General features: G+C 45.4%; 1 protein-coding gene across 1 annotated transcript; it reads right to left on the reverse strand.

Annotated features, from left to right (window-relative positions):
* Nucleotides 1-24,321: 24,321 nt before the first annotated feature.
* Nucleotides 24,322-54,105, reverse strand: LOC128105889 (uncharacterized). The gene is made up of 3 exons (XM_052731200.1): nucleotides 54,012-54,105; nucleotides 24,946-25,135; nucleotides 24,322-24,838 (listed from the first exon to the last, which is right to left on the reverse strand). The coding sequence occupies exons 1-3, from the start codon at nucleotides 54,103-54,105 to the stop codon at nucleotides 24,322-24,324; spliced, it is 801 nt and encodes a 266-aa protein (XP_052587160.1).
* Between the last annotated feature and the right edge of the window lie 17,984 nt (nucleotides 54,106-72,089).

Here is a 72,089-nt window from a genome sequence, read left to right on the forward strand (position 1 = left end):
AAGAGTGACTGGCTAATGAGAACTTAGTGATTGTGGGGAGTTGCAATGTTATAGATCCAGAGACAAATTATTTTGGACATTCTTTTGTCTCCTTTTTGCTCACATCTAGTTCTGACTTCACATCTCTTTGACTATCAGTTAAAATATGTGAAATGTATTAACTCAGCAGACTATTAGTTTCTATGAACCCAAAACCCAAGGGTATTTTCAGATAGTCTACAAAACCTACACTAGGAGCTTCCCTTATTTGTTGTAACCTGATGTTCCCATCAGTGAAGGTGGTAGATACATTGACTTATCTTTTTTTTTTTTGAAATCAGGGTGTCATTTATCCCATGGACTAAAACCTACTATTGTTGTGGAATATTAGTTGAAGATGTGTTACATTTGTTTAAAGATGCAAAGATGTGTTGCATTGTTTTATGTTGAATTTGTTTAACTCTATGAAGCTGTGTTACTTTGCCTGTCTAAAACATGATATTGGTGCAATATAGAGCTGGACAGCCATTAGCTAGGCAGGAGAAAGGATAGGAAGGGCTGGCAGGCAGAGAGAATAAATAGGAGGAGAAATCTGGGAAGAGAAGAGGGAGGAGCAAGAAAAGGAAAAGGGGAGAGTACTCCAGGGGCCAGCCACCCAGCTACACAGCCACCCAGCCACCCAGCCACCCAGCCACCCAGTCACCCAGCTACACAACAAGTCATGGAGTAAGAAGTAAAGAAAGGAATAGAGAATAGAGAAAGATAAAAGTCCAGAGGCAAAAGGTAGATGGGATAATTTAAGTTAAGAAAAGTTGGCTAGAAACAAGCCAAGCCAAGACAGACATTCATAAGTAAGAATAAGACTCTGTGTGTTTATTTGGGAGATCCATGGTGGACTCCCAAAGAGCTAAGAGAAAAAAACCCAACAACGTACTATATAGCTATTAATGACCTCAAAGTTTGGATTCTTCTGCCTCTACCTCTGAGTACTTGGATTGTGATAGGCACTCCCATATCTGATTGATGTGGTACAGGGGATCAAGCTCAGGGCTTTGCGCAAGCTAAGCAAGATCTCTTCCACCTTAGCTGTAGCTCCAGCTCCTATGATGGCTTCTTTTGCTTTTGTGATTATGAAAGGCTCATGTAGAGCAGGGTGATGACTCAATGTGCAATAGAACCTGCTGTGCAAACCTAAGGACCGGAGTTCAGATCCTGAAAACCCATGTCAACAGCTGGGTAAGGTCACATGTGCCTGAAACTCCAGATGGATGGGACAGGCTGGCCACCAGCCTAGCTTCAGGTTAAGCAGTAAAGGTGTACAGTAATTGAGCAGGACTTCCAGTGTCCTCCCCAGCTCTTACGGTGCAAACACAGCATAGCACACAATGCGTGCATGCATTTGAGATGAGTGTTGTGACTTGCATAGACAAGGGCAAACCAATGAACTTTGTGCCTGGTTTACCAGTCTTCAAAATGAGCAATAATTAATTCACCATCTAAGGTTGTTGAGGATAAAATGAATGAAGAAAAAAACTGTTGGGAACAGGGCCTGGCACATGACTAGCCTATAAAAGTGCCTGCCATTATTCCTACAAAATATTAGCCTTGTACCAGCTATTGGAATAAACTGTGTCTTTAAAAATATTGTTCTGAAAAGTTGATGGACCTTTGATCACGCATGGCTGAGAGGATGAAAGGAAACAGCAAATTCAGAGGTGACGCTGACCTGGTTCTCCTCATGTTCCTCAGGAAGCAGAGTTCCAGGAAAACCCACAGGAAGGGGAAACTCGATCTCATTGTAGAATGAAGCTGGTTTTCAAGCATGAGAAGGGGTGGATATGAAGGTATTCACCCCCTTCTGGGACAGAACTTAACACAGATGAGGGGTGCAGGAGTCAGTCCCCAACATACTCATTAGCAATTATTATTTGGTTTACTTTAGAAAGTGGGGCCAGTGCAAAAGCACGTTGGGGAATTCTATGTAAAGCCCAGTGTAATGCATGGAAAAAACATGGCATTGACAGGGGTAGGAAGGAAAGCCAAGGAGATGGCTTCATCAGTGAAGTATGCAAGCAGGAGGACCAGAGTTCAATCTCCAACCAAAGTCAAAGTCAGGTAGGGTGATGTGGGCCTGGGGGAGTGCACAGGGGCATTCTTGGGGCCTGGCTTAACTGGCAAGTTTACAGGTTCAATGAAAAAACTGTCTCAAAAAGCAAATATGGATGGCATATATGCAGAAACACATGAACATATGCACACATAGGCACACATGCATACTTGCACATACATAGGTAATTAGTGTTTCTTATTTTGTTTTAAACTTTTCACAGAATTTAGAGCAAATGCAAGATGAGCTAAGCTTGTAATAAAATGATGATGAAAAGCTACTTTGCGTACTAGAGAGATATTAAGAGCACTGGCTGCTCTTCCATAGGACCCAGGTTCGATTCCAGCACTCACATGACAGCCCACAACCATCTATAACTCCAGTTCCAGGAGATCTGGACACCCTCTTCTAGCGTCTATGTGCACTACATGCACATGGTGCACAGACATACAAGCAGACTAAAATGCATTCACATAAAATAAAGTAAATAAACCTTTTTGTAAGAAGCTACTTTGCTAAACTTCTGCAAATTGACACATGCGGAGATCTGTAGACATTGAATTAAGTCTTCCTGGCCAGATGCCCCAGGGGCACATCTCTTAATTTGAGTCCCCATGGTCCCTGGGTATCCCAGAAGGTTGGTATGAAGGGCAATATGATGAAGAATGGGAGCGAACGCTTTTCAAATGCAAAAAGCATAGTAATGAAAAGGTTCTGTAAACACACATTCATAAAGCGGGGGTTGGGAGAAGTGGGATGAGGGGAAAGGAAGAGGAAGAAAGGGGAGTAAGAGCAAAGGAAGGCACTAATCCACCAGGTATTTCCCCCGGGGGACAAAGAGAAGGCACTTTGGGAGGAAAAAGCCACGATAAATAGGCATCATGGAAGGAAAGAGAATAAAGTGCCGATCTGGGAGGTTAAGAGAATTTAGAGCTCTGCTTAGGAAGTGTTGGCCCTGCAAGAGCATTACTGTGCTGACTGAGAAAGAAGCTCAAGAAAACAACAGAATTCACTGCCTCCGAGTATTACTGGAGATTTTAGGGTAAAAGCTACACTTGGCTACCGATCCACAATTAAAGAGACATGACAGTAAAAAGCAGAGAAAAGAATTTATTCAGTGTGGGCAAATACAGAGATCCAGTGACTTCAAAATCTCTCTTAAGGGTCCTGAAAGACAGATATGGGTCTAAACAGAAGGCGAGAGGTATTTACAGGTAAGAAGTCCTGGTCAAAGTGTGATCTTGTCTTCACAGTAGTCAGAACTATATGGATCTCATCCTAGAAGGCAAGCTTCTTCTCTGGCTGGAAACTTTTCCTCCAGAATTTCCTTTCCTGTAGCATAGTGATTCCTAGGGAAATTTTAATTTTTTAGGGTCCATTGTTTCAATAGTCTCATAGTCAAAGGGAGGGGCACAAGTGTTTGTTTAAAATAATCTCAGGGCAACAAGATGACTGGGTGGGTAAAAGTGCTTGCTGAAGTTCAGTCCCTAGAACCCACGTAGTGGAAGTAGGGAACTGAGTTCTGCAAGTTGCACATGCATGAGTATACATGCACACACACACACACACACACACACACACACACACACAAGTAAATACAAAGAAAAATCATTTCCTATTGAAAAGGGTAGATGCATAAATAGTATGCAATTAAAGGAGACAGTGTTTGCCTTTAGGGTCTGTGGTAGTTTGCATGAGCATGCCCTCCATAGGCTCAGGTGTTTAGACACTTGTCCTCCAGTTTGGGAAGGTTTAGGAGGCATGGCCTTGCTGGAGGAAGTGTGGAACTAGGGCTGGGCTTCCATAGTTTAGACTCTCGACATTTCTATTTGCGTCCTGCTTCCTGCTGTGGGTCAAGATGTGAGCTCTCAGCTGCCTGCAGCCGCCATGCCGTCACTCTGCCCCCTGGACTCTAACCCTCTGGAACCGCAAATCCAAGCAAATCCTTATATAAATCGCCTTGGTCGTGTTGTGTTTTATCACCGCGACAGAAAAGTGAGAAAAACATGCTTCTTCTGACAAATCAGGTTTTTCCTTAGTGAACAACAGCAGCAGCAGCAACAACAACAACACAATTCTCTAACTGCAGACTGAAGTGAAATACATTAACAACAGCAACAACACAATTCTCTAACTGCAGACTGAAGTGAAATACATTAACAACAACAACAACAACACAATTCTCTAACTGCAGACTGAAGTGAAATACATTAACAACAACAACAACAACAACAAAAACAACAACACAATTCTCTAACTGCAGACTGAAGTGAAATACATTAACAACAACAACAACAAGGCCGGAAAATCCAAGGCCAAGGTGACATCAAGTAGAGCATCAGGAAACTTCCTGAAGTTTTTTTGGGCTTAAATGGGACATTAATGTAGATGTAACTGTCTTTTTAAATAAGAAACACAAAGCCAATTGCAGAGTTAAAAAGCCCAAGAGGTCAGAGCAATAGCTAAGAGCTAAAAACCTTACCCTTCACTGCCGCTGCTGTCCTCCTCAGCCAGAGAACTACTTCCTGTGTGTTTGTCCTTTTTATTGACTTTCTATTCTGCCTTCTCATTGGTTGTAAACCCAACCACATGACCTCCTCATCACTGCCCATCTATACAGACCTCCAGGTCTTCTATGGTTGGTATTGAGATTAAAGGCATGTGTCTCCATGCTGGCTGTGTCCTTGAACACACAGAGATCCGCCTAGCTCTGCCTGTCATGTGATCAGGATTAAGGGCGTGTGCTACCACTGCCAGACTTCTGCTATGACTTGCTATTAACCCCCAGGCAACTTTATTTATTAACATATGAATAAAATCACATTGCAGTACAAATAAAATATCACCATACATTTAACCAAATTACATCATTTGTAGAAAAATGGATGGAACTAGAGAACATCATGGTAAACAAAATAAGCTAGGCCTAGAAAGACAAATGTCAAATATTTTCTCTTATATTTAGAATCTATTAAAGCATAGTGTAAACAAAAGTTCCTGGAAAGAGTCTGTGTCTCCAGAGATTGACAGAACGACTGGAATTTCACTCCTGGGGAGAGACTGGAATTTTGTAGGTCCAGAGGTTAATTACTTTATCCTGGGCTAGTTTTAGCCTTCTTGAATAATACCTTACCCAACTTTGTAACTAACACCTCGTGATAACAAATGAAAACCTCTTAGAAGTTATTAACTTAGCAGAACACTAGCTTCCACCAATTCAAGAGCTAAGAGTGTCATCAGATAACATTTTAGGCCTATACAACAGCTTCCCTATCTCAGTGTATCTGCTTCTCTGGTATAACCACCACAGTATTTTAAAGTTGTCTTGATTTGTGGCTTTCTTTGTTTTGTAAAACTATTTTTAAAAAAAAAACATAAAACTGCTTCCACGTTGGAACATGGAATTTGGGGTGACCTAAATCTGTGTTCCTGGGCCATGGTCACTCAAAATAGCTCCAGAATGAACTATCTCCTGTTCCCTTTAGGGTGAGAGCTGTGGTTTCTACATTGACAACAGTTAGACATGAACACAGAAAGAGGATTATTTGAGAGAGGGGGGCAACAAGAGTGGCAAAGGAGATGGAGGGGTGCACGTGATCCAACCACAGTGCACACATATGAAAATTCTATAATGAAACCCATGTGTCTTAGTTTGAGAGTCTATTGCTGTGAAATAAACATGACCACAGCAACTCTTACAAAGAAAATGTCTAAGTGGGGTGGCAGCTTACAGTTTCAGAGGTTCAGTCCATTAACATCATGATGGAGGGCATGGCAGCATGCAGGCAGACATGCTGCTGGAGCTGAGAGTCCTACATCTCGCAGGCAGCAGGAAGTCGACTGACTGTCACACTGGGTGGTATCCTGAGGATAGGAAGCCTCAAAGCCCACCCCCACAGTGACATACTTCCTCCAACAAGGCCACACCCACTCTAATAAAGCCACACCTCCTAATAGTGCTACTTCCTCCAACGGCCAGTTTTTTTTCAAACCACCACACTATGATTTTGTACAGATAAAATACAGCAAAGATAAAGTCCCTGAGTGAGGACCAGATGCAATGAAGGACCAGGAGCCACCTAACCTTGCTGTGTAGCGTCACCAGCACTGTCCTGCTTCCTCCTCAGTACCTAGAAATAGATGACAAGGGTCACTTCTGGGCTCATGGGTCCAGGTGGAAGGTCAGAGATTGTGGAAATGTCTGACCCTGAATTTAGGGCCTCTCTCAGCCCCCTAGAAACCCACCACTCACTATTTGATTACTCGAATCACACGTTTCCATCGATGGCTTTGTGCTTGGGGTGGGGAGTTAGCTCTGTGGTCATCTGATTGCCCTCACCTTAAGGAAATAGAGATCCAAGAAACACTGCGGGTAGTGTGTGCGCGTCACATCACCTGTGTGCTGTCCACTTCAGGAGACTGGCTCTGGGAGCACTTGGATAGCTCCTTTCACTAGACGCCAGCTTCCACCCCGCACCTAGGCTTCCTTCAGCTTCCTCTGCTTGCTGCCTATCCATAGAATGAGAACATGAAACGAGTTAGTTAACACATGCAAAGCACTTGGAATTGTTACTAGCACACCTAAGCACTCAAAGTTGGGACTATTGTTGGGGTTCTTATGGTTATAATCAACGCATTTATCTCCTGGAATTGCCATAACACGGCATCACAAACAAGTGACATAAAGCAGAAGAAATTTGTTGTCTTGGAGTTGTGGAGAGCAGAGATTTGAAATCAAGGTGCTAGCAGGACCATGCTCTCGTGGAGCTTGGTTGCTTCTGGAAGCCCTGGTGCCTATGATTTGTGCACAATGCCAGTGTCTTTCCCTCTTCCCTATATCCATGCCTCTTCTGTTTATAATAACACAGTCACAATGGATTGAGAATCTACTCAGTCCCTGTATAACCATATTTAAACTAATTACAATGATTCACTCCAAATAAAGTTACATTCACAGGTACCCAGGCTAGGACTTCAATATACCATTTGGGGAGGATATAGATCAATCCACAGCAATCATTATAATTGTCAGGTTTTATTTTACTTTATTTTAAAATATGTTATTTTTATGTGTATGTCTATGGGTTTGTGCAGATACCCACAGAGGCCAGAAGAGGGCATTGGATCCCTCAGAGCAGAAGTTTTAGGCAACTGTGAGCCACCCACCTGGGTGCTGGAACCAGATGCTAGCCCTTTGCAAGAGCAGCAAGCACCCTTAACTACTGAGCCATCTCAGCCTCAAATCAGCATACTTTAGAATAGATATTAAATGCTGGGTAAAGGTGTCACTTCCTTCTTGTCCTGGACAGAGCATCAGAACTGGTCTGTATTCATCTCTGTCAGAGGTTAATTTGGATGCCAGGCTTGCAGAAACTTCAGAGCCGCCAGAGTGAAAGATGGAGAAACGATTTAATTTGTGAAGAAATTGCAAAATCAACACATGAATGCTGCTCTCTTGTTTTCATTTCAGAAGCTGTAAGAGAAAGTCAGGGCCCATCAGTAGGATGATTTGACTGTGCCCATTTATTTCTGACATAGCCATTTCTGAATATTCTGTTTGTACATCTAGTCCTTCAGAACATTCTTAAGGGTAAGGTGTCAAAACTTCAATAGAATCAGGACTGTTACAGTTCCATGCCATTAGCCTACAGCCAAGACTCCCTAGGACAATTTGTTCTCATAGTATATTCAGAAGAGGCTAGGATGAGAAAAATGCACACACATGTATCTAAGGCTACAAATGTAACACATATGTGTATAAATGTACACATTTATACAAAGGATGGGTCCTTATCAGGACTCCTGAGCTGACGTCTCATTTGCCATTGGTAATATAAATATAGGTATACAAAAGATGCTTGTTCAAGAAAAATGAGGCCCTGACTTTCTTTTACACTTCCTTATGAAAACAAAAGACTGGCATTCATGTATTGATTTACAATTTCTTCACAAATTAAATAGAAAATTTGATTAGAAACCACTGCATTTCATTGTGTTTAAAGTTCTTACTAATTGACTCCAAAAACAAGTCATTTTTCTGCCTGTTGTCCTTGTTGTAACTATCCTAAAATCACAAAGCTCTCTATGGCAACTAGCAATCTCGTTACATCACCACCATTGATGACTGATAGAGGTTTTTTCCTTTCAAGCCTGTGAGGTTTGGGCTGTTCATTTTCCTGTGAGTCATCTTGAGCACGAGGAAGCTGCCAGCATCTCAAATAACAGTGATTTTCTCTGCTGTTATTCAGCCTCCTCCCCTTGGAGGGCAGATTCTAAGTCTGATCTAATTGAGTTAATGTAATAAGTGCACTTTCCATGTGAGCAATCCCCCTGGCGCCTTGCTGCTTTCTTTCTGAACAGGAACCACAGGTTATGAAATCTATAAATAACAAAGCAAAATTTCTTACGCATCTGCAGGAGGAAAAACACTTTGTTATATCTCATTTTATATTCAAACTGCCTTTTTAGTGAAGGAAAAATATTTGTTTTTAATTGTTTCTTTTTTAAGGTTCATTTTTATTTGTGTGTGTGTTTATGGGTGTCCTTGGAGACCAGAGAAGGTGTTGGAGTCCCTGAAGCTGAAATCATAGGTGGCTGTGAGCCACCTAATGTGGGTCCTGGGAACTGAACTCAGGTCCTCTGGAAAAGCAGCACACAGGCTTAACCACTGAGCTCTCTCCAACCCCTATTTTTGAAATTAACAACAACAACAACAACAACAATAACACGTATTATTAGTGTAAGGGGGTGGAGTGAGCAGGCTGTGGAGAGCCATAGCACACATGTGGAGGTCAGAGGACGAGGGATCATCCATGGTCTGGACGCCAACTCGGGTCACCTAGCTTTCAAAGTAAATGCTTCTTACCAGCTGAGCCATCTCCTGGGCCCTATTTTTTAAAATTATTAAATAGTGTATTTTTCTCATACTGTGTTGAGATTAAAAATAAGACAAGTGAACTAACACATTTAAAAAAAAAAGAAGTCCCAAACAGATAATAAAAGCTGGTTCTGAGTGTCATCCAAATTAGGGGAGATTATGCAGGAGTTCCATCAAAGCATTTCACACTGAGCTTGTTTTCTTTCCTTCTGATGTTGATGATTTAACCCTTCCTGGTCTTTCTCCTTAAACTGAACTAGCAACAGTGACTGGCAGGATGATTCTGTTCTCCCTTAGTCTCCTAAAAAACGTTTCCAGGCATTCTGGCCCCCTGTTCAGCCTTGTGCTTGTGGTGAGAGGGTGGCCTGGCCCCCCTGTTCAGGAGTCTAGGGGAGTCAGGCATTCTGATCCCACCTGTTGTACTTACAAGCTCCCCATAGTTGACACCCAGCTTTCCCTATGCCACACATTACTCTGCCACGACCCTGATTTCCCAGGTGCCTGAAGTTCCTGTCCATCCCAGACTCTCTCTAGATGACAAGTCCCAAATATGTTGTTCCTATCCTTACCTCTTAACTCTTTCAGTAAGTCCCTAACACCCAGCCAGCCAACTTTGGTCCCATGAAACTGAATCTGAAGGGGCTATTTTAGTCAGACTTGGCTTTATCTAATTACCCAAGAAGGATTTCTAAGAAAGTCAAGGGTGACAACCTATGGTCTCTGTTTAGTTCCTTCACATAATTTATAACAAACCTTTTCTGTGGGCATAATAAGTCTTTTTTTCCTTTTTATAAAAATTGAAATTAGATTTTTTATTGCTGCCTGGGGGACCAGCCTCCAGCAGCACAGGGCTCAAAGGGAATCCAGAGTCGGAGCTTACTAGACTTTTCTATCTGAGCGGTTTAGGGAAAAAGGCACTCACACACTCCCTTGATGGTTTCCTTCAGACCTTTTCTTTATTCTTCTTTTGCATTCCTTATTCTTTATTTTCATGGTGATTTCCTTCTCTCATTCCTGATATTCCCCTTTTAACTCATTTTAACTCTCTCATTCTTGAAGTTTTCCTTCTAGCCCATTTTAACTCTGTGTCTGTTCTTTCCCTGACAGCTTATATACCCCAGCAAAATCTTTCAGGCAATATAAAAATTACAGTGTAGTTTCATTCTATTTTTCAAGTGAATGATTACAATGAATACAAGACAAACAGTAAAACACAGCATGTTTTCCACATCCCTTACATGATTAAACATTCTATGTATTGCAGGTGAAAAATAAATTATCCCAAGAACCCACCTATATTCATACCCTAGCAACTTGTTATAGATTAACCATGTGGGCAAGCAAGGTATTCTTCTCAGTCAGATCTTTTACTGGCAGGCTGCATTTTGCAGTTACATAGAAAGGGCCAATTGCTTTATTACTTATCTTGAAAGGTAATCCTAAAGGAATCATAAACCTAAACTTTCATATATGAAAAAGAATCAATAAGCTCTACTTTAAATCTTTAGGGTACATACTCACTCATCAATAGTTTTCTTTATATCAGGAGACTGAGGACAGAAATGGTATGAGGAATTAATCATCACCTTTGGTCATCAACCAATTCTAGCAAGAAAAGCACATCAGCTAATTATTATTCCACTGCTTTGTTCTTGTTCTTTGTTCTTTGTTTTTTTCAAAGCTTTCTTTCAGCTGTGATGCACTCCACAACCTGTGAACACATCTCCCTTAATGTTGGGACTCAATTGTTTTTTCTTAACCATTAACCTAAGCCACAGTCTACACAGGTCCTCAATAGAAACTCACGTGTTGTAGCACTGTGACACTTCCTTTTTTTATTTTTAATAATCAAAACTCTATTTAAACTAACATTATTATTATCATTTAGACAGTACAGCTTAGGAAGACATCATCTTCATAATAATCCACAGGTAAAAATGTTCAATAAGATGGGGTGTTTCCATGAGATAAACACACTACACTGAAGGCAGTGGGGATTCCCCCACACCCACTCACACCGTGCCAGATACCAGAGGAAGATGGCAGCAGCAAACATGTGAAGGCACAGCAGAAGCAAAAGACTTCCAGGGTCTGTGGTCTCGGGGCCTTGCCTGTCCGAGATTGACCCATCTGAGAGTTTCCTCCTGGGGGGGCTGACACCTGAACTTCAATTGCCACCAGCTGCTCCTCTGACACAGCCACTGCAGTTTTTTTTTTTTTTTTTTTTTGTCATACACTATATTCTGATCATGGTTCCCCTCCCTCATTTCCTCCCAGATCCTCCCTACCTCCCCATCCCACCCATCCAACTCCAAGCCTTCTTTCTTTCTCTCTCCTTAGAAAACAGGCATATCGGATTGCAAAAACCAGTGGAGATGGAAGACACCAAGGAAACAATTCCTTCCAGACACAACAGGAATGAACAGGTCCAAGCAAAATCAGGCCCAGTACTAAAAGGAGGAAGTGAACATGATCTCCCATCCCCACTGAAGAGGCTGTCTCCAATTGACAACTGAAAAATTAGTCTCTCCAGCAGAGTCTCACTGGGTATAAAAGCCTCAAGGGCAGGCCCTTACGCAGCAGTCAACAGTCAATTCAAAACAAATTCAATAGTATTTGGGGAGGTATTTTTTATCCCATAAATCTTTGTTTGTTTTTTTGTTTTTGTTTTCTGTTTTTGTTTTTGATACAGGATTTCTCTGCATAGCTCTGGCTGTCCTGGAACTCACTATGTAGACCAGGCTGACCTCAAACTCACAGAGATCCACCTGCCTCTGCCTCCTGAGCACTGGGATTAAAGGAATGCACCACCATGCTTGGTTTATCTCATACATCTTTATGTAGGCTTTTTTTTTTAACATTACCGGTCTTTTGTTTATATATTATGGTTTCTGATTTTGTGTTTTTATGGGTTTTCTGTTTGAGCATGTATCTCTGCATGTTTATGTGCTTCTCCTGCCCCTTTTCCCTTTTTTCTTTTCCCATTCTCCCCCCCCCCTCTCCTCTCTCTCTCTCTCTCTCTCTCTCTCTCTCTCTCTCTCTCTCTCTCTTTTTAACACTGCTCAGGGACCCAGAAGTAGATAGGCTATGGACCTAGGGGAAAATCCAGTTCTATTCTTCTGTTAAAGAACTGTGGTAACGCAATAACCCCTAAGGACATTCTGCTGCACCCATAGATCAGTGTCTTACTCCACCACCATCAGAGAAGCTCCTCCTACAGTTGATGGGAACAAATAGAGACTCACAACTGCACAATATACAGTGTGAGAGACCTTGGAACACGAAATGGAATGTCTCCATCAAACCTTTCCCCCCAGGGCTCAGGGAACTTTTCGGAAGAGGAGGCAGAATGATTATAAGGACATGACAATGTTGGAGAGTAGCTGTCTCCAAGTTGAACCTGGGTTGTATGTTTTGCTCTCTACACTTACTTCTCCCCAGCTGTGTTGTCAACAGAAAGAGGAGTAGATCATGACGGCACAAACCAGGAGTGGGGCTATGTGCCTGTGATCTCAGTGCTTGGGGGTGAAGGTGAAGGTGAGTTGCTGCACAGTGGATTCAAGGCCAGCCTAGGCTACGTGAGACCCTATTTCAACCATTCCTCCCCTAAAAAATAAATACATAAAAAACCTGAGTCAAATTGTTGGCCACTGAATGACTCTCAGGCATTGCTAGGGACAAATGTCTATACTAATACACCTTCAATGTGGCCTTTCCCTTTATTCAACTAAAACTTCTAGAGAGAGCCAAGCACACTCAGGGGCAGCCTGGCCACTGTGTTTATGACACAAGCTGGCACACCCCAGAGTTCTACCCACCATTCTTGCAAACCAGGCCCCACGACCTTAGTTAGTTAGTCGTGCTGCCATCTTTCCTTCTTGAACTATGACCTTAAACTGAGCTTTCCTCAAGGTGACTTCTAAGCAGTGTGAGCTGCCCTGACACGCTTTCCCACATGAGTAGGTGCAGGCTCTGCAAACAAAAGCTCCACGCGTCCTGGAGGAGCATCCTGTGAGGAGCGTCCTGGAGGAGCGTCCTGTGAGGAGCGTCCTGTGAGGAGTGTCCTGGAGAAGTGTCCTGGAGGAGTGTCCTGGAGGAGCGTCCTGTGAGGAGCGTCCTGGAGGAGTGTCCTGGAGGAGCGTCCTGTGAGGAGCGTCCTGGAGGAGTGTCCTGGAGGAGCGTCCTGTGAGGAGCTTCCTGGAGGAGTATCCTGGAGGAGCGTCCTGTGAGGAGCGTCCTGTGAGGAGCATCCTGTGAGGAGAGTCCTGTGAGGAGCGTCCTGTGAGGAGCGTCCTGTGAGGAGCGTCCTGGAGGAGCGTCCTGGAGGAGCGTCCTGGAGGAGCGTCCTGTGAGGAGCGTCCTGGAGGAGCGTCCTGTGAGGAGCGTCCTGGAGGAGCGTCCTGTGAGGAGCATCCTGGAGGAGCGTCCTGTGAGGAGCGTCCTGTGAGGAGCGTCCTGGAGGAGCGTCCTGGAGGAGCGTCCTGTGAGGAGCGTCCTGTGAGGAGTGTCCTGGAGGAGCGTCCTGTGAGGAGCGTCCTGTGAGGAGCATCCTGGAGGAGCGTCCTGGAGGAGCGTCCTGTGAGGAGTGTCCTGGAGGAGTGTCCTGGAGGAGTGTCCTGTGAGGAGCGTCCTGGAGGAGCGTCCTGTGAGGAGCGTCCTGGAGGAGTGTCCTGTGAGGAGCGTCCTGGAGGAGCGTCCTGGAGGAGCGTCCTGGAGAAGTGTCCTGGAGGAGCGTCCTGGAGGAGCGTCCTGTGAGGAGCGTCCTGGAGGAGCGTCCTGGAGAAGTGTCCTGGAGGAGCGTCCTGGAGGAGCGTCCTGTGAGGAGCATCCTGTGAGGAGCGTCCTGTGAGGAGCGTCCTGTGAGGAGCGTCCTGTGAGGAGCGTCCTGGAGGAGCGTCCTGGAGGAGCATCCTGTGAGGAGCGTCCTGGAGGAGTGTCCTGGAGGAGCGTCCTGGAGGAGCGTCCTGTGAGGAGCGTCCTGGAGGAGTGTCCTGGAGGAGCGTCCTGGAGGAGCGTCCTGGAGGAACGTCCTGTGAGGAGTGTCCTGTGAGGAGTGTCCTGTGAGGAGCATCCTGTGAGGAGTGTCCTGTGAGGAGCGTCCTGTGAGGAGCGTCCTGGAGGAGCGTCCTGGAGGAGCGTCCTGGAGGAGCGTCCTGGAGGAGCGTCCTGTGAGGAGCATCCTGGAGGAGCATCCTGTGAGGAGCGTCCTGTGAGGAGAGTCCTGTGAGGAGCGTCCTGTGAGGAGCGTCCTGTGAGGAGCGTCCTGGAGGAGCGTCCTGTGAGGAGCGTCCTGGAGGAGCATCCTGTGAGGAGTGTCCTGGAGGAGCGTCCTGGAGGAGCACCCTGGAGGAGCGTCCTGTGAGGAGCGTCCTGGAGGAGCGTCCTGTGAGGAGCGTCCTGTGAGGAGCGTCCTGGAGGAGCGTCCTGGAGGAGCGTCCTGGAGGAGTGTCCTGGAGGAGCGTCCTGTGAGGAGCGTCCTGGAGGAGTGTCCTGGAGGAGCGTCCTGGAGGAGAGTCCTGGAGGAGCGTCCTGTGAGGAGCGTCCTGTGAGGAGCGTCCTGTGAGGAGCGTCCTGGAGGAGCGTCCTGGAGGAGCGTCCTGTGAGGAGCGTCCTGGAGGAGTGTCCTGGAGGAGCGTCCTGTGAGGAGCGTCCTGGAGGAGCGTCCTGTGAGGAGCATCCTGGAGGAGCGTCCTGTGAGGAGCGTCCTGTGAGGAGCGTCCTGGAGGAGCGTCCTGGAGGAGCGTCCTGTGAGGAGCGTCCTGGAGGAGTGTCCTGGAGGAGCGTCCTGTGAGGAGCGTCCTGTGAGGAGCGTCCTGGAGGAGCGTACTGTGAGGAGCGTCCTGGAGGAGCATCCTGTGAAGAGTGTCCTGGAGGAGCGTCCTGGAGGAGCATCCTGGAGGAGCGTCCTGGAGGAACGCATCACTTTGGAAGCACTTTCATCCTCTCCCTGCTTGCTGTTGTTATGTATCTTTCTCTACTCTCATTTCTTGACCATGCTTGTTTTAACTTGGCATCCGACTAAATGGGAACCAATTGCATTCTGCTGCCAAACCACTACCAGACTGGAGAGATGGCCCAGAGCTTAGGAGCACGGACTGCTCTTGCAGAGGACCTGACTTCCAGTTCCCAAGTGGTGACTCACAACCACCTGTAACTCCAGTTCCAGGGGATCTGACTCCTCTGTGGCCTCTTCAAACTCCTGCACACACACACACACACACACACACACACACACACACACACACACACACATCGCACATAAACTCATACAGGAACACACACACACATACACATTAAAAAAACAAAAACAACTACTATTATGTGGTAGGCACAGAAAGCCAACTTAGAAGGTATTTGGAGTTGAAATGTTTTAAGAGCAAAGTCTCAGAGAGCCTTCTTAAATTCATTCTCTTTAAGCATGAACAATTGACCTTCCACCCCAAACTACCTCCCAATTCTCCTCCTTCCTCCCCACATTTTCCAGGAAGATGCAGGCAGTCTTGATTGGTACCATACCCTGAGTGACTGACATGGTATGTGAAGAAAGGCAGCCTTCCTTATAACATTTCCTGGCTGCCATTTAAAAAGCAAAAGCAAACAAATCCACAGACCAGGCCTTGCATGTGAGTTAGAGCCAGGCAAGGCTAAATTCAAACCCAGGCTTTCTTGCTGGCCAGGGTTTGTGACGTTGGGGAAAGGTTAGGCCTTTCCTTACCGTCTCAAGTTCCCTTCCTAACCCATGACTAAGGATGGTGCTCACCTATCAGTTCACTGTGGAGATTAATGACTCACTAATGCAAGGGTGTGGCAGAAAAGCCAAAGAGAACACTTCTCCAAAAGCACTGTCCCGGGAGGCTAGTTTCTCAGGCTCCTGGAGCCCTTTCTGACTCAGGTCTAGAATTCTTGATCTCAAGTCTTTTTTCTCACTCAGCATCTCCTCTCACGTCCCTTGTCACCTCCTGACCACATCACAACTGGATGCTCCGCTAGGACCTAGCCAGAAAGGCTCATTCTTTGGAGTGCTACATTCCTTTGGTGGAAGCCTTTGCAGGGAGAGCTGAGACTTGGTGGACTCCCGGGCTTGGAGTCACTTTCCATCAAGTCCCCCGCTGGCCACAGGCACTTTGCAGCCCACACCATAAGGTATTATTTTATCGATTACCATTTCAGATGTATTTCAGTTTTATAATTATTAAGAGTGATGTGCAGAAATGGCACAGTGGCCCAGGAAGCTTCCTAGCACTCAGGAAGCTGAGGCCGACAGATTTCTAGGTGAAGAGCAACCTACACTTGTTGCTGAGTTGGAAATGGCCAGCCCCAGCAGCATAGTGAACTGTGTCCTAACTAAACAAGAGTCAAAACAGTACCACAATCGTAAGCTTTATGGGGGTTGTTGTTTAAGTACTGATTTGATAAAGATAATTCAAGTGAACACTGTGAGCTTGCAGTGGTTTCTTTCCTTTATAGGGGTCTGCGTGTTTTCTCAACTTGCAAAAAGATTTTTTAAGAAACCAAAGTTTGGGCTGGAGAGGTGGTTCAGTGGGGAAGGTGCGTCACGTGAGGGACTGAGTTTCAATCCCACGACTCCCATAAAAAGCTTGCCTCAAGGACAGACATCTACAGGTTACAACCCTGGGAATCCCGGAAGAGACGGGAGACAGAGACAGGAGAAGCTCCCGGAGTTCCAAGACTAGACAGCTTGTTACACAGCCGTGAACAGCAAGACACTGCCTCAGCCAGGCTACGGGCAAGTACACACACCAAGGCTGTTCCTAACTTCCCTATGGGAACCGCGGCATGCAGATGTCCACACTCACACATAGGCTGTTCCCTAACTTCCCTATGGGAACCGTGGCATGCAGATGTCCACGCTCACACATAGGCTGTCCCTAACTTCCCTATGGGAACCGCGGCATGCAGATGTCCACACTCACACATAGGCTGTTCCCTAACTTCCCTATGGGAACCGCGGTATGCAGATGTCCACGCTCACACATACAAAAACACACACATATTCACACACAGAATGATGTGAGGTTTTTTGTTGTTTTGTAGTTTTTTTCAAGACAGGGTTTCTCTGTGTAGCCATGGCTGTCCTGGAACTTGGTTTGTAGACCAGACTGGCCTCAAACTCAGAGATTAAATGTGTGCACCACCACATCTGGAAGAAAAATGATTTTTTGAAAAGGAACTAACTTATATTTCAAATCTTGTTTACAAAATGTGTTGCATATGAAGTTGTATTATATCAGTATTTATGCAATTACTTTATTAGATTATTTTGAGCAGAAATGTGATGATAATTGTTTACATTTTATTTTTATTGATGTTTATTTATTGTATATAGTGTTGATTTCAAAATAAGCTTTCAAGTATTTCATGCACTTAGCTCATGTTAATAACCCATATCATCCTTTCTTCTTACTCTTCCCCTTCCTCTAGTTGACTACATATACATATATGTAGTCATATAGCATATATTTTAAAATTAAGATATATGCACATCTAATAATTTTGTGTATCTATATAAATCTAGAATGCATAAAATGACAGAAAATAAGATTTTTTTAAAATATAGCTTATTTCACATAATATGATAACTTCCAACTGCATACATTTTCCAGAAAATGTTATAATTTCATTCTTCTTTCCAGGAAAATCCGCCTGGGTAGTATACTCTCATTTCTGTCTTCAGCTGTCTGTGAGTAGCATCGAGGTTGATTCTACAACTTGACTCTTTTGAATGGGGCCATGACATACACAAATGCGAGCGTCTCTGTGGTATATTGGCTCGGAGCCCTTTGGGTATGTCCCCTGGACTGGGTTAACTGGCTCATGGGATGTTGCAATTTTTAGTTTTTTGAGGAATCTGCATGCTAATTTGCATATTGGCTTCACCAGTTTACCTCCATGCCAAGCAGTGTCTAAAGGTCCTTTGGCCCCACATGCTCATCAATATTAGCTCTTATTTACTGTCTTTTTTGACAGCCATCCGACAGAGGTGATGTGGGGACTCTGTGCAGTTTTAATTTCCGCTTCTCTGGTGGCTAAGCCTGGTGAGTATTTTTCATGTTTTTATTGGCCATCCTATTTTGACACCTGCCTGTTCATTTAATCTGCTCAGTTGTTGACTGGATTGTTTTATTTTCTTCTTGGTATTTAACGTTTTAATTCTTTATATGACCTGGATATTAACCCTCTACCAGATATATAGTTAGCAAATATTTTTTCCCATTCCATAGGGTTTTTCTCCAATCAATTTTTTTCCTTTTGCTGTATAGAAACTTTTCAATATCACGCAACCCAACTGATCAGTTATTATTTTCTGTGCTATTAGGAGCTTTATCAGAACGTCCTTGCCCACGCCCATGTCAGGAAATATTTTGCCATGTTCTCTTTGAACAGTTTTCAGGGTTTGGTGTCTCACACTGAGGTGTTTGATCCATTTTGACATGTGAAAATCCCCTTTCTCCAGCACCGTTTGTTAACGAGGCTCTCTTTTCTGCACTAATTGTTTTTGACACCTTGTTAAGGATCAGGCGGCTGCAGTTCTGTGGGTTAATTTCTGGATCCTTTATCCTATTCTGCTGACCACCGTGTCTCTTGTGCCGGTACCACACTGCTTTTATTGCCTCAACTCTGTCGAGTAGCTTGAAGTGAGACAGTGTGCTACCTCCAGCATCATTCCTTCTGCTCAGGACTGCTTCGACTGGGCTCTTTTGTGATTCCATATAATTTTGGATTGCTTCTTCTAATTTTGTGAAGGATGCAGTTGGAATGTTGATGGAGATTGCAACAACTTTGTATATCATTAGCAATACAGCCATCTTTACTATATTATTTCTATCTATGAACATGGAGGAGGTCTTATATTCTAGCCTCTTTTCCATTTTTTTCTTCTGCTTTTTCAGTGTCTTTCATTTTAGAGGTCATTCACTTCCCTGGTTAGGTTTACTCCCAGGCAGTTATTGGTTTGTTTGTTTGTTTGTTTGTTTGTTTATTATTCATTCACCCATTACTTACATAATTATTGTGAATGGGTTTGTTTTTCTGACTTCCTTTTCAATGTGTTTATTATAGAAAGCTAATGGTTTTCGGGTGTTGATTTTGGTACCCTGCAGCTTTGCTGTGTTTCCTGGTGGAGCTTTGGGGTCTCTTAGGTACAGAATTATACCATCTGTAAATAGAGGTGCTTGGCTTTTCCTTTCTTGCTTTATCATTTTTCCCCTTTGTCCTATTGCTCTAGCTAAGACTTCTGTCACTATATTTAGTGAAAGTACAGAGTTGACAGTCTTGACTCATTCTTGACCTTAGCGGGGTTTGCAGTTTTTTCCTGTTTAGTGTAAGGTTGGCTGTAGACTTGCCATGTGTCCTGGACACTTTCATGTCACGTGAGAGGAAGGAATGCGGGCCAGCCTGCAGGGCATTTTCTTAGTTGGTGATTGATGGGGAGGGCCCAGCCCACTGTGAGGGGGGCTGTCCCTGGGCTGGTGGTCCTGAGTTCTGTGAGAAAGCAGACTGAGCAAGCCAGTAAGCAGCACCCTCCATGGCCTCTGCCTCAGCTCCTGCCTCCAGGTTCCTGCCTCCAGATTCCTGCCTCCAGGTTCCTGCCCTGCCTGACTTTGATGATGAACAGTGCTGTGGAGATGTAAGCCAAATTAACCCTTTCCTCCCCAAGTTGCTTCCATCATGGAGTTTCATCACAGCAATAGAAACTTAAGTAAAACACCATGTATAGGCTTTTTTGTTACTGAGGTAAGTTCATCTATTCATGGTTTCTTTTGGGCTTTTATCACGAAGGGATATGAACTTTGGCAAAGGCCTCTTCTACATCTGTTGAGATGATCATAAGATTTCTGTCTTTGAGTCTATTAGTCTATCACATTTATTGATTTGTGTATTTTGAACCGTTTTTGTTGTTTTTTATAATGTTTGCTATTTTCCTATTTGTTGTTCTGATACAGTTTATTATTTTTGTGGTCTCATAGATGTTTCTATCTTTCTTTTCTGTGTGTAGAATTCCTTCAAATGTCTTTCATAGCACTGTCTGAGTGGTCATGAATTCTTTCACTTTGTGTCTATCATGGGAAGTTTTTTCCCCTTCATTTTGGATTCCTTTGTTTGACAAAATAACCTGTGTTAATAGTCATGGTCTTTCTGAACTTGGAATAATCGGTCCTTTCTATTGAGGAATCCGTTGTTGCTCTACTGCGCTTCCCTTTGTGTGACTTGGTGCTTCCTCTCATTGCTTTCTGTATTCTTTCTCTGTCAGGGAAACTTGCTCTAGTTCTATTATGATATGGAGATGTTCTTTACTGTTTTGTCTGATATTTTAAATGACTCCTGTGTTTGCACGGTCACCTCTGCACAGCCTGGAGATTTTTTTCATCGTTGAACATGTTTTCCATAGTATTAGCTTAAACTTTTCCATCCAATGTGACTCACCCATATGTTCTTTTTTTTATTTTTTTAGAAGATTTATTTATTTATTATGTATACAGTGTTCTGCCTGCATGTATGCCTGCATGCCAGAAGAGGGAACTAGATCTCATTACAGATGGTTGTGAGCCACCATGTGGCTGCTGGGAATTGAACTCAGGACCTCTGGAAGAACAGCCAGTGCTCTTAACCTCTGAGCCATCTCTCCAGCCCCCCAATATGTTCTTTTAATTATTTCCTAGATCTCATGTTCTGTTCATCTTCTTGTCTTCTGACCATGGTAGTCTGTCACTTGACTTATTCTTTTGATCAGGCTTTCCACTGATTGCTTAAATTCAACTTATTGACCTTTAAATTTCTGAACATTCTATTTGATTTTTTTCAGTAATACTGTCTCCACAGTGATGCTGTCTCTGCAGTGATGTTCTCTGCAGCGATGCTGTCTCTGCAGTGATGCTGTCTCTGCATGAAGCTGTCTCTGCATGATGCTGTCTCTGCAGTGATGCTGTCTTTGCAGTGATGTTCTCTGCAGTGATGTTGTCTCTGCAGTGATACTGTCTCTGCAGTGATACTGTCTCTGCAGTGATGCTGTCTCTGCAGTGATGCTGTCTCTGCAGTGATGTTGTCTGCAGTGGTGCTGTCTCTGCAGTGATGTTGTCTCTGCAGTGATACTGTCTCTGCAGTGATGCTGTCTCTACAGTGATGCTGTCTCTACAGTGATGCTATCTCTGCAGTGATGCTGTCTCTGCAGTGATGCTGTCTCTGCAGTGATGTTCTCTGCAGTGATGCTGTCTCTGCAACGATACTGTCTCTGCAGTGATGCTGTCTCTGCAGTGATGCTGTCTCTGCAGCGATGCTGTCTCTGCAGTGATGTTCTCTGCAGTGATGTTCTCTGCAGTGATGCTGTCTCTGCATGATGCTGTTTCTGCAGTGATGCTGTCTCTACAGTGATGCTGTCTCTACAGTGATGCTGTCTCTGCAGTGATACTGTCTCTGCAGTGATGCTGTCTCTGCAGTGATGCTGTCTCTGCAGTGATGCTCTCTCTGCAGTGATGCTGTCTCTGCAGTGATGCTCTCTGCAGTGATGCTGTCTCTGCAGTGATGCTGTCTCTGCAGTGATGCTCTCTGTATATGATGCTGTCTCTGCAGTGATGCTGTCTCTGCAGTGATGCTGTCTCTGCAGTGATGCTCTCTGCAGTGATGCTGTCTCTGCAGTGATGCTGTCTCTGCAGTGATGCTCTCTGTATATGATGCTGTCTCTGCAGTGATGCTGTCTCTGCAGTGATGCTCTCTCTGCAGTGATGCTGTCTCTGCAGTGATGCTCTCTGCAGTGATGCTGTCTCTGCAGTGATGCTGTCTCTGCAGTGATGCTGTCTCTGCAGTGATGCTCTCTGTATATGATGCTGTCTCTGCAGTGATGCTGTCTCTGCAGTGATGCTGTCTCTGCAGTGATGCTGTCTTTGCAATGAGATCCCTCTTTATATCTTCTATTGAATTCCTTATTTCATTCAGATGTCATGTGTGTTCTCTTTGAATTAGTTGAGTTTATTCTTGTCCCCATTGATTTCATTGAACATTCTTATACACATTCTATTCGTGTCTGGGATCTTACCTAGTTAACTTTCTTTGGAGTCCATTATTGTGCAATTTGTAATTTGTGGGGAGCAATGTTGCCTTGATGTTTCGTGTTTCTTGTATTTCTGCATTGGGGTTTAGGCATCTGGTACGGTTGGTTGGTTTGTTTGTTTGTCCTTACTCACCTGAATCATTTCAGTGGAAGTTTTGCAATGTTCCTGTGAGACTGGGTGGTAGGAGGGTTGAGCTGCTGTTTCTTTCCTGTGGACCAAGATTGTGGCTTGTGGCTTAGCCCTCAGAACACATACTCAGAGACCTTGGCTCTGTCTCCAGCACCGCTCTGAGACTAGAATGCCATACCAGCTGATGGATAAGCCCACTATGAAAATACGGTCTCAGGTAACAAAAATACCCTTTCAACTCCTATAATTTTGGGGAAGTAAGGGAACAAGAATAGTACGGTGCGTGTTAAGATATTGGTCACTAAGGGTAACTATGAAAAGGAAACGAGCATGATAAATGACTTTAGTAATACAGCAACAGAGAGACAGACGGACAAGTGAAAGGAGGAGAGGGAAGACTAAAGGCGACGGTAAGGCAGCTCCAGCTAAGAGCAGAAAAAGGAGATGTAATCAGACAACCCCGGAACTCAGCCGCCGAGGCAAAGGCCCAGTCTCGGGGTTTTGGAAAGCCTTTAAGGAAGGAAGGGGAGAGTGTGAACCCAGCAGGGCAAAGCTGGCCCACTGAGTTGAAGTTGGGTGTTAAAGAAGGAAGCGGACATGTGGACAAGAGAGACCTGTGGGGACAGATCTGCATGAGGTCCTCACCTGGAGCCAAGCCTCTTCCTCTGTGCAGCGAATCACATGTGCGTAGGCATTGTGCCTGCCTCTGTGTGCTCCATTCTAACACACAGCTCAGATGAAATTTCCATTTTATGGGGTGCTGGGAGGTTCTGACTCAAAGCTTTCCCCCTCTAGCTAGAGATATTCTGCAGACCCATCCTAGAGTCTGTCCTAGGAGACTTGTTCTGGGTTCCCAGACTATACATGGAGGGACCTTCGTCTCCACAGCCACCCCGGCACTGACGCAACAGGTGTTTTTTAGTTTTATTAGATTGTGTGTGTGTGTGTGTGTGTCTGTGTGTGTGTGTGTGTGTGTGTGTGTGTGTGTGTGTGTGTGTGTGAGAGAGAGAGAGAGAGAGAGAGAGAGAGAGAGAGAGAGAGAGAGAGAGGAGACTACATGCTACATGAGCTCAGTGCCTGCAGAATTCAGCAGCGGGTCTAGATAACTTGGAGCTGCAGTTATAGGTGGTTGTGAGTTGCCAGAACTGAGCTCAGACCTGCTGCGGCAGCAACAGGTGCTCCTAATCACTGAGCCGTCTCTTCAGCCCCATGCAGACGCCTTTTGAAAATGTCTTCTTGCTACTGTTTAGTCATGTGCTGACACAGGAGGATTTCACAGCACTGCCCCCAGTCCTGTGCAGCTCTCTCTCTCTTTCTCTCTCTCTCTCTCTCTCTCTCTCTCTCTCTCTCTCTCTCTCTCTCTCTCTGTCTCTCTCTCCTCCTGCTCTTCATTGTTCACTGAAAATGCAGTGAGAAAGTGGAGGTTTTCTCCTTGTCTCAGGCCATGGCTCTGACCTCGGTACACTGCAAGAGCATCCTAACTGCAACTGTGCCTGAGCCTCTGAACTTGAGTCTCTGACACCAAAGCATCTCTTTCTTCTTCTTCTTCTTCTTCTTCTTCTTCTTCTTCTTCTTCTTCTTCTTCTTCTTCTTCTTCTTCTTCTTCTTCTTCTTCTTCTTCTTCTTCTTTTTCTTCTTCTTCTTCTTCTTCTTCTTCTTCTTCTTCTTCTTCTTCTTCTTCTTCTTCTCCTCCTCCTCCTCCTCCTCCTCCTCCTCCTCCTCCTCCTCCTCCTCCTCCTCCTCCTTGCTGCGGCTGGTCTCTTCTGCTGTTACCTTCCTCTTCGGATGGCCCTTCTCTAGTGGTCCCCGGTTTTTTTCCCAGAGACTCTAGCGGTCCGTACATGTGTGCTGCTGTCTGTCATCTTATGCTCGGTTTATACATTTCTGACAGTACCTGTCAGTGAGCTTTCCCTAAAATAAATCCTCATGTAATATCCTAATCATGTAATAGTTACTGAATCTCATCCAGGAAGCACCAGATAAATTTATGAGGAACACAAAGACAGTGACACATAGGTTCGTAATCTCAGAGGACAAGGGGGGACTTAGACAGCCAATTACAGTTTCCACTGCAAGGAGAGCTGATGTGGCTAGAAGGAGGACTTACACTCTAGACGCCCAGAGAGAACGCATGCGCTTCGGCTGGACAGCGCACTACAGCTTCATGGAGGAGCCTGTGAGGTGTAAGGAGGGATGTAGGGCTGGTGTGGTGAGGTGGTGTTAGGAGGGATGTAGGGCTGGTGTGGTGAGGTGTTAGGAGGGATGTAGGGCTGGTGTGGTGAGGTGGTGTTAGGAGGGATGTAGGGCTGGTGTGGTGAGGTGTTAGGAGGGATGTAGGGCTGGTGTAGTGAGGTGTTAGGAGGGATGTAGGGCTGGTGTGGTGAGGTGGTGTTAGGAGGGATGTAGGGCTGGTGTGGTGAGGTGTTAGGAGGGATGTAGGGCTGGTGTGGTGAGGTGGTGTTAGGAGGGATGTAGGGCTGGTGTAGTGAGGTGTTAGGAGGGATGTAGGGCTGGTGTGGTGAGGTGGTGTTAGGAGGGATGTAGGGCTGGTGTGGTGAGGTGTTAGGAGGGATGTAGGGCTGGTGTGGTGAGGTGTTAGGAGGGATGTAGGGCTGGTGTGGTGAGGTGTTAGGAGGGATGTAGGGCTGGTGTGGTGAGGTGTTAGGAGGGATGTAAGGACTGGTGTGGTGAGGTGGTATTAGGAGGGATGTAAGGACTGGTGTGGTGAGGTGTTAGGAGGGATGTAGGGCTGGTGTGGTGAGGTGGTGTTAGGAGGGATGTAGGGCTGGTGTGGTGAGGTGTTAGGAGGGATGTAGGGCTGGTGTGGTGAGGTGTTAGGAGGGATGTAGGGCTGGTGTGGTGAGGTGTTAGGAGGGATGTAGGGCTGGTGTGGTGAGGTGTTAGGAGGGATGTAGGGCTGGTGTGGTGAGGTGTTAGGAGGGATGTAGGGCTGGTGCAGGGAGGTTTTGTATTCATCTGTGAGATCACAAGTACAAACAAAAGGAGCCTATTTTAATGGCAGGAACATAGTCAGTGTAAGTAGGACAAGAAGGGCACCAAGGCAGCTGGAGGTGAGACCCCAGAGCCTGACCACTAGGCTGTGGGCAGTTGTTCATGAAAGATTCCTGATTAACTGAAAAATATGAAGGAATTTCCCTGGGATCCTCTATTTCCTAAAAGCAAAGAATAAATATTTTGGTGAAGCACATTCTAAAACATCATGATGTTTTAAATGATATAGTAAAAATGAGAGAATAGATTACTGAGATCCACTGCAAGGACCAGGGCAAGAATTCCTCAGGGGCTTCTGGTACCCATGGTGCTTTGAGTTGAAGCTGTAGATTCTAGCTGCAGCTATCCATCTTACTGTGCTGTTCACAGCTCAGGTCAGGCGAATCAGATAACTTGTGAAGCACTCAGACTCCGAGGCCCATGCTACCTGACAGCCAATAGTTTCTAAAGATGAGTAAGACCTGTCTGTTCCTCATCTTCAAAGAGACTTCAGCGTGTTAGCAAGAGCAGCACAGTAATTCAGATGATCGCTGTTTTGCTGGTGACAATACAGTTCAGTGTGTGTGTGTGTGTGTGTGTGTGTGTGTGTGTGTGTGTGTGTGTGTGGACACTGGGTGTAGAGAAGCCATGAGGCAGCTCGCCAGCCCTCGGTGGGAGTCCTGTTATAGAACTGAGTGTCAAGGCTACCCATGTGAATGGAAAGAAGGGAAGGTTTGAGTTTGAATGTGTGATTAAAATGGACTGGTGCTATTACCGTAGGATGAGAGCATGCTGGGCATAGTAGAGTGGATGATCTTGTAATATTTGCACATTTTTGTGATCAAATTATAGACAGCTTCAGCTGTGGTTCACCAAAGGGAAGGCAGGGTGCCTCTTGTCCCGTCACTGGCCATGAAGTGACACAGAGGAAGGGTGTCCTCACCAGAATTGAGCCAACACCTTCTAAAACAGCTATCTAAACAAGCCTCTTAAAAAAATACCCAGCCTCAGGTATTTTGTTATAGTAATAGAACGCTAACTAATAAAAATCAGTGTAAAAATATCCAGGATCCCACAAGGTCAAATTATCAATGACTGGCTTCTAATAAAAAATTACACATCGTACTTCTTCCTCACTTCATGTTCTCAGCTCTAGCCTGTTTCCTCTGTATTAATACTTCCAGGCACACTGTGGATAGCAGTGCAGCTCATTAACCTCTGCCATGTCCTGAGTTTTCAGCTGCTTCCGCTAGGTCACTAAGTTACTTTCCTGTCCCTTGAAGACCCCAAGACAGTGCCTACCTCCTCCTCCTCCCTCCTTCCCTCCCTCTCTTTCCTGACTGCTACAGTACCTGAAACCACCATTTTAAAAAGCAGCAAAAACATCACTTCCTATGCTTCCAGATAGTTCTTTTTAAATTTTTTTGAGACATGCTAAATACCCTTTGTTTGATATTATCCATAAACTAAACTAAACTGCCTTCCAGTAGTAAAAGGCAGCATCCTTTGACACAGGGGATCCTAATTAAGAATTGACAATTCTTCCTGATATTCAACCATTGCTTGTGACGGGCCAAAGAACACAAGTTCAAACACAGATGTCTTCGGCTTGGTTCTGAAAGAGTGAGAGAATTTCCTAGTGTTTAAATATTCATGTACCTAGTTATATAAGCCTAAGTATAAAATTATTCAACAGGCTTTGAGGTGGCTTGTTGTGGAATATTAGTTGAAGATGTGTTACATTCGTTTATGCTGTGGAATATATGTTTAATGATGCAAAGACGTTCTGCATTCTTTTATGTTGCATTTGTTTAACTTTGTGAAGCTGTGTTACTTTGCCTGCCTAAAACTCCTGATTGGTCTAGTAAAGAGATGAATGGCCAATAGCTGCTAGGCAGGAGAGGGATAGGCAGGGCTGGCAGACAGAAAAAATAAATAGAAGGAGAAGAACATAAGAGGGGAAGCCAAAAAAGGAGCATGAAAAGGAGGAGAGGAGGATGCTAGGATCCAGCCACCCAGCCACACAGCCAGATATGGAATAAGAAGGAAAGAAAAGATATACAGAGGCAAAAGGTAGACAGGATAATTTAAGTTAAGGAAAGCTGGCTAGAAACAAGCCAAGCTAAGACCCAGCATAAGAAAGAATAAGAGAGCTGAGTAGCAGGTCCCCAAAGAATAAAGAGTTAATAATAATAATAATAATAATAATAATAATAATAATAATAATAATAAACCAACAACAGTGGCACCGCCATCTTTGTGGAAAGTTGAACTTACTAATTAAGTCCATCCTATCTCGAGCAAGGGAGCAGCAGCAGGACCTACAGAACTGGAGGTTATCGTACAAAGCTCTTCTCAGTACAGTAAGCCAATTTCACTGAAACTAGAACTGTCCAATAAAAACATCGCTCGGTGTCCGTGATTTGAATTCTTGTGTATGGATTACATCATGGTTCACATTGAAAGCTGTGAGATGTCTATTCTGTAATAAGCAGGCAGACACTATTACTCACCAGCAGCCTTTTCAAGGGAAGCTGTCAGGTGTCTTTTCTCTAGTCAAGCCCATTGAAGATCATTTTTGTTCTAGGCATGTGATTTTTGGGATTCTCTGCCAGTGTGTCCTCTCCCCAGTGATGTCCTTGTTCTGTTGGCTTCTCTGCCAGAGTCCAGAGGCCTGACCCTTCTTCCACCCAAAGAGACCATGGAGACTTGTGCCTCCCTGTTCCACAGCGAGGCATTGGGCACACTTCTGAACAAAAACCTTCTTGCCTTTCTCGGCATCACCCATTTTTAATTTGCTCTTTCCAGGCCCACACTCTGAACACTACGTATTGAAGCCAGACATACTGATGTCTTAGTTCTTCTTTTTTAAAAATTATGATTGTGTGTGTGTGTGTGTGTGTGTGTGTGTGTGTGTGTGTGTGTGTGTGTGTGTGTGATCTGCACGGGGGACATGCACATGCCAAGGTATGCAGTGGAGGCCAGAGGACAGCTTTGTGGGGTTGGTTTTCTTCTTCACCCAGATTCAAGGGATCGAACTCAGGTCTCCAGGCTTGCGTGGCAAGCACCTCTCCCCGCTGAGCCGTCTCCCCAGGTCTTCAGCTATGTCTCCACGATTCAGTTACTCACAGCTGCTTCTTTGGGAAAGAAGGACAAGGTTTTCTGACAGCTTTTTGATACAATGATGTCATTCAACACAAACCCCCACCAGGTGAAAAACAACATTTGCATTCTGGATGACCTTTGAGCAACTGTCCTCAAAGACACAGACACCTAAAGTTCAAAGGCAGAACACAGAAAGGTCCAAAAAATGTGGCTCAGTCAGAGGTGAGCAGGATCAAAAACACCAAGTTCAAAACATGCTCTAGAAATAGTCACACCTCACATGAAGCGTTCTCTTCTTGTGTAATTAAGCCATGTGTTGTAGGTGTTTGTCAGAAATCCTCTTAGTTTATCCTTGGGGGAAAGCGATTTGGTTCTAAGATTTGTGCTGTGTGAGAGCTCAGAGTTCCTACTATCGAGCCATGGGCAGTGGCAAAGCTCACCCAAGCACGTCAGCATGGAAGAGCTTTTCAGGTGCAGTGAGGAGCAATCACAGCTCCCTTCCCAGGGGCAGGTCTTCCGGGCTGAGGACCAGCTCTAGGCTGATCTGGAAACGCTTAGTCTCCTTGGGACATAATCAGACAATATTCAGGCATCCTTGTATTCTTTCAGTAACGCTCAAGGTGCAGAATGCGATGCGGCAGAACCCATGTCTGGCTTGGTGATTTTTCCATCATGTAGTTTCAGGCTGTCATCCCCTGGCCCTTCACTGCCTGCCACCTCAGAGCTGGGAGCCTCTGCTGTCTAGTCAGAGCCTTTTCTGTGGGCAGCGGCAGAAGGCAAACGCTCTGAAGTAAGGGAAATATAGACTTCTACACCCTCCACACCACCGCCATGCTTTCCCTTCCTGTGTCTGATGAGAGCTGAGTGGGGGTGGCAGTCAGAGGACGCCAGCGTTTGAAGTACTTACGTTCCCTTTGCTGTGACTAAATTCCCGGCAGAAACAGCCAAAGGGAGAAGGGGTGCGTCTCAGCTTGTGGTTTGAGAGAATACCGTAGTGGGGACATGTGGTGGCAGGTGCAATCAGGAAGCAGAGAGAGATGAACACTGTCCTCAGCTTTAGGGATTCCCTGTCCCCTTCCTTCCAAGGCTGGAGTTACAGCTGGGTAGCCACATCCACTCAGTTTTTGTTTGTTTGTTTTTTAGTTTATCACCACATTTGAGACTGGGTCTCACTATGTAGCACTAACTGGTCTCAGACTCGTAGAGATCTGCCTGCCTCTGCATCCTCAATGCTGGAGTTAAAGGTGTGTGACAGTATGCCCAGAGCATCCAACATCTATGCGAGTCCTATGTGAGTCTTCGGGATCTGAACTCTGGTCTTCCACTTGGGCTTTAACCACTGGTTCATCTCCCCAGGCCAGGTGTCTGTAGTTTAAACAAGTCTGTCACGATGTGGTAAGGGAGCCGGGCCAGACCACTGCAGTCACCTCTGCATCTGTTCCCTTCATCTGTTAACTCGGAGTCACATCCGAGGATGACTCCTGACATCCACTTGAGCACACACACACCAGTGTGCTTCAGTCCATTTTTATAGTCTTCCTTCCTTCCTTCTCTCCCTCCCCCCTTCTCTCACTCCCTCCCTTCTTCCCTCTCCTCCTGTCCGGCAGTTTTGTTCACAGTTTTCACATAAAAACACACATGGAAAACCAGAAAGGGATATTACCCATAGTCCCTTGGGGCTGGAAGTAGCTGGGGAGGTCTGTGGGAGCAGAGAGATTAGTACCAAGAGGACCCGCCTGTGTCTCTACTCTGTCCCATCCTGGACAAGCTGCTGGACTCTGACGTCATGGCTTTCCCATTCCCGAAGTAGAACTGGAAACAGCCTAAGCCTTTCAGCATTTAGATTGAGATAACACTTGTGAAACGCTTTCGTTGCCAGCTCTATGCACGTGTTCATCACTAACTTTGTCGACATCTGGTATGAGTGAAGATGGACACATGCCTCACCACACCCCTCATCCAATGCTGCTGCCTACTTCCCCTCTCAGGTGGACTCTGGCCTGTGACTTGTACCAACCAACAGACCTGAGGTTTGGAAGTAAAGGAGACAAGCAGTGTCTAGGAGAGAGGCCTGGGCCTCAGGGTTGGGGTAGAGACTGTTCTCTCGGGCATCTGGAGTAGCACTCATCTCAATTTGGGGTTTCCAAAGCTGAGAGTATACAGGGCATGAAGTGCAGAAGGAGGCCCGGGAAAGAGCCACCGCAGAGCAGCTGAAGAGATATAAGAAAAATCACTCTCACGCTCAACTCAAGCAGGCTGAAGTTGGCTAAAGACAGGAGAGTGGATTGTACCTTTCCCCCAAGTCCTGCCTGATCTGGAGAGTGTGGATTTACGTGAAAAGGAGGGAGGAAGAAAGGACAGATGGAATGCTGGATGGACAGATGGAAGGACAGAGCTGCTCCAGGAAGCGGAGCCACCTAGAGGAAGTGCTGGAATTTCAGAGTCAGACAAAGCCCGGCTTAGAGATGCTGCTACTGCTCACCAGTCCCAAGACTCTGCAAGTTCATTTCTGCAACAATGGCTGCTGCAAAGGATGGCAGGGTCAGGACCGAGGCAGGGGGACCTCCATTTGGGCATCAGTGCACCTCCCAACCCCCATGCACTTTCTTCCAGGTTTGCATTTCCCAGACTCCTGCACTTAGGCATGGTCAGGCTTCTGTGTGCACACTTATGGAGCGGCAACATGAGGTGTGTGCTACTTGTCCGACTGGCCCAGAAAAGTAACCGTCAGTCAGTTGGAAACCTAGTCTGGAAGAGCTGCCTTCCCAGCTACATTAACTGCTTTTGTCATCGATCTACAGCAGCTTAGAGAAGGAGGAGATTGTTTTGCCTCGTGATTTTAAGGAGCAGTCCCTCATGGCAGCCGGAGCTTGTGGCAGCTGGCCACATTGCACCTATCTTCAGGAAACAGAGAGATGGTTGCTGGTACTCATCTTTGCTCTCCTCTTTATCCCTCCCAGGATCCCAGCCCACTGGACGGAGCCACCCACATTCAGGGTGGGTCTTCCTGCTTCAGTTAACCTAATCTATAACTCCCTAACAGACATGGGCAGAGATATGTCTCCTAGATGATACTAGATCCCATGAGACTGACAACCAATGTTAATCATCCCACCGCGGCCTTGACAAGAAATAATTGTGTGTTATGTAAACGATTGTCATTTGGGGGTCATTTTGTTCTGACAAGCATTCTGCTTATGGGATTGTTGCATGGTCCAGAAGAGTTGGTGGAGTTGGCTAGGGATGCGGCCATAAGAGAAAGAGGAGCGAAGCTAGACCAAGGCTCTTCCCCGGGAGCTGCTCTCGCACTCTGCAGAGGAGTGCAGAGAAGCAAAGGAAAAGTTTGGAGGTGAAGGAAACTGCCGCTGTCTAAAAATCCCAGGCTGCAGGGCCTCAAACGAGAGGAGGAGACAACCACGCAGCTGCTGGTGATGCTCTACGGAAAGGCAAAGTGGTAGCCATGGCAACAGACTTCCAGCCAGGCTACCAGAATCGAGAAGTACCTGGCAGGGATAAAACCCAGCAGGGAAATGTGTTAGTGACTGTGGATGATGAGGCAAGGCTGAGACAGGGCCCGGCTTCCACTTGGGGTGTGCACATCACATCTCTCCGTGCCTTGCTCTCCCTCCCCAACAATTCTGCCAAGCTTTGGTGACTCTAAACAGCAGAATGGACAGGAGATGATGAAATGATGTGGGAGTGGGGGTTTGCTCGAATCCTCTCCTCGCCCATGTTTTGGTCTTTACCTTGAGAACGTCTCATGGTTCTCTAGCCGCTTCCCAGACGTTCAGCCCAGTCAGCCACACCCACGAGCATTAGTAGATGATATCCAGCCCCAAATGCTAATCCCCCACTTAAGAGTGTACATGAGTATGGGCTTGTAAAGAGCTTGTTGGGAAGATAACTGATCATTTGGGTGGATCTCAGAGACAAAAGCTTCCTGCCACTGTTTGTCCATTTGCTGTATCCACCTTCTCCCTTCACAGACTGACTCCTCAGGTCCTTTTACCAAGTGGTTGAGAAATCTAGTGTCCCAACCCATTTTCATTTATTACAGTCTGTATTTCTGCTTCTAGTATTTACCCTCTAGTTTTGAACTCTGGGAAACCTCAACTGAGCTTTCTTCAATGTCAGGATTTGTAGCAAGAAGGAGCTGAGTGGGTGCCTTCACAGGAGCAGTTCACCTTTGGCAGAACATCCTTTTGAGGTACTGACAGAGAGGTGACATTTGAAGCTGAGGGTGTAGCTTGATTGGTAGAGGGCTTGTCTAGCACCTCTAAAGCCCTGGCCCAGTTGCCAGCATGCATTAAGCAGGCAAGCTGATGTACACCTGTAATTCCAGCAGTTGGGGGATTGGGCAGGAAGCTCAGAAGGGCTAACGTGGGACACATGAGACCCTATTTTCCTAGTTTTTTGTTTGATTGTTTGTTTGTTTTGTTTGTTTTGTTTTGTTTTTGTCAACTTGATGGAAGCTAGAGTTTTGGAGAAGAGGGAACTTCAATGGCGAAAATGTCCTCACCAGGTTGGCCTGAGGGAAAGCCTGAGGGGCACTTTCCTGACTAATAATCGAGGTGGGAAGGGCCAGATCACTTCCAGGCTGTTGTCCTATAAAAGAAAGGAGGCCGAGCAAGTCAGTAAGCAGCACTCCCCCAGGCCTTTGCTTCAGTTCCTGCCTCCACTTCCTCCCTCGAGTTTCTACCTGACTTCCATCAGTGATGGGATGTGACCTACGAGTTGCAAGCTGAAAAAGAACTTTTCCTCCCCAGGTTGTTTCTGGTCATGGTGTTTTATCACAGAAACAGAAGTCTAAATAAGACACTGTCTTGAAAAAGAAGCAAGCAAACAATAAAAAGAGGCTACATTCTCAAAAGAGACACAAATAGCTAATGAACATGGTTTTTTTTTTAATGTTGAAAAGATGTTCAACATCCCTAGCCATAAGAGAAATGCAAGTCAAAACTGCTGACTAGTGTATGTGGTACTGAAAGGTGCTAGGTAAGCTGCTGGGGATGGGAGAGAGGCATGAAGGGCCTTATCCAGCTGTGATGCCCACCCTCTATAACACCAGCTGTCAGGCAAGATGTGCCCACTGGCACAATGGTGGCATGACTCTGTAAGAGGAAGTCGTGCTTGTTACTCTTAACCTGGGCAAAAACCCATGGCTGGGGAGGTCATAAACCCAGGTAGGAACTTACTGCCATTGTTTTGCTAGACTGATATCATATCCAACTTCCTCTAAATATATATGTTCATAATCATAGACAAATGCTATTCTTAGCCTTAGTCAAAGAAGTTTCTCTTTGTAGTGAGTGGTGATGAATGCAGACTTGTGGTTGTTGAAGATGTTGAAAATAAGTGATGGTATAGTGCTCAACCTTAAACAAGACATGCCTCCTACTACCTCTGAAGCTCAGAGAATGTTGCAGAAAAGCTTGTTGATGGGGAGGGGGGAAACTCCAAAACTCTGTAGGGTGCTCATGACAGGGTCATTGTGATTATAAACTCACAGCTGCTGCAGTGGTCTGTGCTGGGACTGTCAACAGTTGGTCAAGAATGGGGGAGGGGCTTGTGGGACCCTCCCTGGTGAACTGTTGCTATTGATGGATGCTGGGTGTGGGGTGCTGTTGTGGGGTGCTGTTGTGGGGTGCTGTTGTTTTCAGCTATGTGCCCATTGGTAAACATACCAGGCTCCAATGGATAGTCTTACAGCTCTGGACACACCGATAGAGCTGGTTAAACTCAGTGGGTCATAGAGCAATACACTAAGACATGAATGGGGATTATAGGAAAGGGTTTGTAGGGGAAAGAGGGCAGGAAGCAGATAAGAGAGGATACCTGTATCAAACTGTTGAAGGACAAATTCAGTTAAAAAATGAAAATAAGGGCAATTCTCAAAAACTTACCAAATCACAGTTGTTTGTTTTGTTTTGTGTTTTATTTTTTGTATTTTTTTTTTCAGTTTTTCAGAGGCCAGCCCCTGTGGTTGACAGGTTCCTGAAAGGAGGTAAGGAGTACGTGAGAGAAGGATTGAGCCAGGCAATAATGGTGGCAATACTCTCCCAGCCTGACTGATTAGCAGTCAAAGTGTTTCTTTATTTATGCAGAATTAGGTAAGCAGAGATAGATCCATGTTGTTTGAAAACATAGATCATACCATTTTTGTTTCTGGACACGTGTTTAGCTTTTTCTTGCATATCTTTGGTCATCGTTGATAAGCCATGACAGAACAGAGTTATCTTTTACAATCATTTTTACTCATCAACCCCATAACTCGATTTTTAAGAGTCTAGAGGCATTTGACAGCCCATTCTCAGGCTGACAGCTCTTGCGGCTTCAAGGACACTAGACAGAAAGAAAAACTCCAAGGCAGCCCCAGCAGATTGCCATGTCCTGAGCAGTGCATTACTAACTCTTAATAGTCAGAGTGCCCAAGAAAAATCCTCAGGCCAAAGCTGCTGCAGTCATTATTCAAATTCTGGCATAATACAATGTTTACATTTTATATCTCTATAGATTTGTTTATATGTTTAATCCTGGCATTCTGTTGTTCCTTGGTCATACGACACTACAGTGGCTCTGCATGAGCTAACTTCTAAGAAAGGGAGGTCTGACATCTCATTCTTTTATCATCTTTCCACACCATTCTTTGTCCATCAATATAAGCCCCTGTGTGGGGCAGAGGTATCTCCAGCCAATCTAACTTTGTTGCTGTATATGCCATGTAATCACCTGAGTGTATAGCAGGAAGAGGCTTGTAATCTATATGTTGTCAACTCCTCTAGCCAATCTGTTGACCTTTTAAGTTTACTTTGTTTTGATTATCTTGTTCCTGAGTAAGTACAGAGGCAGATGTTTCAAGAATATCTCAGAGCCTCATAAAGAGACTCTGGCTTCTTTATGTGTGTCACAACTTCCAAGGCGTAAGGAAGACCTTCAAGTGGATAAGGATAACTCCCTAAAAGCAGGAGGGGTGTATGTTCAGGACTTTCCTAGGGAAGCTTAGAAGCAGTACTCCTGGAAGAAGGCACAAATGATTCATAAGCAATTCCCCATCAATCCAATATCCCCCAATTGTACAAACATTAAAAGGCCCCCATGCATGCAACATGTGGAGATGAAAACCAAAGGTGGCACAGCCGCCATCATGCGGCTCAGCTTTGCTGGATCTTTGTCAAGCAGCTGTGAATGCTTTATGATTTTTGCTGTTCCCATCAGATATGGCTGCATCAAGGCTGACTTCAAACTCATAGAAATCCACCTGCCTTTGCCTCCCAAGTGCTGGGATTGAAGGCATGTGCCACCACTGCCCATCCCAAATCACAGTCTGAAAATTATAAAATGAATATGTGTTAAAGATTGCATCTGCCTCATTCATTGAGGGAACCCACCAGATGTTCTTACTGGCTTAAAAGAGAAGCCAAAGAAAGAAACAACACTCGTGGCTTCAGCTGGCTAGCTTAAAAACACTTGGAATTCATCTGTACAAAGACTGTTGCCATCATTCCTTAAACAATGTGCAGCGTAACAACTATTCACATAGCACCCATGTGAAGTGTTATTACAAATAATCTGGAGAGGACTGGAATTATATGTGAGAATATGTCCATGTTATGTGCAAACACTGTACCCAACACATAAGCTTAACTGTCTCAGAAGACATAGCGAGAAGAGCACTCTGAATTTTTAGGAGGAAAAAATGTTAAAATAGAAGTACCAACCATCTTTTCCTTGGTATCAGGAAGAGCTGCCTTTCCTCAGACCACAGCTTACTGTGAAGAAGCACCTGTTTTACCTTGCCAAGAACCACCTACAATTTACAGACTAGAAAGACTCAGAGACTCAAAACCAAATGACCCAAAAGGCTGTGTTGGAGACAGAGCTTTCCACTGAAGTGGGATTTTTTTTCTCACACATTTAAGACAAATGTTTCTGGTCTCAGAATTCATTTTCCACAGTCTTCCGTGAGTGGCTTGGGCAAACTAGGTTATACCAAACATCTGAAGTATACATCAGTCTAGGCAGAATTAATAGCAATTTCCCTTCAACCACGTGAAAAACTGCCCCTGAAGATCCCATCTTGTGTTGTTCCTGTCACAGACTGCATTCTCACACATTTTGTGAAGAAGGAAACGGTCTAATTGCATGCAGCCTTGAGTTGGCCACACAACTCACCAGGACCTAAATCTGATCCTGTCAAGTTTTCATAAAAGAGCATTTATCTTGCCTGACACTGAATTTAAAACCAGAGACTCAAACTGGTAGTTGTAGGAAGAATCAGGAGGCCTGCTATCTCATTAATTTCCAGCAATGTCTGAATCTGTTTCCTTCTCTGCAAAACAGGACCGACAAGATGGTCTCATGGGCTTTTTTGTTCTCAGTTCCTGTGATTCGGAGTATGCCAGTGAGATGTCTTGTTTTACATTTCAGTGGAGTCTCATCTATTTCAGGCTACCATACCAAGCAAGATATGCAGTCAAATGTTATTCTGGATGCTTCTGTGATGGTTTTTTCAGAAGAAGATTAACACTTCAATGAGAAAAGCTGATGATAACCTTGTCCAATCAGCTGAAAGCTTTCACAGAATAAAGATTGATAGCCTTGTCCAATCAGCTGAAGAAAGCTTTCACGGGATGAAAATTGATGGATGGCTCCTAATGAGAAGGAGTTTGAGGGCCAGCAAATGGCTGAGTAGGTAAAGGCACTTACTGCCAAGCCTGAGGAACTGAGTTTGATCCTGAGCCCTGCCATGGTGGAAGAATAGACCTGACTCCTTTCAAGTTGTCCTCTGACCTCCACATGCATACTGTGGCACACACACACACACACACACACACACACACACACACACACACTCACTCACAAATAATAAATAAATAATACGTGTAGGCCGGGCGGTGGTGGCGCACGCCTTTAATCCCAGCACTCGGGAGGCAGAGCCAGGCGGATCTCTGTGAGTTCGAGGCCAGCCTGGGCTACCAAGTGAGTTCCAGGAGAGGCGCAAAGCTACACAGAGAAACCCTGTCTCGAAAAACCAAAAAAAAAAAAAAGAAAAAAAATAATACGTGTAAATTAAAAAAAAAAACTTAGTGAGTTCACATCTGTGTGAGGAGGAGGATCGTTAAAGCTCGAAATACCCATTTGGCTTCTGGGTTTATTGAAGCTCAGATGGGCTGTGACTGAACAGGCTGGCTGTGGACCGGGTGAGTCTATCGGATGAAACAGCCAGCACCAAGACCGTTTGCGTCATCACCCCCAATCCACCAAGGACTTGTTAGGAAGTAAGCGGTGCTCCAGGTTTTCCTTTTTTAAGCATAAAAAAAAATGCCCTGATGCTGTCAAGGTCCTTTAAAGTGCCAGGCTCCATTCACAATTCTTGATAACTTCTTCTTCTGGTCATTTTTCTGTTGCTGTGATAGAATACCCTGACGGGAGAAGGAAGGATTTTGTATTAGCATAATTTCAGAGCAGACACAGTCCATTATGATGGGTAAGGGCTGGACAGCAGGAGCATGGGGCTAACCTGGGAGCTAGGAAGCAGGGTCATCAGTCCCCTCCCCAAATGGGAAGCAGAGAGAGGAACACAGAGAGAGACAGAGAGGTGGGGCTACTCCAGTGATGTGCTTCCTCAGCAAAGACTCCCCGGGTTCTCTAGCCTGTTCAAACAGCACCACCAAGGTGGGGTCAAGTTTTCAAATACATGAGCCTATGGGGGACATTTCTCATTCAACTACAACATCTTATAATATCTTTTTATTTTCTTTTAATGAATAAGAACACTGAAGTCGGCCAGGCAATGTGGACCACACCTTCAACCCCAGCACTGGGGAGGAAGAAGCAGATGGGTCTCTGTGAGTTCGAGGCCAGCCTGGTCTACAGAGTGAGTTTCAGGACAGCCAAGGCTACACAGAGAAAACTTGTCTCCAAACAAACAAACAATAACACTGCAGTAACTGCACAGTAAAATGGCCACAAAGCTAGCCAAGAACAGAGAGAGGGGTCTAAGCCAGCTACTCTAGCTGTGGGGAGAAATGTGGGACTGGATGTTTGTGGAAAAGACCAGAAGATGTGACCAGAGCAGACAAGAGGAAGGACCGCAGGAGACAACATGGCTGTACTAGGAATTTGTGTGTTAGGGTAAGGAGTGTGTGGTGGTTTTCTGGTGATTCCAACTTTTCACTCTTCCTTCTAGCCAAAGAATCATTTTCAGTCACTGCCGTGGAATTTTGAGTGCCTCCTACAGGAAAAGTGTGAGTATACGCTCGGTTACCACTCGTCCTGTCTCAGAGGAGTTTTATTCAGGCATGAAAAAGAACAAGTTTGTGATATTTGCACAAAGCTGGATGGAACTGGAAATCATGTTAAGCAAATAAGCCAGACTCAAGATGATAAATACTACAATCTTTCTTTCATATGCAGATTCTAGATTAAAACACAAGTGTCATGAAAGTAGAAGAGGGATTGAGGGCGAAGGATAGGAATAGTCAGAACGGGGAGGTAGTGGGGAGAATGACTAATACTGTGTTTTCTGTCATGTAGAATCTAGATTTAGAAAAACGAATCTGTGCTGGGTGGTGGTGGTGGTGGTGGTGGCGGCGGCGGCGGCGGCGGCACGCGCCTTTAATCACAGCAATCGGGAGGCAGGCAGGCAGATCTCTGTGAGTTCAAGGCCAGCCTGGGCTACAGAGTGAGTTCCAGGAAAAGGCTCCAAAGCTACACAGAGAAACCATGTCTCAACCCCCACCACCACCAAAAAAAAAGAAAGAAAAGAAATATGAATCTGTATCTACACATGTGTCTATCCACCTGTCATCTACCCGTAAGACATTGAAAGCAGAAATGGGACTACATGGGAGGAGATGGGTTGCGGGGGCACTCGGGGGAATGGGGCGGTTGTAGTGCAGGTTGAGTATGAGTAAAGTACAGTGGCACACACATGTGAAAACACCAGAACAAAACCAGTATGTCCACAGGAATTTTAGGAAAAGGCTCCTCATTGAGAACATTCCCGACAGTTCTCTGGTTCTTCACCTGCTGTCCTTAGAGTTGTGTCTCAGAGAACCTGCTCCTTCTGCTGAGTTAGACAACGAACCGGGCCTATGGAACACACCACACTAAACCCACAGCGACCCACAGTGACCCACAGCGACCCACTGAGACCCACAGCAACCCACAGTGGCCCACCGAGACCAAAGCAATCCACCGAGACCCACCAAGACCCACCGAGACCCACAGCGACCCACAGCGATTCACCAAGACCCACAGCGACCCACCAAGACACACAGAGACCCACAGCAACCCACCGAGACACACAGCGACCCACCGAGACCCACAACAACCCACCGAGACCCACCAAGACCCACAGAGACCCACAGCAACCCACAGCGACCCACCGAGACCCACAAACTGATAACAGTGAGAAAGTTACTTCATTGTCAAAAGTAATTGACATTTTAGGGTCATTTGTTCCTCTGGAAAAGCTAGCTGATGAATGTTTTTGGCTTTATTCTGAAGACAATGAATTTTGTATATTTAAAAAAAATGTCTTTCATCTCTGGAGCCCAAGGAATCTTAGTGGTAAACAAAACCTAATTTTAGTTTCTGACTCTTCATGTTCCATACCAGAAGCATTCTGAGAGAATAGAGTAACACTCATCTAATTGCCCTCTGCAGCTGCTGTATCATGTTCACCTTGTCCATGGGAACCTGATAAACACACTGTGGGCATCCGCAGCAGGAACATCACTGCCCTCCAAGCGTTGTGGATAGACAGCATTGACTTGCCACATAAGAGAAGATTTCAAACTTAAATGGAAGCTCTATTTTTCCAGAGATGGAATCTTCCATTAGGACTTAGCAAGGAAATACAAGGACAGATGTTTCATTCTGAAAAAGGTCACGGGGGAAATGACTTGGCCTTGTGCACTCATGCTGAGAACCTGTGCTGCTATCAATGTAAATTTAAAATTTAATCTTCCTAAGGTTAAAGAGAAGAATTGGAGAGTAAATGTTCTTACTTACTTAATTATTACATTCCACTTGGAAAAGCTCAACAAGAGATATTTGTCATGTAGTTGTAGCTGGAAAGTTTCTCTCTGGGTCCACCAAGCCCCCGCAGTTCCGCAGCCCACTTATAAAATAATCACTTAGAAGCTCATATTAATTAAAATTGCTTGGCCATTAGCTCAGGCTAACTATTGACTAGTTCTTACATCTTAAATTAACCCATTTCTATTAATCTATAAGTTGCCACAGGGCTTGTGGCTTACCGGTACGTTTACATCTTGCTTCCTCTGTGTCTGGCTGGGGACTCCTGACTCAGTCTTCCTGTTCCCAGAATTCTCTTCTCTGCTTATCCCACCTATACTATACTTCCTGCCTGGCTACTGGCCAATCAGCATTTTATTTATCAATCAATCAGAGCAACACATTCACAGCATCCCCAGCATGTAGTAGAGGAGAAAACGATGGGTAGAGAGTGCCCAGACTGCTCATGGTGTCTTCATCAGCTTTCTGTCACTGTGACAAAAGATGTGAGATCATCAGCTTATAAAGGGGGAAGGTTTATTTTGGCTCACAGTTTTGAGGACTCAGACCATGAACAGGTGACTGTGATGACCCAGTCCTTCCCAGCAGGCACACAAGCAAAGGGAGAGGAAGAGGGGTGAGTGAGCCCCCAGCATCCCCTTTATGAACATACTTTCAGTGATCTTCTGCTATTCCCTATATACCAAGGGTCGCACACCTCCTTGTGGTGTCATGGGCTGTGGACCAGGCCTTTCACACATGGGCCTCTGGGGGACAGTCAACCCAAACCATAGTACCGGTGATGGTGATGATAGAAATGTAAAAGGAGAAAGCATGGTTCCAAAGGCAGGGAACACACAATTACCTGAATGGCTTGTGACTCACTGCAGGGAGGTGAGGGGAGAGACGCTTCTTAAAATCTCTGACCGTTTCCTCGTGGGTGGGCATATTACTGCCTTTCCATTATAGCACATGTAAGGATAATAATAGATAATGTAAAGGACAATTGGCATGTAGTAGTCTGTAGTTGGCTTTTATTTTACTCTTTTGGGGGCCTACCACCAGCTCCCAAATAAATACATGGAGACTTATTCTTTCTTATGAATGCCTGGCCTTAGCTTGGCTTATTTCTAGCCAGTTTTTCTTAAATTATCCCATCTACCTTTTGCCTATGGGGTTTTACCTTTCTTTGTTCTATATCTCTTGGTTTTCTTCTTACTCCATGGCTGGCTGTGTTGCTGGATAACTGGCCCGTGGCATCTTCCTCTCCTTCTCCATTTTTCCCTCTTCTATTTATTCTCTCTGCCTGGCAGCCCCCCCCCCCCATCCTTTTTCCTGCCTAGCTCTTGGCCATTCAGCTCTTTATTAGACCAATCAGGTGTTTTAGGCAGGCAAAGTAACACAGCTTCACAGAGTCAAACAAATGCAACATAGAAGAATGCAATATATCTTTGCATCATTAAACAAATATTCCATGGTGTAAGTGAATGTAACACCTCTTAAAACAATATTTCATAGCATGAGTCACTCAGTAAATGTTAAATATTAGTATTTGTATTCTTCAATTTTTAATTCTTAACCTGCTCCCTCACTTTAATATTCTTTCTTCATCCTGTCAAAATCTTGTTCACCCCATTCTGCCTGGACTTAACCAGAGCCTTTCTGACACCGGGGGTAGGGGGTCTTCTAACTTCCTGGAAACAGTTGTAAAGACATACGCTCATTTTCAAATCCGTTCACCCATGCACCCATGCCTGGATGGTCAACAGGCCTCTCTGTCTAGGCACTAACAGACAGGTCCTCTTAGGCGGGCACTAAGAACTCATAGCACAACAGGGACAGGGCCTGGCCGTGGATAAAACAGGAGCAACACCACGAGGAAAGACAGAATAAGAGAAGAAGGAAGGGGGGTGTCTGGGTGGGAGGAGGGGCGCTATTTTATGTGAGTGTCAAGAATGGCCACAGTGCCACAGCTTAGAAGCAGAGCAAATGAATTATGAGGAAATCCAACAGTGCAAAGGCCCAGAGGCCGGAACAAGCTGGAGCTTAAGATGAGCACTGGCTCGGCCTGCTGTGTGACGTTGGGAAGCACGCAGTACGTAACAGAAAAAGGGAAACTGTTGCTCAGGAAAGAGAAAAACCCAGAAATAGAATCGTCAGTGGCCAAGAAGGGATGGAATCTGGTGCACTGTGGCAGGCTTGGCTTTAGCACCCCAACTAGACCAGACAGACAACAAAAAAGAAGGCAGGGCAGACATAGGGAAACACAGTTGTTAGTCAGGAGAAGTTGGAGAGGAAACTGCTGTCTGCACTTACCCATCCCAAACACACACGACCCAGTGAAAGGGCGGGTGGGGGAGGACAGAGGAGGGCTGGAGATCTGAAGAAAGGGGAAGGACGGCAGTTATAAAGAAGTACACAAAGGCGGTGTGGAATGTCCGCAGCTCAACAGAATGGGGCTCAACTGTGCGCTCGTGGGGCTGTGCTTCAACCACGGTTGTTTCTTGCAGTGAAAGGTGGGGAGAAGGGTGGGGCTGGATTTGAGCAAGATTCTATCACCCGGATGTTATGAGCAAAAGGAGTGTTAATGAGTGAGTGAGTGTGTGTGTGTGTGTGTGTGTGTGTGTGTGTGTGTGTGTGTGTGTGTGTGTATTTATGAGATGGTTCATTGTAGGGATAACGCCCGCGCTATCACCACCCGTTCACCATGTCCGAGCGAGGGGCTGTGGATTAAAAAATAAGGGACAAGAGACAGCGAGTCATTCGCCACGGCTGAATGCCGAGTGCCAGCCGAATGCCGTTTATTGAAAGAGGGAGGAAACCTTAAATACAGGCTTACAGCACAATGGCGGATCCCTGGAGGGCAGAAGTTCGCTACATTTTTTCATCTAAGCTGTTTACACCAAATGCAGGATACAGGAACAAAGAACCTCCGGTAGTAGAACGTTAGGTGAGAAGGAAACCGGCAGGGAATCTGAATAGGGAGGACATCTGGTCAAGGTCAGCAAGCAAGGCGGCTGCCACTCACAGTGGGGGGCCAGGGCCCACAGTTCATGAGGATCTGAGTTTGGGTCCCCAGTATTCACATGAAAAGCCAAACATGGTGTGTCCATATACCCTGCATCTATCTCCATTTTGGTACTTAAAGCCAATGCTAGCAAGCACTCTACCACTGAACTACATTCCCAGCCTCAAGTAAGTCATTTCTAAACTGGGACCAAGGAGTGCAAGCTGGACAGGCAGAGAAGTAGACCTCACACAGTGAGAGTGTGAAATGATGGATCCTTGTTCCTGGAAGACTGAAGAATGGTAGGAACTGGAGTAGGAGGGAAGCCTGGGGAAGCGTGATCAGGACCTGTGATTGTGGCTCACGTGAGAGGGTCGGGGCTAGGATATGACTTTGACTTACATGTCTGAAGAGAGACCAGAACAAGACTACCAGTCATCGTCACCCGAGTCTGGTGTCCTCAGGAAACACTTGCAGGAGAGTGGGCCTGTGCTTGTCTTCTCAGGCTTACAGCACAGTGCTCTGAGTTCAACAAGGATCTCATTAATGTCATAGGCACGCACTGAGTTTTAAAAACCAACCAATGAGGGAAAGTCTTTCAGTCAGGCACTGGAAACTCAGACCTGTGCTGTGACCTGCAACCTCTGCCGCTTTTCCTTCCAAGACACTGAGGTCAAATTAATGGAACCCCTGGCTTACAGAGTCAAGTTGTGCTTTCCATTGCTCAGGACCAAGCTTGCAATCCACCACTGGAGGGGTGGAGAGAGTTCATCCAGTGATCTGTTTGCTGCATAAACATGAGGACCTGAGTTCAGCTCCTCAGTGCCCACGTCAAAGGTTGGATGGGAAGTGCATGCCTGTAATCCTAACCCCGGGAGGTAGAGACAAGGGGATTCCTGGGGTATCTGGGGTATCTGGAAGCTCTAGGTTCAGTGAAAGACCCTAGCTCAAAAAATAAGGACAGCAGCTGTGAAGCTATTCAGTGTTGACCTCTGACCTCCACACACACGTACACTTGTGCACCCAAGCCCACACACACATACTAACCGGGTAAATATGCAAGAATTCCATGGCACTCAACAGTTTGTGACTTCTGAAAGCAGGAACGTGGGCTTTGCGGTGTTGCACCCTATCTGGTGAGTAAGGCAGGCAATCAGCTTCACATCTGCACCTCACAATGGCCGTGTTATGTTATGGCCATTTACAGAGCGGCAGACACTCTCTACAAGGAAGAAAATGGGCTATTGCACAGAAACTGCCCAACATGAAAGCTGTGCTTCTGTTGGGGGAATTCACAGAGGCCTTTGCACAGAAACTTCGAAGATGAGGAAAGAACCGATCGTCACGTTTGTTTCACGTAAGTGGGATCATGACTCCAGCCTGAATCCCACCAGGCTGCTAAATACTTGGACTGCAAACTCCCAACACTGGGGAGCTGTTGCCAGTCCCAACCAGCTTCAGAGGCAAGCTCAGCCAACAGCAGAAAGGAAACACTTTGTGGACTGTGGACCGAGAGGGCGAAAATCAACCAAGATTAAACAAATAATAAAGCAAGCCATGGCGATGACATGCACTGTCTACCCCGGAGGCTGAGGCTTGTGGCAGTCAGTCAAATCTAATCCTACAGAGAAGCTCAGGCCAGGAAGAGAAACTGGTGTAAGTTAATACTCTGCCCATTTCCTCTCCACTTCCCCTGCCCAGCCATCTTCAGGGAGGAAGAGGGAACAGCCTCCCACTTTTCCCGAGTGAGCGTGCAATGTGTACAACCACCCTACGCAATCAGTAACTCATTCTGAAGGTGTGAATGGAGAGTCAGAGGGACCAGGTGTCAAAGCACCCAGCTCACATATTTCACTTTTTAAGTCTGTCTTCTGGGTCCGCACAGAGCAGTTCCCATACCCCGTCCATCCCTGGATGCATGTTTCTAGCCCGAGCCATGTTCTTCCTTGCTGATTGGTGACACATTTCAAAGACTACCATGGAGGGAGAGCATCCCAGCCGCCAGTGTTTGCAGGATAAGAGTTCTGAGTCTGCCCTTCCCCCATTTGCTCAGCCCTCCCCTCACTACCCTTCCAAACCAGATTCTGTACCAATGTAGAATGATCCCCCTAAGATGCCTGCCTTATGACTGATTTAAAAACATTCTTCTGGCTATAGGTCTCAGGATGAGGTTCAAACCCCTGGGCTCAGCAGTCCAGGCCCCAGTCAGATCCCTAACTACTTCGCAATTGTTATACCCTATCTTTCTTGCTCCCCAAGAGAGACTACTCCCAAATCCAGATCCTGCATCTTGTGTTCACTGAGTGCCCGCTCCTACTCTCTAAATTCTGTTCCCTCAGAGCTCAGGCCCACAATCACCTCCCTGCGGCTTTCCCCTTACAGCCTGGTAAGTAGTGATTCCTTCAGGCTTTGTCTTGGGCCTTTTGTTTACCCCTCCAGGCCCGCCCCAGGCCCACCCACCCTGCTCCCCTGCTCTGTGTCTGGGGAGTGAAGTGGCTGTGCTGGCTTCTCACTCTCAAATACTGAACCCGCTGTGGCTTTCTTCCTCGGGCACCACTTTCATAAACAGCTTTAATTTATCATTATCATTCGCACCTTTTTGATTTATTTTGTGTGTGCATGCACATGTAAGGGTGAGCCATGCACATTGGAGGTCAGAGGATAACCTGTGGGAGTCGGTTCTCTCCCTCCATCATGTGGGTCCCAGGGACTGACCTCAGGCTCTCAGGTTTGGTGGCAGGTGCCTTTGGCTTGCTGAGACATCTCACCAGCCGACAGTCTCTCACGTGCTTTATGCCGGGACTCTAAGTTTACGCTCTTTTCTTTCGTGTATTGCTTCAACTCTTCCTGGGCCATGTCAAAAGCTGCTTTGAATCCATGGCTGTTTTCCTCTATGATTATGTATTCCCAACCAAGCTAAGTTTCCTGAGGCCAGGCCTTGGCAGAAAATGAGGAATGAGGGAGCTGGAGACGAAGCTAGGAAGACCCCCAAGGTCTTACTGTTGTCTTTATTTTAGAAATGAAAAGGGCCTGATTTCTGCTATCTGTTCTCCTGTATGTAAAGTAGGGATGGTGCTCCTGCTATTTCTACCTCACTGGGATCATGTAAGAAATAAATCAGGTTCAGTACTTTGCAAACTACAAAATATGGTGCTTTATCCACATAAGCAGTTGTTATGGTTAGAGTCCTAACAGCTTCCCTAGTGTCTGATGGATGAACATCACTCTGAAAGAAACAATGTGCAACGAGGCTGTGACATTTGAAAAATAGTAAGGACAGATACCTGAAAACTTAGAGAATTTTCAAGACAGAAACATTCATAGAGTTATTGCACTGCTGTACAAAGAATGTCTGGGGCTCAGTGACTAAAGGACCTTGCCTTGGAAGCTGACAACCCAGAACCCCAAGAAGGTGGAAGGAGAGAACGGACTCCCAAAAGCTGTCCTCTGATCTCCATGTGCACACCACAGCACACTAGAGTCTGCACACACACACACACACACACACACACACACACACACCACACACACACACTCATGTGTGGGCATGCACATAATGATGATGATGATAAGAAAATATAACACAAAAGAGTACTTAAATTTATTTGTTTAAGCAAATCTTGGTAAAATCTTGAAAACATACACCTGGAAATGTCCGGTTATGGTGAAGTTAAGGTGGGGGGGGGGATGCCACGTGCAAGGGTAGGTTCTCTCCTCCTGTGTGAAGGTCACAGTTGACGACAGTAATGGTCCTATTCAGCCTTACTCAGAACTGAAGAACTAAGTACAGTGACATGTTTATTTCCTGACTCTAGGGGTCACTACAAGGGATATATCAACTTTCAGGATGTGGTTTAGAAATGGCTTCTATGGAGGCTGAAAAAAATGACTTCCTAGAAATCAAGGAAGTCATCCAAGGTGTTCTAAAAGGTGGACTTACTATCTAGAACTTTATATAAATATCGAGGTCCTAGCTCAGTGGTTTTACATTACTCAGTAGGATAGCAGCCTCCCTTATCTTCAGGTACATGTAGGTTACATGCAGCTTATTAATTATGTAGATTTACATATGGAGGCTTAATTATGAACATAATACATAAGTTAAATGTAGCAGCAGCATGATATGCATTTTACTTTGGAAACTTAAAGTATGTATATTTTAAATCATATAAATTTAAATTGTAATATATATGCCATGCATTGAGGAAAATTGCCATTTTCAATTCACAAGAAAAGAGAATTCCTGCCTAAAACAAGTTGATGGAAAATTAAATGCAATCCATACAATGTCTCTGTGGTCTGTGTGAACTGCAGGTATGTGGGAAGTATTGAGTATTTAATTCTTTGGGCATTATAGTTATCTATAGGTGCTTATTCTCTGTAGAGTTTAGAAATAAGTTTTAAGAAAAAAATCATAGTCAACTGACAAGAAAAGACTACAAATAGCCAGTCAAAATGTATCTTTATTTCCTTGTTCAAAGCTTACAGAGTGGGAATGAAGACTGTCTCTCACTACAGCCCAAATGTCGTTTGGAACAGGTGTTCTTGGGTTCCCATCTCTGCTCCCCTTCCTTCCTGCTTCTCTCTCTCTCTCTCTCTCTCTCTCTCTCTCTCTCTCTCTCTCTCTCTCTCTCTCTCTCTCTGCCTCTCTCTTCTTTCTCTCTTCACTCATCTGTTACCTTCCACTGTGCATCCTGGTGTTCCAAAGCTGAACGTCTGATGCAGGCTCAGTAGGCATCCCTGGAGATGTGTGTTGGGCTGAGCCCTAGAGTCAGGTCATCAACACCGTCACTATGACTGACTTAGATGATCTAGGCTCTGCTTCACCTTGTACATGGTACAGTATCTGGGAAGTCCCTCAGCATACCCTAGGGGCAAAGTTAACTGTCAGAGAATACAGCCATCCCAAGTCAGGATGGCAGAGTCACCTTTAACTCTAAGAGCCTGTGAGTGCCAATTTAAAATGAGATTCAACTAGCATGTGTTTTGTGATTACTGTATTGGGGGTTATCACACACACTGTTTTATTACTTGTAACAAACCAAGAAGCATTTCATCATGGTTCGTTGACTCTACAATGGCATTAACGGTTAGCCAAACCACTGTTTTACATACCACTAAGACTGAAAGAAAATTTCCAACTGCATTTTGACAGAATATTCTTATCACTTGGCTTTTGTTGTGCATGTAACAAAGGAGCTCTCTTAAACAACATAGGCTTATCATGTATCATTCCTGTACATGGGGCAAAAGGAAAATGAATTCCCTAGGACATTCTGAACAATCTTTACCTTTAGAGTCTGGCTCCTGAGAATAATTTTTCTACTGAGTTGTCCAAAAATGCCTGTGTCTTTTCACTTGCTCTCTCAGGATCTTCTAGGTCACTGCCGGCTCTTCTGTGGCCTCTGAAAGACTCCACAGTTGTCTCTGATCTTTTATGAAAGTTTTGATTACTAGAATACGGTTTTTATCTTATCAGAAGTTACTGATAATTTCCATTCACAAACAAGAATCCCATCCCCTCCTCATATTCTTAAATGATCAGGAAGACCAATTGGTCTTTCTAGAATAACAATACATTTGCATATGCATGAGCACTGGTACCACCAACTGCAAAACCAAGTCTTCAAATTAACCAAAATGGGCACCATCTATATCAACAGATGAGGCTCAGGCTATCTTACTGGATTCTCTGGGAGAGAGGTGGGAGGGGGTTAATTTACTGAGCATTCACCTGCTTTGGTGTCTGAGGCACTCTATTTGTGTTACATTTAGTGCTCAAGAAAACTTTGTGGTTTTGTATACTTGTGCGTGCGCACCTATGTGGTGGGAAGGGGAGAGTGTACAGGCGCTTTGTGCATGTGGAGACAGAGGTCAGAGGTTCGTCTTTGGTGTTGTCTTAGTTACTTTTCTGTTCCTGTGATTAAACACCAGGACCAGCAGCAACTTGGGGAGGAAAGGGTTTGTTTCAGCTCATAGCTTATAGATAGTCCATCGTCCAGGGAAGTCAGGACAGGAACTCCTGGAAGAACCTGGGAGCTGATGCAGAGGCCACAGAGGAGTGCTGCTTACTGACTTGCTCCTTATGGCTTGCTTATTCTGCTTTATTATACCAGCCAGGACCACCAGCCAGGAGGTGCCACCACCCTTGTGGGGTGGACACACCCACAGCAATCAACAATCAAGAAAATGCCACACAGACTTGGCCCACAGGTCAGTCTGGAGGGAGGGGGCATTTTCGTAATTGAGGTTTCCTCTTCCAAAATGACCCTAGGCTGTGTCAAGTATAAATATACAAAACTAGCCCACGTAGTGCAGCGTCTTCCTCAGCTGCTCTCCACTTATGTCTTGACACAGAGTCTCTCACTGAACCTGGAGCTCACCAGTTGGACTAGACTAGTTGGTAAGGTGAGATGCAGGGATCCCTCCATGTCTCCCTCCTCACTGCAGGAATTATGGGTATGTTCCGCTTTGCCTGGTTCTCTGCATTAAGTGTAACACCAATAGAGTGTCCCAGACACTGCGGCAAGTGAAGGGCTGCTAGGGGTCCGAAATGAGGTCCTCACGCTAGCGAAGCAAACACTGAACTGGGACCCATCCATCTCTCCAGCTCGAGAACAACCCCAGACCAGTGTGTCACTCTGCCTTCACGTTTGCATTGACTCTGACTAAGACAGACTTTTGTTGTCGTTATTCTTCCAGACCTAGGTCCTTAAGCACGTCAGACAAATGTTGGACCACTGAAGCCTGTCCCCAGCCCTTGTTTTTGGAGACAGGGTCTAGTAGCTCAGTCTGGCCTGGAAGTCACTATGTACTTGCAAGAAATTCTGTTTGAGGGCCAGTGAGATGGCCCAGCAGGTAAACGTGCAAGCCTGACCCTCCAAGTTCAATTCCAGGAAACCACACGGGAGGAGGGGATTAACTCCCAAAGTTGTCCTTTGACCTCCACACATACACTGTGACACGCAGGACGTCCCATGCCCCCTATTGTAAGTAAAATAAAGTTTAACAAGAAGAAATTCTGCTTGAAAGAATTAAGCTCTGTGTTCCTGGTCACTCTGTTATGGCTCCAAATTGTTGCTAGGCAACTGTTATCAGGGAGGGAGCATGTGCCTGTCAGTTGTTACCTGTGTCAGCTTAGTTCACTGCTCCAGTTCGGAGCCAAGCAAGGCAGGAGTCCATCCTCCTGCCCATCTTCCCATGCGCCTGCACGCAGGCCCTGCTCAGTGAATGCTTGACAGTCATCCCGGATCTTCACGGACTGGCTGAGGGTTTTCAGGAGGTGAAAAATGGTTACAAGTTACGGAACCATCTGCAATTTGTTTGGTCAAAGCAACATTATTTTTAGTACTAAGCATCATTTTGAGGACTTACCATCTCCCAAACATGGAACCCAGTAGTTAGTCTTCTTCTAACCCATTCAGTAACTATACACTATTCAGCAACTGGATATACATGTTAGTACTTCATCTCAAAGATGAAGACAGTGTGGTTTAGAGAGGTAAGGAGCCCAGAGCTACATAGGCAGCAAGCAGTCTTGGGATTCTTGTCATGGCAGGTCAGTGCTCACTCTCTGTATTTTTGTGCCTCTCATAACCCAACTTATTACGTGGAAGAAACAAGAATTCTGATGGCTGTTGAAAGGTGTAATGTATACAGGAGGCAGCTTGGGAGTAAGAGAGAGTGTTTTACTGAGGTATGTCATGGCTTCAGCTGTCATCATGACACAAACCTAGAGTCATGTGGGAACAGGGAACCTCAACAGAAGAATTACTCACGTTGGCCTATGACCATGTATTTGGGGACATTTTATGAACTGCTGATTGGTGCAGGAGGGCCCAGCCCAGGTAGGTGCCTGGTACACACACATGTACACATACACACAAGTAGACTTGAACTGTGTAAGGAAGGTAGCTGAGTAAGCCAGTAAGCAGTGTTCCTCCATGGTCTCTCTGCTTCTCCTGCCCTGACCTCCCTCATTGATAGACTGTAACTTGTAAGCCAAATGAGAATTTTCCTCCCTAAATTACTTCTGGTCAGTGTTTTATCACAGAAAACTAAACAGGAACAGTCCAGATTATTGTCTATATCCTAACTCCTAAACTTACGAAATAGCATTTTGATTTCTATTTTTGTTGACTGACTTTGTGATTAGGAGTTGAACCTGGGACCTTAGACATGCTACGCACATGCTCTACTGTGGAACGACTCCCCAGTGCCTGCTCTTTATTTTCATAATCCAGACACTTTCTAACCATTCTATTATTTCAGAAAGACCTTTCCATTACAAAATTGGCATAGCCAGAACTGATCACAAGATTTTCAAGGTGTCTTAGTTAGTGTTTCTGTTGCTGTGATAAACACCATATCCTGAAGCAATCTGGGGAGGAAAGGGTTTATTTCATCATATACCTTACAGTCAATCATCCAGGGAACTCAGGGCAGGAACTCAAGGAGGCAGGCGCTGTAACAGAGGCCTTGGAGGAGCGCTGCTTACTGGCTTGCTCACTGTGAGTTGCTCACCCTGTTTTCTTTATGGCATCCAGGACCACCTGCTGTCAGGGACAAGGACAGAATCTCTAGTTAGTGGAAAAATACAGACCCCCATAAGACAGGGAACTAGATCATCTTACAGTCAGGTTGCCTAGCAACAGGACATTGAGGCAGAGCCCTTGACCCTTTCACCCTGTAAACATCCTATACAAACATCCTGTTAGCTTGCCCCACCTTATGCAGACAGCTTCTTGCTTCCGCCACCCTGCAGGAACTATATAAACCCTCTTGGAGAAAAATAAAGTGGCACCTTGATCAGAATCTAGACTTGGTGCATTTCCTTGTATCTCCTGTCCCTATCATTCCGTCCTTAGGGTGGTCGAGAACCTGTTGTAGCCCTGCAGGCGGGGCAACCTGCCACAGCACAGAGGATTCTACCTACCACATGGGCCATGCCAAGCAAGGCTGGAGTGGAGGCCTACCTCCTGCAGGTCTGTATGATGACACAATGCACTCCAGCATATTACATTGTACAGAAGTCCATGCCAGTGTTGTGTGACACTATTGCTGGAGAGAGGTAATATCTACTTACCTTAGATAGGGATCAATATCAACAGAGTCCTAACTGATGAACCAGTGAGTTTATTGGGGTGACTTCCAGGACTATGGATTAGGGGTTACTTCCAGGACTATGGATGAGGGGTTACTTCCAGGACTGGATGAGGGTTACTTCCAGGACTATGGATGAGGGTTACTTCCAGGACTGGATGAGGGTTACTTCCAGGACTATTGATGAGGGGTTACTTCCAGGACTGGATGAGGGTTACTTCCAGGACTATGGATGAGTGATTACTTCCAGGACTATTGATGAGGGTTACTTCCAGGATTATGGATGAGTGATTACTTCCAGGACTATTGATGAGGGGTTACTTCCAAGAGTATGGATGAGGGGTTACCTCCAGGACTATGGATGAGGGTTACTTCCAGGACTATTGATGAGGGGTTACTTTCAGGACTGGATGAGGGTTACTTCCAGGACTATGGATGAGGGGTTACTTCCAGTACTATTGATGAGGGGTTACTTCCAGGACTGGATGAGGGTTACTTCCAGGATTATGGATGAGGGTTACTTCCAGGACTATGGATGAGGGGTTACTTCCAGGATTATGGATGTGGGGTTACTTCCAGTACTGTAGTTGAGGGGTTACTTCCAGCAGTATGAGCCGCTCAAAGGCAACAGCATCACCAAGAGTCCACCCAACAGCCGGGCAGCGGTTGCACATACCTTTAATCCCAGCACTTGGGAGGCAGAGCCAGGTGGATCTCTGTGAGTTCAAGGCCAGCCTGGTCTACAGAGCAAGATCCAGGACAGGCACCAAAACTACACAGAGAAACCCTGTCTCAGAAAAAAACAAAAAGGAAAAAAAAAAGCCCACCCCACATGAGTGATGACTCACAAAAGCTGGACCACTGGCACTCTGTACTACTTGTGAGACCAAAATGAGACATCTTAGAAATAAGACCAAAATGCTTTCACCCTACAATTAAGGCCTAAGATTTCTCCTTTTGGGAATAGGCCATTAGTTACTGAAACCAGTCAGTTCAGATTCCAGAAACCCGGAAGTGTAAAAGTACAGAGTCACAAGGTAGTCATGAGGTAATGCCTGCCAGACTATGGAATGTCCTCTCCCTGGTTTCCAGGGTAACTGACCATAAAAATGCCCCCACCTGAGGGCAGCCAATGAGAAATGGTGGCGGGCAACCACTCCCTTAGAAGTAAGATTAAGCCATGATTTCTAGAAAGCCCCTAGAAGCGAGCCAATCAGAATTGTACCTGTACTAGCACCCCTAAACGATGTAACCTTGTGATTTTTCCCTTTAAAAACTGAACTTGCAGATAGGTGGGCACTTCCTCCAGCCTCCACTGTGTTGGATGTATTGAACGAAGTCCCTGCCTAGGCTTGTATTGCTTTTGGATATCCAGAATTAAACCTTGCTTTTGCATTCCGGCATGCTCGTCTTTGGTGGTCTCTCTGGGGGTCACGATCTGGGCACAACATTTGGGGGCTCATCCGGGATCCCCAGAGACCCCCCCCCCCCCGCCGGGACCTCTAAGAGCTCCGGAGGTCCATCTGCACCAATCGGTAAGAGTGCTCCATTTTCTTGTCTTTGCTTTCCTTTTACTTTCATTTTCTTATCCGAAGCCGGCAGTTGAATCTGACAGGCTCTCACCTTGGCGGACATGCCTGTAAGGTGAGCCTGGAGGAGTTGGGAGACGTTCCAACCCCTCATCAGGACGCAGGGGTCCCCACGGGTCCCCCGTCATAGGACGCCCGAGAGGGGTCCGTCTGTTTGGACACCTGAGAGGGGTCTGTCTGTTTTCTGGGGAATCAGGAGACTCTGTTGAGTTGTCCCTGTCCCATCCGTATGGTCTTTGGCATAATCGAGGCTCCCTCTCTGGACTCTCGTCTGCCTGGACCATCTGTAGGGCCCTTGTACTTCCTTTAAGTCTGCCTATCTTGTTCGTCAGTGTGATTTGTTATACCTATAAAATGTATAAATGTGTGAGAACTGTGGCCACATGTGTGAGTGTTTTATGCCTGAGCTTGTGTATGCATTGGGACTTGTGGGCTGGATTGCCAGTCGAAGAGATGGAGACCCCTTTGGTGGTTGAACTGGCACAGACTAACCTAACATTGCTTCCTTGCTCTCTCTCTGACCAGAGTGCAGGCAGCAGAACTTCAGGGGCCCAGGGTGCCGCTGAGAGAGCTAGGCAGCCTGGGAGCATCACAGGGGCCTAGACGCAGCGGGTTCGGGGCCCCGGCTCGCTCAGAGAGCTTTGGAGTAGAGACTTTACAGCACGATGAGGTGGCAGCCAGATTGGCCCAGAGGCTGCATGGGAACTAGGCATGGCTGTGTGCTAGGGCAGGCTATGAGCACTGTGGGGCCCAGATATGGCTGGCAGGTTCTGGCTGGGCTCCTGTGTGGACAAGGGGCAGAGCTGGCGGGAGCCAGCAGGAGCCTCAAGGAGCTCAGTGTGGGGGCTGGTGGAGAACTAACTGCCCCTCCAGGGTCATAGCTGTGGAGTGGCCTACAAGTCTGTGGGCCCATCCAGGGCATGGAGTCACTTTCAGTCTGCCATTCTCGTGTTCTTGAAAATCTGAGGTTAATAGCAATCTTTTGTCCCCATGGTGCACGCTTTCCCTGTCCTCTTCCTCTTCCATGCTGTTGGGTGGGGCTCCCAAGACCTGCCCTGGGGCTAATACCTGATCAAGGTCTGGCTCCAAGAATGGAATGTCACTACCTATGTGAGACTAACCAACTGTTTCTTGTCTGTGGTACAGTGCTGATGCAAATTGAGAGTTATTCTTGTTATGATATATGCATGTATTTCTGTTCTTGTTTAAAATATTGTAACTTTACAATATATTCTAGATTACTGAGGGAAATCACAAGAAAGACTTTGGTAAGAGCTTCTGTTTTAAAAGAAAGAAAAAGCGGAATTTGTCTAGAGTAAATGTCTGAGGGATCAAAGGGCATATAGAAGGTTGTAGAAAGTCAGAGGGGATGTGATATAAACTGTTAACGTTTCTTATACCTGCAAATACTGAATTTAAAAGTTAATTCTTGTTGGTTTTCATTTTAAGAATGGCTAATGATTCTGTAAACTGCTTATGTGTGTATGTGGACAGGTATGTGACTTGGAAATGTAAGCAAGCTTTAACTGTACGTATGTATGTATGTAACTTGGATCCAACTGTGTGTATGTATGCAAGTAATTATTGTTTAGAAAAAACGAGCTTTAAACAGCAACCACATGACTCCCTCCATCTTGGCTGGTGACCTCATGGGCAGCCATGTGGCTGGCAGCCATCTTTTACTAAGGTTATAAAGATCTACTCGGGTTAACACCTAATACTTATGTCTTTACCAAGTGTTCAACAGCAAGTTTCTAGAGAATTTAAATAAATGGCAACATACATTTAATAAATAAGGTATTTGATTAATATTAAAGCTATACACCAATGCTTTTATACACAGGAATATACCTTGCTCTGGCAGCTAAACTTTGTATAATGATTTTAAAGAACCAAAAGGGTTATAAATAAATCCCAGATATTGAACTTTGGGATTGTTTGAACTTTGGAGCTTGGTTTTACTGTATACAGATTGTGATGATGCCATGTTTTCTCCCCCTTAAAGTAGAAGATACTTTATTGTTGATATTACAGAAGGCATTTGAGAGATCTTAATCTTTTAAGAACAGTTTTTATAGTTAAAAACCAATGGCTTAAAAAAATATTTCTCCTTACCAAAGGTACGTTCAGGCTTAAGAATGTTGTCTAGCCTCCTTGTATTTGCTAAGTTTGTTAAGCTTAAGTTATTTGGATAAACTGATACATATATGTTTTATATTGATATTTTGTTTTGGTTTCTTTACTGAACCTGTATTTGATGCTAGAAGAGCTTCAACTTAAAAGCAATTGTTTTTAGGCTACTTATTGTAGACTGTTAGAGAACATAAATAGTCAGTCATAAGTAATCAGGATTTTTTTAATTGTAGTCAGGGTAAGTAAGTACTGATGTAATATTACAAAGATAAGTTTACTCATTTACTCAGTCCCTTGCATATGTTTTCAGGGTTAAGCTTGAAGCAAGTAATTAGAAACAAAGTTTGTCTATTCAGATATACCTGGACAACCCTCATACTTCAGAAATCTGCAGAATATGGCATTTAAATGTTGATCTAAAAGCTTATTATATCAGACAGGCTTCCAGATCCTAGCAGTGACCCAAGGTCTCCGAAGAAGATTCTGTACGAGGCACCACAAAGTCTCTGCCTGAAATATGACAACGCTGACCACAGGGCAAGATGCCCCAGTGCAACGCCTGCCGCCAGGACCCAGCCCAGACTGTGGACAAGCAGTAGGACACTAAAATTGATTGCACCCTTTTGCCTGGTCAAAGGTCAGTCTTTCATGTCCCTATTCCACAGGAAAAATACTCTGTCTTATGGGCCTGATGGCGGAAGAAGATTGATGCTGTTCTGACTGGTGCTTCCAATGTTATGGAGATTGGTCCCTGTAATTTATAGGATTGGAAGCTTCTTGGTCTGCACTCAGATATAGTTTATCCTTCTCAGATTTCTGATAGTACTGATGGCTAGGCTAGCTCTAACTATGTCAGCGTGGCAGCATCACACAACCAGATCCTTCTGCAAGGCTATAGCTAGCTTGTTAGCTCACTTTTAGGAAAATGTTCTAAGATATAAAAGTTTAAATAAGTTATAAAGGTTCAGATATGAGTCTAAAATGAGATAAGTTTCAAACTACTCTCCTGTTCTATGGTTCAGAGCTTAACATTTAGGAGCCCTGATGAGCTGGTAGAGCAATGACTATTTACTGTTCAGTCACAAGCTCAACATTTTGGATTTGTTTTAGATGTCATCTAAATATATTTAAATGTAAACCTAAAAGTGCTTCTCATCAGGTCAAAAAAATCTCTGTCCAATTTATACCTGGCTTTCTGGACAGAAGAAAAATGCACAAGCTTTTAACCCAAATCTGTAGTTCTTGTTGGGACTCAAAGGTATGAGTCCACTTCTGCTGTTTTACAAGATAACCATTACCTGCTTTGTCTACAAAATGGATTTCAGTACAGATTGGTAATACTAATGTATCTAAAACTTTTATGTCATTTTGTAAGTAGGCCTCAAAGGATCAAAAGAGTCATAAAAACCTAGACCCACTCCACAGAGGTCAAAAGGACCCCAGATAAGTATTCCTAAAGATGGTATTTTTCCTCTCTCCTGGTCTTGGGACTACTGCTTTTCCCATTACTAAGGGTATGGACCTAAAGGTCCCAAATAAGTTCATAAATTTTAACTTCTGTTCCTAGTTTACATTTGTCTCAACAGATTTCCACTTGGCTGGCAGTCACCTCCAAGTTTCAGTCGCTGACTCCACTGCTCCAGACGACTGTGAGCTCCAGACTTGCTAAAAGCTGACATGGACCAGCCCAGCTAACATGGTTCTTCCCTGTCCCTATGGGGTCAGGCATCTACATGCTTCTGACAAATGCCCCCTTGCCCAGTCTTTGTCTAGCTTTTCAGTCTTTTGGGGGCCCTGACAATGGCGCCCCAATGCCAGCTTGAAGCAATTCCAGAAGAGAATACGTCGTCCCATGTTCCCTGTTCAAAGGCTGAAATGCTGGGTCAAAATGAAACTCCCTGGCATAGAGACGAGATGGCTAACTATACATGGCCATTATTAGAGAAGGATACTTATGAGCTAACTGCCCAAAACCCATGACTGGGTTCCATTAGGCACATGAGAAGGGGGAAATGTGAGACCAAAATGAGCCATCTTAGAAATAAGACCAAAATGCTTTCACCCTACAATTAAGGCCTAAGATTTCTCCTTTTGGGAATAGGCCATTAGTTACTGAAACCAGTCAGTTCAGATTCCAGAAACCCGGAAGTGTAAAAGTACAGAGTCACAAGGTAGTCATGAGGTAATGCCTGCCAGACTATGGAATGTCCTCTCCCTGGTTTCCAGGGTAACTGACCATAAAAATGCCCCCACCTGAGGGCAGCCAATGAGAAATGGTGGCGGGCAACCTCTCCCTTAGAAGATTAAGCCATGATTTCTAGAAAGCCCCTAGAAGCGAGCCAATCAGAATTGTACCCATACTAGCACCCCTAAACGATGTAACCTTGTGATTTTTCCCTTTAAAAACTGAGCTTGCGGACAGGTGGGCACTTCCTCCAGCCTTCACTGTGTTGGATGTATTGGACAAAGTCCCTGCCTAGGCTTGTATTGCTTTTGGATTAAACCTTGCTTTTGCATTCTGGCATGCTCGTCTTTGGTGGTCTCTCTGGGGGTCACGATCTGGGCACAACACTGCTCATCCCTAGAGGTGGGAGAATCTCCTCTCTACAACTTGTCTGATCAGTCTTCTCCCCCAGCAGTTATTTCCTGCTTCAAAGCCTAGGGTGGGCAGTTCCTGGGTCCTCTAAAGTCTCAACTGCCTCTGATATGGAAAATCTGTTTGTCTCTTGGGTCTCTTGAGCCCCACTGCTTCTGGAAGGGATGGTCTAATTCAGAAAAAATTGGTAAGTAGTGCCAGTCTTTCTTAAACATAGAAAAGTTCTGGAGGGAGGAAAAATGGCTTTTTCCAGGGATTCAGTGAGACAGAAAGGCCAGAACTAGCCCACAATGGCAAACTGAAAAGCCAACACTATTTGAAGATCCTCCCAGGAATAATCTCAGTTACTCTCCAGCCCCAAGAGGGCAGCACTGCTCTGCCTCATGCACAGATAGGAAAACTGAGGTCAGGGGTGAAGCATCTCACCCATGGGAGCAAACAACAAAGGTGGGATTTAAGTTCTGAAGTCTAACCCGAGTATGTCCTTTGAACTGCTCTGCTGCACAGATCAGTCATTCAAAAGAGATGGATTCTTGCTCAAGCTCCCACATTGTCCTGAGTGACCCAACTCAGGCTCTTGGATTGCAGGTTTAAGGAGGTTTCCATTCTACCAGGCTGGCTCTCCCCAGCACACAGTGGTACTGGAAGAACGAAAGGTCAGAGGAAGTTAACATGATTGACCTATCTTTTTTTTTAAAGACACATTTATGTATGTGCATGTGTGCATGTACGCGTGCACTCACATGTGCGTGTGCGTGTGTGTGTGTGTGTGTGTGTGTGTGTGTGTGTTTGTCCATGTGTCCACAGAAGTCAGAAGACTGTGTCACATACCCAGGAACCTAACTCTGGTCCTCTACAACCAGTAAGAGCTTTCCAGTCCTCCAGAAGCATCTTTTAAAATAAACACAGTAAAATTCCAAATGAACAGCTTCCTCAAAACTCCCTCTTTAGGCCAGACCCCATGAAGCTCTTGCAGGACATATCCAGGTGTTGATGGGGCTGTAGTGTGACTAGCCAGTTACTTCCTGGGGCTCAAAGTTAATCCTAGAACTCTTCTGAATGCAGACCACTGAGTCTGGAGGAAATAATGGTTGATATGTACTCCTTCTATTATAGATCAAAGAGTAATGGTGACATCAAGCAGCCACATTCCTATACCAGCTCTCTTTGCTGGCCTTGTAAATAAGAATATTTAGATTTAAAACAGATATTTTCTCAGATACCTGCTGGGGACATAAATGCTTGACTGGAGAGATGGCTCGGTGGTTAAGAGCACTGGGCACACTCCTGAAGGAGCCAGGTTCAATTCCTGGAATCCACATGGTGGCTCTCAACCATCTGCAAATCCAGGGGTTCTAACACCATCTTCTAAACAGAAACATCAGGGGCAGCTTTGATGAGACCACTGTTTCAGCAGGATTAAACCTCAGTTCATGCACCTGCTAGGTCAGCAGGTCATGGGACCCCTGAGTCTCACTCTCATCTATAAAAACAGTGTCTATAGGAGCCTCAGCCCTGGCTGAGGAGCTATTGATGGCCGCTGGGGGGTGGAGAAGTAGTTTTCTTTAAGGGTGTGACCCCTTGTAGGTCAAGTGCTGTGGGATGTTCTGTATGGCAAATGTGTTGCTGATTAGTCAATAAATAAAATACTGATTGGCCATTGGCTAGGCAGGAAGTGTAGGCGGGACAAGGAGGAGAATAAAGCTGGGAAGTGGAAGGCTGAGTCAGAGAGACACTGCCAGCCGCCATCAGGACAAGGAAGATGTAAGCCACAAGCCACGTGGCAAGGTATAGATTAATAGAAATGGATTAATTTAAGCTGTAAGAACAGTTAGCAAGAAGCCTGCCACGGCCATACAGTTTGTAACCAATATAAGTCTCTGTGTTTACTTGGTTGGGTTTGAGCGGCTGTGGGGCTGGCAGGTGAGAGAGATTTATCCTGACTGTGGGCCAGGCAGGAAAACTCCAGCTACAAATGGTGCCCAACGTGGTGGCAAGAGTTTCCACCTAAAAACTGAGAAAAAAGATTCTAAAACGGAGCTAAAAACAGCTTCCTAATTGTCTCTCTCAAATGAGCGGCAGCTGCAGGTTTGAGCTACTTGTGGGTTCCTAGCGTGCTCACTTGACCTGCAGTATGGCAGGAATGAGGCCTCTGCAAGTGGCACATTAAGCAGCATGGTGGATTTAGCTTTTGCAGGTACAAAACAAAAAAAAGAGGTTTCTGGGCTACACGCTGCTTGGCTAAAAGCATAGACCTCCGGTAGCTCCCAGAGCTCGTGGTAAACCACCATCATGCTGGGACGCTGAGGTGGGTGGAGCCAGCAGCCACAGCTGCTGCAGTTTAAAGCAATAGATTCACAATAAGACAGATTCAGATGTAATAGTTTAAAATGTGTGTAAAAGATACGTAGGCTTGAAAGAGACAAAAAAGATGATATATAGAGTTATAGAAACAAATACATAGTTTTAAAAAATAAAGTCTTTAAAGAGACAGTAAAGGTAGTATAAAAAATAAGCCACATAAAAATGGATATTACACAGAGAATCTGGATTGTGTTGTCTTTGGGATTTTTAACTGCAGAAAAACATTTGATCATAAAAGATGTTGAGTTAAACCAATATATATATTTTAAAGATACCTTGACTTCAAAATTTGGATATAAGGATATGTTGCTTTGGAAAAGATTCTCTTTTGTTCCCACAGAAAGCCAGAGGCTATGGATTTGTTCCAGATTCAGATACATCAGGTTTGACCAGCCAAGACCCCCTGAAAGGTCTCCGATGACTCCATGGCCCAGATGACCCAACATCCGAAATGGTTTCAAGGCAACTGGCTCAGACGATACACCCTCATGGACTATTCCATAATCCTAAAATTTTCTTTATGTCCCCATAAGATACAGCGCCCCCCTCCAGCAGGAAGTAGTAAGAGAAGCTACGCCCAAATTCCCAAATTACATGTAATTTTACTTTGTTAAGGTTAAAACCTTCCTTTTTGAAAAAAAAAATGGGGGAAGTGCTGTGGGATGTTCTGTATGGCAAATGTGTTGCTGATTAGTCAATAAATAAAATACTGATTGGCCATTGGCTAGGCAGGAAGTGTAGGCGGGACAAGGAGGAGAATAGAACTGGGAAGTGGAAGGCTGAGTCAGAGAGACACTGCCAGCCGCCATCAGGACTAGGAAGATGTAAAGTACCGGTAAGCCACAAGCCATGTGGCAAGGTATAGATTAATAGAAATGGATTAATTTAAGCTGTAAGAACAGTTAGCAAGAAGCCTGCCACGGCCATACAGTTTGTAACCAATATAAGTCTCTGTGTTTACTTGGTTGGGTTTGAGCGGCTGTGGGGCTGGCAGGTGAGAGAGATTTATCCTAACTGTGGGCCAGGCAGGAAAACTCCAGCTACAGTCAAGCATGCTCCAGTGAATGGCCCTGCACCCACATGTGTATGGGCAGCACCAGATGGGTTTGGTGGATTACAAAAAAGAGAAAAGAGCTTGTGGATCTGGGAGGGGTAGGGGGAGGAAGGAGTTAGAGGGAGGAGTGAGGAGTGGATTTGATCAAACACATTGTATGCATGCACAAAATTCTCAAAGAATTAATTAAGCATTGTATTAGAAACGGACTGATGGTCCCACTCTCACCGCACTTTGGAAGAGGTGGGACTGTCAATGGACAGCAGTTGGATGGACTCTGGGGTTCTCTTAGCCCCCCACCCCCTGCTGCTCCTTTTGCTTTTTGTGTGCTAATGCCACTTAATGTTTTGAAGTTTCCCAAACATCCTTTCAGTGTTTCCTCACTTTTCTAGAAGGATCTTCCCCTATTTATTCTCCAGAAAGGAAGAAAAAGATAAAGCCATCCCTATTGCCCCTTATTTGGACATTCCTTTCCCAGGCAACTTCCACATTTCCTGAGTGTTCCCCATGGCTTCTAGCAGTCCACTGTTAGGACGCTCATTAATTTTCCTGATAAGCCAACAGGTTTTTCTCCTCACTCAGCTCTTTGAATGCATATTAATATTTGGTGTCCATCACAGAGCCTGATACATGATAGACAGTAATTGTTGAAGTGATGAGCCAGCAAGTAATTTCAGTATAAAGTCTAAGCTATGCTCAAGAAATAAAACCAAGAAAATCTTCTAGAGGCTGAGGATATAGCTGGGTAGTAGAATACTTTCCTTTCACATGACCTGTGATCAATTCCAGTTACATACATATATATAATATATATATATATATATATATATATATATATATATATATATATATATATACACATACATATTTATATATATAAATTACTAATAGGTTTTGCCAAGTGTGATGATACACACCTGTAATTCTCACACTTAGGAGGCAGAGGCAACAGGATTAGAAATCCATGGTCAGCCTTCACTACATGAGATACTATCTCCAAAAATTAAAACTTAAAATAATCTCTTCTAGATATAGGGAGCAGAGGAAACCTTGAATGAATGTGTAAAGCCTGGGTGGTCCTGAGTGAATGTGTTCTGTTTGACATGGGCACAGCCATGTCAACAACCTCAATGCCTCAGCCTCACAGGAGTGGCAAAGTCTTACCCTAGGGTGACATTCAGAGGGATGGCAAAGCTTTCCTGTGGTCTGAGTGTGAATGTTGACAGTGCACACAAGTGTTTATAAATGATTTACCAGTGTGTGCAAAACTCAGCATCTCAGCTTCCTCATCCTGGATGATCACAGCCTGAGACAACCCCCCTGAGACCTCCTACCAAGACTAGCCAACCTTCCCCCTGTCCTGTGCATAGTAAACATGCTCGGTTTCCAGGTTGTGGCACAGTAGGTACACTCCATAGAGTATGCACAGCTCACCTGGCCCCAGCTTTTCTGTGTATGTGTCTATTTGTTCTTCCTTCATTCCCTCGTGGCTCTAGTTGGTTTCTGGGATTCTGGAGCCAAGCCGTGTAGGTCACAGCACGTAAAAGTACTAACACTCTTAGCATAAGTGGATGATCTAGCCATTAAACCTAAAATGCATTTTCAATTTGATTTTAATTGAACCTTAAAGCTTTAGAATTATAGTCTGAGGAGAATTAGACCCAGAGGAGATTACAGGTCATTTTGTGATGGAGAGAGCTTCTTAAGACCAGTGGAAGGAGGCCGGGGCATGACCCAATGTGCACCAGAGAAATTCTATGCAATTCTAATGCTGACTTCATGTCTCAAGTTATTATTGATAATTTTTGTCATATCATTAGTATTCTTCATAATAATGTGCTAGGAGATATGCAGATATAATAACATGAAGAATAATTCTTAGGATGTTCTTCTTTTTACACCCCACACACTAGACCAAGGGTCTATGGGAACACACACTCATTTCCTGGTTCAAAGGGAACATTCAGTCCTTGAGTAACTCCCTGTAATGGAAATAGCTAAGAGCTGGATATGGAAACCAGCCCACTCACCCAGTTCAGAGCTTCTCAGGCCTAGGATATGCTAGTGGGCACACAGCAAGGTGCCTCGCACAGCTGTATTCCTGTTTGGGGCTTGTGTGTTGTTCTAGCTGAGGACTGACTTGAATGTGAGGAAAGGCCAGGCCTTTGTTCTCTATTCGGTGGCCAGTCTACCTTTGCACCATTACGTAATTAAACAAGCCAAGAACAGGGGCACCTTGCAGGCGGTCACACCAGGAGCTGGCACAGCGTGGGCTAGAGAGGCTTTCTTCCTAACTTCCTGCAATTGTGCACTCCCCTAGTACTGTCTCAGAGTGTATAATCACTTCTCCACTGCACAAAATGGGGCAATTTTGTGCCCCAGGCCCTGAATTTAGCAATAGGGATTTAATTCTACCTGATACCTAAAGGATCACAGACAGGTTGCATTGCTTTCTATATTTGAAAAGGAAAAGGCAGGGGAGTGTCTTAGTGTTCTATTGCTGTGAAGAGACACCATGACCATGGCAACTCTTATAATGGAAAACATATAATTGGGGTGTCTTACAGTTTCAGAGATTTAGTCCACTATTGCCATGGTGGAACATGACATTGTGCAGGCAGACATGATGCTAGAGAAGTAGCTGAGAGTCCTACATCTTGACCCACAGGCAACAGGAAGTGAACTGTGTCACTGAGCATAGCTCAAGCATGAGACCTCAAAGCCTGCCCCCACAGTGACACACTTCCTCCAACAAGGCCACACCTCTCATTAGTGCCTCTTGCTGTGGGGAAATTTTCTTCCAAACCACCACAGAGGGATTCTGAGGTCTTTCCCAGAGCATGTGTGGAACACTCTAACCCATGTGCATGGCCATTAGTGTGGTACACACAGTGGTGAATATCCTGATGTTGCTTTATTGCAGGCAGGGTGCAGACAGACCGGGTGGCAGGAAGTGGGAGGGCAGAGTGAGTGCAGAGGGCAGCTCCTTTGGTTCCGTTCTGTTTCCTCACACTGAGATGTGTGTACAGGTTTGTATTGTTCCTTTCAGCATGCTTGAACGCCCACCCTGCAATTCTACCCCCGTCCAGGCTTCTGTTTAGACTTCACCACTCCTCCTGCAGGAATTTAGGACTGTGAACAGCAGTGAACAGAGGTAGGCCCTTACTCCTGCAGGAATTTAGGACTGTGAACAGCAGTGAACAGAGGGAGGCCCTTACTCCTGCAGGAATTTAGGACTGTGAACAGCAGTGAACAGAGGGAGGCCCTTACTCCTGCAGGAATTTAGGACTGTGAACAGCAGTGAACAGAGGCAGGCCCTTACTCCTGCAGGAATTTAGGACTGTGAACAGCAGTGAACAGAGGTAGGCCCTTACTCCTGCAGGAATTTAGGACTGTGAACAGCAGTGAACAGAGGTAGGCCCTTACTCCTGCAGGAATTTAGGACTGTGAACAGCAGTGAACAGAGGTAGGCCCTTACTCCTGCAGGAATTTAGGACAGTGAACAGCAGTGAACAGAGGGAGGTCCTTACTCCTGCAGGAATTTAGGACTGTGAACAGCAGTGAACAGAGGGAGGCCCTTACTCCTGCAGGAATTTAGGACTGTGAACAGCAGTGAACAGAGGCAGGCCCTTACTCCTGCAGGAATTTAGGACTGTGAACAGCAGTGAACAGAGGCAGGCCCTTACTCCTGCAGGAATTTAGGACTGTGAACAGCAGTGAATAGAGGCAGGCCCTTACTCCTGCAGGAATTTAGGACTGTGAACAGCAGTGAACAGAGGGAGGCCCTTACTCCTGCAGGAATTTAGGACTGTGAACAGCAGTGAATAGAGGCAGACCCTTACTCCTGCAGGAATTTAGGACTGTGAACAGCAGTGAATAGAGGCAGACCCTTACTCCTGCAGGAATTTAGGACTGTGAACAGCAGTGAACAGAGGGAGGTCCTTACTCCTGCAGGAATTTAGGACTGTGAACAGCAGTGAACAGAGGGAGGTCCTTACTCCTGCAGGAATTTAGGACTGTGAACAGCAGTGTGTAGAGGCGGACCCTTACTCCTGCAGGAATTTAGGACTGTGAACAGCAGTGTGTAGATGCGGACCCTTAATCCTGCAGGAATTTAGGACTGTGAACAGCAGTGAATAGAGGCAGGCCCTTACTCCTGCAGGAATTTAGGACTGTGAACAGCAGTGTATAGAGGCGGACCCTTACTCCCATGGGTGGATTTTTAAAATATCTTTGATGTGCCTGTATTATTCACATTTTTCATGTTTATGAAATGTGCATTTAAAGCACATGTACTATTCCATTTAGTAGATACATTTGTCATAACTTACTTAACAAGATCTTGACTTGTTTTATACATACACACACACACTCAACTGTTTCATGAATATCTAGATGCAAAAGTTCTTGCTTTGATGGGACTGGAGAGAATGCATGGCAGTTAAGAGCACTTGCTTCTCTTGCAGAGGATCCAAGTTTGGTTCCCAGCACCACATCTGGTTAATCATAACTATCTATCACTCCATCGCCAGGGGATCTGATGCCCTCTCCTGGCCCCTCGCAGGCACCTGCACTTACATGGCACACATTCACACAAATACAAACACATACATATAAATAAAAATAAATTCTTAAAATTCTTACCACTGTTCAGATTATTTGACCTTCAAAAGGTGTCTGTGTGCACGTTCTAGAAAATGCTGCCTTAGTTTTGTGTGTAGGAGGCAATGTGGACCTAGTACCAAACACTTTGAAGGCATTCCTGCGCAATCAAGAAACCCTGAGCACACGTCTTCATTCTCACTCACGGTGATCCTTATACTCATCCCCTCTTTCCTCAACACTTTCCTGCTGCTTCTACAGCTGACTTCCTAAAGCAGTCCAATCCAAACCAGTAGAGCATGTCAGGAGCTTGGCCATTCTGTCTCTTGTGTTCTCCAAAAAGGACCCTGAGACAAGGACTCAATACACATGGCTTGTCTGGAGGGGACTAATAAGGGATGAGAGAAGAGTAAAAAGGGGCTGTCACTGTTGGTACCGAGGACTTAATCTCCAGGAGGAACCAGTTACACCCAGTATAAGCACATGCCTCAGAGCTGCCCCATCTTACCTACAGGGAAGCTGGGCTATGCATTCACTTGTCGGAAGCCCTGGGTGAGCAAAATCCTGAGAGAACGTGTACAGGGCCCAGCTCTGTCAAAGACTTTAGTATCAGACCTGTGGAGAAATGGCTTGTTGATAGTGTAAACAGAATGTCACTGTAGCTTTCTCCTCGTGGATATTTATGGCCTGAAGCCTGCTCCTCTATGGACACTGCTCCTATCAAGATTAACTAAACCCCCTGATCAAGCTGTATATCATGAGCCCTGACCCCTTTGTTTATCTGCATATAATAACTTGCCTCCTTGTTTATCTGTGTATAATAACATTCCTCCTTGTTTATCTGTATATAATAACCCGCCCCCTTGTTCATCTGTGTATAATAACCCACCCCCTTGTTCATCTGTGTATAATAATCCACCCCCTTGTTTATCTGTGTATAATTACCTACCTCCTTGTTCAGCTGCATGAAAGAGCCCTAGAATCCTATGCAACTCTGTATAATAAACATGCTGAGCTTCCGGGATGCTAAGATTTCTCCACCAAGAGTTTAGTCCATGTGACCCCAGCTATTTCTCCATGTCTGTCTTTCTGTCTGCCTGTCTGTTTTCATCTCTTCATTCCCTCACTGCCTCCAGTCAGGTCAGGTTCCTGGAGCTGTGCAAAGGATTCAGCATTCCCCAACTCTTGTTAGTCATTGATAGAAAGCTATGCTGAAGGACACTAATACCCTGGCATCTCCTTTGACACAGGTAAGCAACTGGCACCAGTGGCCAGAGAAAACCCTTAGGCAGTGGGATGCCATTATCCTAGGGAATGCACTGCTGAATTCCTGGAATATGACAATCCAATCCTCAAAAGAAGATAGCCACACTCTAAAATCCATGTTCTTTGTAACATACCCACTGAACATTGGTTGAGCTATGAAGACAGACTGGCACATGATGGGAGAAAGCAGGTGTCATGGTTTGAGTTTGAAATGCTCCTAGGCTCATGTTGAAAGGACGAGAAACAGCGCTGGTTGTGGTGCTGGTTGTGGCGCACGACGCTGGTTACCGCATGGAAAGGTCACCGTCATGACAGAACCCAGAGTTAGTTTTCAGAGCTTTATTAGGAGGGAAAGGGGGGGAAGAGGGGACCAGGCCTGGGGAGGTGGGGGAGGGAGAGGGAGAGAGAGCAGAGTGGAGAGAGCAGAGAGAGGGTGGGGTCTGCATCTGGCTTTTAAGGCACGTACGTAGTTGCCAGCGCACACTGATGATGTAAGACTCAAGACCCTGAACTGGAGTGAGGGCAGAATCCTAACATTCCAGACTTTTTGCTTATTATGAAAAGTGAGTGAATAGGAAAAACTGCTTCCAGCTGACTTGGTGGGCGTCGGATGGCTCTGGGGGCATAGGAAAGGGGGCTTCTGAAGTAGACGGGCGTCCTGGGATGGTGGGCTGTCCTGCTGCCCTGTGGAACTCTTTGGCTGCTTTTGTGTCTGACAGGATGCTGGTGAGACAGAGAAAGCTTAGGAAAAAAGAATCATTACTGTTTTTATTTTCTTTGGAGTGTTCACAGACCAGGGGAGTTGGCACTTATCTGAAGTAGATCTGGCCGTCCAGATGGATATAAGCTGGTTTCTGGAGCTTGGGGAAATTTTTGAACATGTTAAGAAGCAGCCATGAGAAAATTGGTGACCATTGTAGTGTTTAGTACTCTGCTCATATTGGTTAGTGTTAATGAGAGAGACAGAGAGATTGGAACACATTTTTAAGCTTTATCTGAGACAGACTATTTAAGTCACCTGTTTTCTTTACTAGTTTACCATCCAGGAGACACAGGTGATCAATTGTTGAGAGCATTTAACAGTAATAGATTGTTATATTAAAGTCTGTTTTTGCAGAGCCAAGACACTTTTGGGTCTGGGGGTGTAAATACCTTTTAGCTGTTACAGTTTCTTACTTGATGATTCCTGGACTCCAGCTCTGTGGTGGCCCTGTAACCATAGCTGATCAGTTAATTAGAAGAGGAAACTGGGAAGAGAAAAGCTTGTGGGGTGAAAACTCATTCTTTTGGAATTAGGGACAAGGCAGAGATCAGGACCCTGTCTGTGTCCATAAGGAGGAGAAGCACAGGCAGGTGGGTCTGGAGTGAGGCACATGGAGGGAGCAATGAAATGAAAACTCCTACCTTAGCTGGAAAATCTTTTCCCATTAAGTAACCCTGAAAGTGCAATTACATCTGGTGAGGCGGGTAAGGCTGTCCTCCCTACCCCGACAATAGGGAAACGAGGAGAGGTGACATCCCAAAACTCCCAGGACTGGGTTAGTGGCTCTGATGTCCAGAAGGAAAGAAACAGATTGCTTCCATGCTGCATTCTGGGTTCCCTGTGAACGAGCCTGTGGTCAAGTCTAGAGGTCTGCTGGAGGTCTTTGTCTGTCCCCTTGCTCCTTGGTGCCTGGGTGCAGTCAGCTGACTGGTTGTCTTTCTAGGCAGCACTTTAAACAAGACTCAATTGATGGCCTGGCAGGGCATTCACTAGCCTGCATGGCCTTTTTTTTTTTTACCTCCCCTGTGCCCCCTGCCCTCCCCCCCAACCCCTGCACTTAAAACAGGGACCCAGCAGCTTTGTGCCAGCACTTGGCAATTCTGTTCTTGGGCTTTTTTTTAACTCTCCCTTGGTATACCTTAAATGCCACAGCTAAAACTTCTGCCTGTGGGGTCAGGAGCCTTGTTCTCCAGATGGTTAATTTTTAGCCCTATGTCGGGGAGGTCTGGAGGCCAAGAGACAGATTTTACTCTATGTCTTGAATTTTTTTATGTCTGCTGGCTTGAAGACAGCTTTAGGAAGACCAGGAGGCAGGGTGTGAACTGATCTCTGGCTAAAGAGCCATCCTGATTACTGTAAACTTATTTGCATGGATCCAGCCTGCTTTCAGAACCACCCATCAGTGCTTCTCAGTGCAGTTTGAGAACCAGTGGGTGGAATTAAGGTGAGTTAAGGTGAGTGCCAGGGTTAGGCAGAAGTGGCCCGCCCAATACTGGAGAGTGGAAGTCAGATAGACAGAAGTCGTTACACATGGCAGAGGAATAATCAGAAATGGAGAAGGAGAAGGGTTCAAAGTTTCAGTAGAAAGGTTGGGGATAAGGTAACTCTTTTCATTTGCCCATTTGCTGGCAGAAGCTAGATAATTCCAGTGAAATATCGGGGTTGAAACAGCCAAATTTACTGGTATCCACCCCTATGTCCCATGGCTGCAGTGCCGAGAGAGAAAAATAAAAAATTAAAATAATGAAACAGGATCAGACTCCAGTCCCAGGCATCCCCCAGGTTGGAGAAGGATCTATGAATCAGCATGAGTTACTCCCTGCTTTATCAAGAGAGGAGTAAGGGCTGGGAGCATACGCAGCACAAGGACCCCCAGGGGGTCCAACAGCATTGACCTCTTCATCAAGAGAGAGAATGAGTTGGTGCCTGCGCAGCCCGAGGACCCCCCTGGGGGTCTGGCATGAGGAATATAGCTCAGGCTGCAGTCTCAGGAAACGGTGGGGGACGGCACATGTGGTATATGCAGAGAGGTCCTGTGGCTGAGCAAATGAAAGAGCGTAGTGGGCAGTTGGAGGTCCTCGGTATAGGTTCCAACAATGCTCAACCCCAGACACTGAGTGAGCAGAATTTCCTATCTGAGTCACGGCACCAATGAAAGGATCATAAATGGCACTGGTTGTGGTGCTGGTTGTGGTGCGCAGTCATGACAGGACCCAGTATTAGTTTTCAGAGCTTTATTAGGAGGGAAAAGGTGAGGTAGAGGTGACTAGGCCTGGGGAGGGGGGGAGAGAGCAGAGCGGAGAGAGCAGAGAGAGAGGGTGTGGTCTGTGTCCAGCTTTTAAGGCGCATACATTGTCACCAGCGCACACCAATGATGTAAGACAAAAGACCCTGAACTGCAGTGAGGGCAGAATCCTAGCACACATGTTTGAACACTTTTTCTCCAGCTGTAATGGGCCTTGACATGGGGCCTAGCTGGAGGAAGTGGGCAACTGGGGCAGGCCTTGAGGCCAGCCACACTTCCCCTCCTCACTCTGCTTCCTGAACGTGGGTGCAGTGGGACAAGCTACCTCACACTCTCATTACCATGCCTTCTGCATCACGATGGAATTGTGAATCAAGATAAGCCTGTCTTGCCTTGGCCTGCTTCCCATCAGACTTTTGATTGCAACTCTGAGAAAAGTAACTAATGCCAAGTACAGAGCAAGGTAGGACGGGCTGACACTCACCCATCAGGTGTCTACCAGGCCCACAAACAAACAAGAGAGTAGGAAGGCAATTTAACACAATCCCTGCTTTTATTTGTCATCTAGTAAGAAGGACAGAACCCTCAGATCAGAAGATGGGAACAGAGAGCAAAGGCATCTTCACAGCATGCTAGGGTGGAGATGGCCTTAGAGAACCTCAGAGATTTCCAAAGCCAAGTGTGACCATGGGAGATAGGGGGTCCTAAGCAATGACTAGAGTTCGTGGATGGAGACCATGTGCCAACGAGGAAGAAGGCAGCAAATTGTTAGGCATGTAGGGTGTTTTCTCATGTGATTGAAGAGTGCTGGGCAAGACCCAAGAATGGACATGATGATGGCTGAGTGGGCTAGTGTTAACAGAACAGCCAAGAACTAGATGTCTCCCACAGACACCCTAAGTTCTCCAAGAGCTTGGAAGGGACCACAGAAACTAGCAGACATTATTATCTGGATTGAGAGTTTTACCTCTGGAACAAAAAGAAATAAAAAGGGTACAAATAGGAAAAGGAAAAGTCAAAGTATGCCTACTTTGCTGGTGACAAGCTTCAATGCATGAGACCCTAAGACTCCACCAGAAAACTCTGAGA

Source organism: Peromyscus californicus, unplaced genomic scaffold (assembly GCF_007827085.1).
Source record: "Peromyscus californicus insignis strain IS unplaced genomic scaffold, ASM782708v3 Scaffold_9__1_contigs__length_137607984, whole genome shotgun sequence".
In the NCBI taxonomy this organism is placed as follows: Eukaryota; Metazoa; Chordata; class Mammalia; order Rodentia; family Cricetidae; genus Peromyscus; species Peromyscus californicus.

Excerpts from the sequence above, each read along its gene's own strand:
- LOC128105889 (XM_052731200.1), bottom strand. The coding sequence starts at position 54,105 with ATGACGGGGGACCCGTGGGGACCCCTGCGTCCTGATGAGGGGTTGGAA. Across the intron at positions 25,136-54,011 it reads TTACAGGCATGTCCGCCAAG|ATGAATACAAAACCTCCCTG; the intron begins GTGAGAGCCTGT and ends GTGATCTCACAG. Across the intron at positions 24,839-24,945 it reads CCTAACACCTCACCACACCA|TCCTTACATCCCTCCTAACA; the intron begins GCCCTACATCCC and ends TCACCACACCAG.